The sequence below is a fragment of the Bufo bufo genome, chromosome 9 (assembly GCF_905171765.1).
Source record: "Bufo bufo chromosome 9, aBufBuf1.1, whole genome shotgun sequence".
Taxonomy (NCBI): Eukaryota; Metazoa; Chordata; class Amphibia; order Anura; family Bufonidae; genus Bufo; species Bufo bufo.
This window is the reverse complement of record NC_053397.1, coordinates 198,639,454-198,700,401: the sequence shown is the minus strand read 5'-3', so window position 1 is coordinate 198,700,401 and position 60,948 is coordinate 198,639,454. Positions and strand designations below refer to the sequence as shown.

Genomic DNA, 60,948 nt, shown 5'->3' with positions numbered 1-60,948 from the left:
TTAACAAAGACTGTCATGATAATGTTTGACATTATTCTGAGCAATGATATAGCTCAATAATTTTACTACACTTTGGTGTATTTTTTCAAAAATATATCATTTTCCAGCAGCGCAGGTAATTCTCACACTCGGCTCAAGCATACCAAAAGTTAACCACTTGATTGGTATTCTTAATTTTATTAAAAATGAAGAAACCAATTTATGAAATAATTTTTTTCAGTTTGGATTTCCATAATAACAATTAAAAAAAAGTTCTTTACACTTTATGGGACACAGAGATTGATAAAATGGCTTTTTTTTTTTTTTTTATCGGTACCAAAAATAAGATGCGACTTCCGGTTTAAAAGATTTTTGGCACCTGCTTCAGACTCAAATAATAAAAGACATTTAGAAAATTACATTCCTTTCTCTTTAAATCATCTGTTTATAGCTAAAATATATACATTTTTATAGAGTTTGAAGCAGGCAGTTCATGAATAGAGCAAATAGAAAATAAAGAACTTAATTTTACGGTTTTCTTCATTTGACTTTGATAGAACACAAGGCTCCCCTCAAAATGGGGCAATGAAATAAAAGAAATAAGCATCACTCAGAGGAATGATTCCAGTACAACTAACACTATATTTACAAATGTTACATATTAAAAGTTCTAGCTCCACCTAGAAACAAAGTTTTAAAAATGGTTGTCGCAAAAGTTTCTTTTTTTTTTCTTTTGCTTTTATTTCTTTTGCTGGATGTAACTGGAGTTCTGGTGCGGGTGTCCTTGTGATAAGACTGAGAAATGGGGCCCATTCTGTATTAATGAAGGAGCTGAAAGGAAAAGATAGAGGTGAATGTTAGCAGTGCCCGATACATCGGCATATGATGAATCCACCCTGTAGAGTCCGTTCACACATCCTGTATTTTTTTTTTGGCGTAAAACAAAGTACAATATGTTCGTGAACGAGGATTTAACAAAGCATAATAAAACTGCAGCTGATTCTAAACATGCTGCAATGCATCTAGTGAAGTCGGCCTCAGAATCCACATCTTAGGCTACTTTCACACCAGCGTTTTTGCTGAATCCGGTAAGCTCAGCAAAAACGCTTCCGTTACGGATAATACAACCGTCTGCATCTGTGATGAATGGATCAGGTTGTATTATCTTTAACATGGCCAAGACGGATCTGTCATGAACTCCATTGAAAGTCAATGGAGGACAGATCAGTTTTCTATTGTGTCAGAGTTAAACGGATCCGTCCCCATTGACTTGCAATGTGGGTCATGACTGATCCATCTTGCTCCGCATCCCATGACGGAAAGAAAACCGCAGCATGCTGCGGCTTGCTCTCCGGTATCGGAATGAAACCAAACGGAACAGAATGCTTTTTGGAGCACTCCGTTCTGTTCACGTTTTGTCCCTATTGACAATGAATGGGGACAAAATGGAAAGGTTTTTCTCCGGTATTGAGACCCTATGACGGATCTCAATACCGGAAAATAGAAATGCTAGTGTGAAAGTAGCCTAACACAGATTTCATTATGGATATAGGAGTGGACTGATACATTGTGTGTGAACCCGACCTAAAATTCATGCCTTGTGCCTTTGTAATTATCATGTGGTTGTGATGATGTAACCGAATGTTGAAGCTATGGAAGATGGAGGGCATCATAATGATGGTTTGTGGGGGGAGGGTATGTGGGGGTTGGGGACTTATGTTTGTATTATTAAAATGCTAATAAAAATTACTTAATTTAAAAAAAAATTCAATATTCCCTTCTTAAAAAGAGTTTATCCCACCATTGTATGTCATTTATTTTATAGATAAAAAAAAAATACAGGGGTAATAGATCATTTAAAAAATCTTGGATAAACTCTACAATTGCCTAAAAAAAAAAATCACGTTCTACTCGCCCCTTTCTGCAATGCCGTTCTCTGTAGCACTGGCCTTTCTGATGCTCATTGTCTACAAATTGCAGCGGTGACGTGACGGTATTTGGTACATCACTGCTACAGCCACTCACTATGCTCAGGGTTACACCACTGAGGACAGTGATTGGCTGCCGCAGTCATGTGCCAAATATGGGCCAGTCACCGCTGCAGTTTGTAGATTATGAACGGCAGGAGGACCGGACCATGGAGAAAGGGGCGAGTATAACATGATTATTTTATATTGGAGGGCTTTTCCAACATCTTTATCTCAGACAACCCTTTTAAGCATATTTGCCATTTACATGATATAAAAATAAATCTGAGAAGCATTACATCATTTTCCCCCATGCGAGTGAGGAGGACTTCCCATCCAAGGGACCCGAGGAGATAAAAAGTCACACCTCCCTCTACAACTAAAGCCTGTATCACACAGGCTGATATTTATGGCAGATGATTGCTAATGAACGTTCGTAGGCAATCATCTGGCAGTCTAATACTGCTGCCGATGAACTCGGGCAGTCCAAATCTTTTGACATGCAGTCATCTATCCAATACATGTGCATCCTAAAACTAGACACTAACATTACCTGGAGGATAGTAGGCCTTGGAATGAAAGCCGGCAGGTGCCTGTTGCAGGAAATTCTGGTGTAAGCTGTAAGGCCAAGATCCAGGAATCAAAGGGTAATGAGGAGGAGTCCCGCGCTCCCAGGGAAGTGAGGGCTTCCCAAACTGTCCTTGGAATCCTTGCTCTATTTCACAAAACAAGGATAAAATAAATGTAAATGATATGGGCCAATTATTAAAAGGGTTAACCAGGTAGTTAAAATTGATGGCCTTTCCTTAGGACAGGTTGTCAATATTAAAGGGCGTCTGTCAGCAGTTCTGTCCCTATGACACTGGCGGACCTGTTACATGTGCGCTTGGTAGCTGAAGGCATCTGTGTTGGTCCCATGTTCATATGTGCCCGCATTGCTGATAAAAAATTATGTTTTATTATATGCAAATTAGCCTCTAGGAGCAACGGGGGCGTTACCGTTACACCTAGAGGCTCTGCTCTCTCTGCAATTGTCTCACCCTTTGCACTTTTGCCAGGCAGTGTAAATGTGATCACACCTGGCACTGACATCTCCTAAAGTCAAAGTGCAGAGGACACAGCAGTTGCTGAGAGGGCAAAGCCTCTATGTGTAATGGCAACGCCCCCATTGCTCCTAGAGGCTCATTTGCAAATATTAAGATATCACTTTTCTCAGCAATGCGGACACATTTGAACATGGGACCAACACAGATGCCATCAGCTGCCAAGCGCACGTGTAACGGGTTAACCAGTGTCATAGGTACTAGTCTTTTAACAGACGACCTTTAAATTGGTGGGGTTCTGACCCCACCGATCTATCCCAAGGATAGCCCATAAAGTCCCACATCTACAGGCTTCTCCTACGAAATGTTCATGCTTTTTCCTATACACACATTTAACCTTTAAACGTTCAAGACATTTACCTGTGCCCCCCACGTTTCCTTTGTTCACCAGTGAGTTGGGTGCCTGGGAATTGTGCCAATGTCCATCGTGAGAAGAATTAGGAATGCCTACAGACCTGGCAGCAGGCCCTGCAAAAATGATGCTGGGGTCGTTCAGATTAACTGCACTTTGACTAGTGGTTGAGGTGCTGCTGCCAGATCTGGCTGGATAGGCGACACCACTGGAGTGAGGGGGGTTCCCAGAAGAGGAGCGAATTATCTGGCCATGGATAGGCCAAGAGTTGTTGTGAATAGGGATCTGTGGAGGCAGAGGGAGTAACCCAAGTTTGTGCAGAGGAGAAAAGTGAGTGGGGGGAGAGTGTGGAAAGTTAAACATGGGCCGCTGAACCTGGTGAGGATTCGGTATTGGCTGCGGTAGCTGCTGGTTTAGCTTTGTCTGAGACTGCGTCTGGCCCATGTTGTTTTGTGGAAATGTCTGAGGCTGTGGAGAATACGATGAGTGATGGGATTCAGACTGTGAAGAAAGAGGAAAGAATAATCTAACAAGTGCATTAATCATTGTTTAATAAGTGGGACTTGTACTAGAAAGTAGAGCAAAGAACAATCCCTACTTGTTAGTCCCTTGAGTATAAGGCTACTTTCACATATGAGTTTTTACTGGATCCGGCAGGGATCAGCGAAAACGCTTCCGACAGGATAATATAACCGTCTGCATCCGTTATGAACAGATCCGGTTGTATTATCTTTAAAATAGCCAAGACGGATCCGTCTCTAGAACCATTGTAAGTCAATGGGTGCTGGATCCGCTTTCTTTTGTGTCCGAGAAAACGGATCCGATAACATTGACTTACATCGTCTTTGTGTGTCATTCCGGATCCGTCTTGCTATGCATCCCATGACGGACAGAAAAATGCTGCTTACAGTGGTTTTCTGTCTGGTATGGGAATGCAACCAAACAGAACTGAATGCATTCTGGGGCACTCCGTTCAGTCTTGTCCCTATTGACAATAAATGGGGACAAAACGGAAGCATTTTCATCCGGTATTGAGATCCTCTGGCAGATCTCAATACCGGAAAGGAAAAAACGCAGATGTGAAAGTAGCCCAAGCGGATCACAAGGCGTCCCTCTGCGATCAGCTGTGATCCATGGAGAAGCCTGGCAATAAGTGTTTGATTTCCCTGCAGCACCACAACAGGGGCCATTAGACATTACAAGACAGGTCAGGTCCGAGAGACAGAAATGCTTAATATAACCTCTCTCTACTCCGGGCAACAAATTAAGATCATGCACAAAGATCCTGCTCTATTGACTGAGAATTCGTGAGAGGATATGAATGAGTTTTCTAAACTGGACAACCCCTTAAAGTGGCTGTGTCACCCAGATCAACCCCACCCTACCAGACATACAGCCTGCTAGGGTCGATGACGCTGGTGGTATCGTTGCGGAGAAAAATGTACTTTTAAAATTATGCAAATTAACTATTCGAGCACCAAGAGACGCACCCATGCCCCTGTGTTGTTTCTCCGAGGGGGAGGGGGGAAAGACGTCCTAGCTAATCTCATAAATCCTTTTACTACAGATGATGTAGGGTTATCCCATGATTAATGTAAAAGATGAAAGTCGGACATCATATAGTACAAGACAGTCTCCGGAACCAGCCATGTACCTCACATGGTTCCACAGATCTCCACTTTCATTGCTCCAATTTTCTACTAGACTCTCTTCAGGCTGGCAGCTCAGAGGGCATGTCCTTTCTGCTGCAGCTCTCTCCCTATCACAGCTCAGGGGGCATGTCCTTTCTGCTGCAGCTCTCTCCCTATCACAGCTCAGAGGTCATGTCCTTTCTGCTGCAGCTCTCTCCCTATCACAGCTCAGGGGGCATGTCCTTTCTGCTGCAGCTCTCTCCCTATCACAGCTCAGGGGGCATGTCCTTTCTGCTGCAGCTCTCTCCCTATCACAGCTCAGGGGGCATGTCCTTTCTGCTGCAGCTCTCTCCCTATCACAGCTCAGGGGGCATGTCCTTTCTGCTGCAGCTCTCTCCCTATCACAGCTCAAGGGGCATGCCCTTTCTACAACAGCCACACACATTTAGGATTTTTAATGCAGTTTTTTTCAAGCCAAGACCAGGAAAACACTGGAGAAGCAGTATCTGACCTTAATACTTTCTTCTCCTTTTATGATCCACCCTGTCACAGCTTCTAACAATAGATAGGGCTGGTGGATGTGAGGATGTGCATCCACCTCTGAGAGGTGGACAGAGCAATAAGGAAATCATCAAACAGCAGGTGGCGCTATACATTTAGATGTTATTGAATGACTGTGGCTATACTTCTTTTTTAATAAAGGTATTCATATCCAGGTGCTGGTCTGAAAACTGTGGAATATTATTTGTGGGACAAGCCGTTTAATAGTTTTCATTCCTTCCAGTGTGCTGTATTTTCCGACTTGTTCGAAATTTCGATTACAAAATGTAATATAGGATTTCCACTGTATCCAAGACAAAGACCTGCTGCATTTTATGGCTATTGGCTACTGCTGACATTGCATGCTGGGAGTTGTGGTCTCCCAACAGCTGAAGGTTGAGGTACACTGGTCTACAGCACTGAAAAGTCAGATGTTTCTATATTCTGTTATACAAAAGACGGTACTATACACACACTCACCGATTCTGAAGCCTGCCGTGTGCGCGTTGGGCGCTCCATCTGTTGTAAAGGGGTGAGAACGGGCTGCGGGACAATGAGGCTCAAGATCTGAGATGCTAAGAACAGAAAATGCCATTAACCCTGGATAGAGGAAGATATTCTCTGTACTGACTGACATGAAAAAAGTTTTCTATTTTCTTGAATCAAAGCTTTAGTTTTTTTAGTACTTTATACTGACAATCTCTTCCCTACGTGCCGTCATATCCTATCTATCTGCATGTATTATTCTATAATATTATACATTTACCCAGAATGCTGTTGCTCTTCTGCCGCGCTGTGTTGTTTTCAGGACAGTCCCTTCGTACATGACCCACATCCCCACAGGTAAAGCACCTCTTCTCTCTGAGCTCCCGCTCGTCCTCTTTATTGTCCTTGTCATCGTCTTTCTCATTCTCTTTCTTCTTTATCCTAGGAAACAGTCATGGACAATTTTAATACATTCGCAGATAAAGGATATTGACCCCAGTGATCAGCAAACTCTGGCACTCCATCTGTTCTTGAACTACAACTCCCAACCTGCTCCATTCACTTCTATGGGAGTTACAAAAACAGCCAAGCAAGTGGACATGCTAGCAGTTGTAGTTTCACGGCAGCTGGAGTGCTGAAGGTTGCTGAACCCGGAGATACACTTTCACAACCAAACTGGTTTATTGCTCAAATAAATCTACAATTGAAGGGGAAAAAAAGCAACTTTGCAAATAGTCTTCATGTTTCCTACTGTACTGTGTCCACAGCTGCTTTGCAGTCTTATGCGTCTCCATGGTAGCAGACAACAAACAAACAGTGTAGTCTGATACTGTCATCATATTCCCTTCAATCTGCTCCCCTATTTTTTGCTAATATACAATGTATGTTAGGAAAAATAGGGGACAATGGAAGAGGGTGTGACTACAAGATCAGACTACACAGGGCTGTGTTTTCTGTTACTATGGAGACACAGATCAGTGAACTGACAACAGGAAGATTGTTTTTTTTAATGAAGGCTATTTGTTAGATTATTTTTTGTCTTATTTGTAGATGCACAGGAGCAAAAAAAATAAATAATTGGTTGCAAAGATAGACAATGGCAATTATGGAGACACTTGCTTCCGCGGAAGTTCATATTAGGCCGAATGCACACGGCCAGGGATCGTAGGATCTATACGAGTGTATTACTGTAGTGCAGCAGCGGCATGAAGCGCACAGCGTCATAGCAACCAATGACGCCGTGTGCTCCTGCTTTCAGCAGGATGCCAGGCGGGGATACCACGGACCGCTCACATCCGTGTTCCACGGCCGTGTGCATTCGGCCTTACAGTGGATTTGTCATATGAAACATGACTGACTATAAGGGCTCATGCACACAAAAGTATTTTCTTTCCGAGTCCATTCCGTTTTTTTTTTTTGTTTTTTTGCAGACTGTATGTGGAACGAACCATTCATTTCAATGGGGCCGCATAAAAACGGCAATGACTCCATGTGCATTCCGTTTCGCAAAAAAAATAGAACATGTCCTATTATTGTCTGCATTACGGACAAGGATAGGACTGTTCTATTAGGGGCCAGCTGTTCTGTGACGCAAAATACGGAATGCACACGGATGTCATCTGTGTGCATGAGCCCAAAGAGTAATAAAGGACAATGCTATTTACCTCCTTCGTTTGGGACAATCCTTCATATAATGGCCAATCTTGCCACATACCCGACAACACCTATCATTAGGTGCCAATTCCCCATCTGTCAGGACTTTGGAATCAAAAAAGTATTCCTGCAAAAAAACAAACACATTAAAAGGTAAGTCCCAGATAAACCTCTGCCTGCACCACCTTGGTTACTCATTGCGAGTCCATGCCAGTAACAACGGCCTATACAGGTTCCTTGGGCCCATCAGAGGAAATTATTCTCGAGACCCACTGGCTTGTATCATCAATAAAGTCTAATAGGTTTTGACTCAAAGAAAGACCCTAGAGGGTGTCCAGTGACTCTGAAGGCAACCAAATGTTTTTTTTTATTAGTTTTTTTTCTCCTTGACCTTAGGGGCCCCACCAGAGGATCCTCCGTTACTCTGGAGGGCCAGTCTGGCCCTGGCCATAAATATATGACATTCTTCAGCCGGGAACTTGTGAACAGGAGGAATCCTGAGCTTGTGCCCTATACTGACCAGACTCCAGGGCTTGACTTGCATAGGAGCTGCCCAATAGGGATTTTAAGAATATAGCAGTGCATAAGCAAAAAGTGAATGATCCAGCATTTCCGTCAGGGTCTTCTTTGCCAGCTTATGCCACAAGCAAATAAGGCAACATAACAGTGATGCCAGGTTCCTTTTAAAGCCTGTAAGGAGCTCACCTGCCGTGTCCATGGCCTGTAAGGTGGTGGTGACTTTCTTCTGGCTGCTCCTGGGGACCTTCTATTCCGCACAGAATGGCAAATGGATGTGTCCCGCACAGTTACAGGCAGCAGAATCCCCTGTATCTGCCTTAGACGTGTCCATTAGTCTTTCCATGTCTTTGCAGAATACAAGGTTCTCAAGAGAAAGTGCTCACCCCCATCTTTCTGGGCATGGACACGACGTATGACGGGTAAGGCTACTTTCACACTAGCGTTCGGGGCTCCGCTCGTGAGCTCCGTTTGAAGGCTCTCACAAGCGGCCCCGAACGGATCCGTCCAGCCCTAATGCATTCTGAGTGGATGCGGATCCGCTCAGAATGCATCAGTCTGGCTCCGTTCAGCCTCCGCTCCGCTCAGCAGGCGGACACCTGAACGCAGCTTGCAGCGTTCGGGTGTCCGCCTGGCCGTGCGGAGGCAAGCGGATCCGTCCAGACTTACAATGTAAGTCAATGGGGACGGATCCGTTTGAAGATGACACAGTATGGCTCAATTTTCAAACGGATCCGTCCCCCATTGACTTTTTTTTTTTTTTTGTTCATGGTTATGCAAACGGATCCGTTCTGAACGGATGCAAGCGTTTGCATTATAGGAGCGGATCCGTCTGTGCAGATACCAGACGGATCCGCTCCTAACGCAAGTGTGAAAGTAGCCTAAGTATGTTTAGCTCACTGATGCTGGGGACAGTATACAGTCATGTAGGCTTGTATGGAGAATACATGACGGTATATGTCCTTTTGAGAAATTAAATTAGAAATTGGCCAACCCCTCAAAGAGCAGTTCAGAGAAGTCGTGTGGAGCTCATCTTCAAACACCTGATCATTGGGGGGGGTGCTGGGAGTCTATGGTAGTATTTTTATTCCATAGAAATGGATTGAATTCAAAAACGTGTTCCGTATCCAGTTACGTTACAAAAAACGCAAAGAAATGTAATCTTCTCATGACAATTCAACAAATGTGAATCAAAAACTAGAACGTGGAAGAGACTGGGGAATAAAAATCTGTACAGCGCATCTGTATTTGATCTGATGAGTTTTAAAGGGGTTTTCCGCTTTTTAAAAAAATATATTGATGACGTATCCTCAGGATAGATCATCAATATCAGATTGGAGGGGGTCCGACCAGCTGTTTGAAGAGACAGCATCGCTCATACGAGCGCTGCCTTCTCTTCATTGGTTACATGTTTGCCGCCGTAACCGCAGCAGAGAGCAGGTGTAATTACAACTATGCCGTCCCGTAAACTTCAATGGGACGGCTCCTTCCTATTCACTTGCGACAGCAAGCAGGTAAACAATGAAGAGAAGGCAGCCCTCATACGAGAGCTGCGGTCTATACAAAAAGCTGATCGGTGGGCATGCCGGGAGTCGGCCCCCCACAGTCTGATATTGATGACCTGTCCTGAAGATAGGTAATCAATATAAAAAAAAGTGGAAAACCGCATTCACGAGAAATAAGAAAATAGGCCATCCCTACCCCTTTCACCATGTAGATAGGAAAACAAACAGTGGTGGGGAGAGCTGGAGCTCATCAATGGAAGTATCAGAGGAGAAAAGGGGGAAATATCGCTTCTTTTGTTATTTGAGACCAATTTACAGGGGCTGACCAAGTTTCTATTCATCTCTGATAACCCCTTTAATAAAGAAAAAAAAATATCTCACAATGCAAACATATGACTGTAACAAAGCCAAGTGTTATTTCTTCCATAGTCTATCACCACAGACACCTGAGCACCTTGAGGCAAGTGCCCAATGAAAAGTACAAGAGGACAACCAAAACAGAGGACTGCTTTTTAGAGCCTGTACTGTGGCCGCAATATCTGGATCCAGATCACTAGGGCTCTGGAAGATAAATAATGCCTGCATTGTGGCCCAAAGTGTCAATGGGTAGTCACACTGACTCTCCTGATGGTGACCATACACTTTAGGCTACTTTCACACTTGCGCTCTTCCTTTCCACTATTGAGATTCATCATAGGATCTCAATAGCGGTGAAAAACGCTTCCGTTTTGTCCCCATTCATTGTCAATGGAGACAAAACTGAACTGAACGAAACAGAGTGCACCATTCCGTTCCATTAGGTTGCGTCCCCATCAAGGACACAATAACACTGCAAGCGATGTGGTGGGGAGCAAGACGGATTCGTCCTGACACACAATGTGAGTCAATGGGGATGGAGTCAATGGGGACCGCGTTTGGTGCGGATCCGTCATGGATCTGCACAGACGGATCCGTTCAGATAATACAACAGTCTGCATCCGTTCAGAACGGATCCGTTTGTATTATCTTTAACATAGACAAGACGGATACGTCTTGAACACCATTGAAAGTCAATGGAGGACGGATCTGTTTTCTATTGTGCCAGATTGTGTCATAGAAAAAGGATCTGTCCCAATTGACTTACATTGTGTGTCGGAACGGATCCGTTTGACTCAGTTTCGTCAGATGGACACCAAAATGCTGCAAGCAGCGTTTTGGTGTCCGCCTCCAAAGCGGAATGGAGACGGACTGGAGGCAAACTGATGCATTCTGAGCGGATCCTTTTCCATTCAGAATGAATTAGAATGCAAACTGATGCGTTTTGGACCGCTTGTGAGAGCCCTGAACAGATCTCACAAACGGAAAGCCAAAACGCCAGTGTTAAAGTAGACTAACAGAAGCGTTTTTGCTGATCCACGACGGATCCAGCAAAAATGCTGGTGTGAAAGTAGCCTTAGTCTAAACTTGATAAAAAACTAGATTTTGTGAAACTCACCTGTAAAATCTGTTTCTCGCTTGATTCATTGGGGGACACAGACCATGGGTATAGCTGCTTGCTGCCACTAGGAGGTGACACTAGGCTGAAAACTGTTAGCTCCTCCCCCGCCAGCTATACCCCCTCCGGCCAGGAGAGAGCCCTCAGTTTGTGCAAAAGCAGTAGGAGAAGCAGAAGGATATTACAACATCAACAAACTCCACGGTCAACGGACCCAAACGGGGGTGGGTGCTGTCCCCCCCAATGAATCAAGCGAGAAACAGATTTTACAGGTGAGTTTCACAAAATCTCGTTTTCTCGCTTATATCATTGGGGGACACAGACCATGGGACGTCCCAAAGCAGTCCCTGGGGAGGGAACACAAAACAGAGTGAAGAAGGTAGAGAACCTCGTGACAGTCATCACACTGCGGCCTGAAAGACCAGGTGGCCCAGAGCGGAGTCCGCAGAAGCGAGAGTGTGAACCCTGTAAAACTTCGTAAAAGTGTGCAGGGAAGACCAGGTCGCGGCTTTACACAACTGAGCCGCCGACGCCTGGTGGAAGTGAGCCCAGGAGGACCCAAGTGCAATGGCAGAGTGGGCCGTGATCCCCGGAGGGGGCGTCCTGTCCTTAAGGCGGTAACATTCCAAAATAGTGGTGCGAATCCACCGGGAGATCGTCACCTTCGAAGCTGCCAATCCCTTCCTAGAACCTTCCAGAAGGACGAACAAGGCGTCCAAGCGCCGAAAGGGGGCCACAGCCGAAAGGTAAATCCGCAGAGCCCGCACCACATCCAAACGGTGTAACGACACCTCTCTCGGATGGGAGGGCCCAGGACAAAAGGACGGCAGGACAATGTCCTCATTGACGTGAAAAGCCGACACTACCTTGGGTAAGAAGGAAGGGACCGGACGGAAGACTAGGAATGGTTCACGGCATGACAGAGCTGCCAGCTCTAAAATTCTTGTATGGATGTGATGGCCACCAGGAAGGCCACCTTCCAGGATAGCAGGCGGAGGGAAGCCTCCCGCAGGGGTTCGAAGGGAGAAGCTTGAAGAACCCCCAATACCAAGTTGAGGTCCCACGAAGTAGCACGGAAGCTTGTGATTGAGGCGGGAGGCCATCAGATCCACGTCCGGCCGTCCCCAGCGACGACAGAGGGCGTTGAATAGTTCCGGATGGAGAGACCATTCCCCGGGGTCTATCGTCGTCCGGCTCAGGAAGTCTGCCGTTCAATTGACAACGCCGGGACTGTGGACCGCCGACAGAGACGGAACATGGGCCTCCGCCCACCTGAGGATCCTTGCCGCTTCCGACATGACGGTCGAGCTGCGAGTCCCCCCCTGATGGTTGACATACGCCACAGCTGTGGCATTGTCCGACTGGACTGGACATGAAGGCCCCGCAGGAGGGGAGACCAATGGCGCAGTGAGAGGAAAATCGCATGAAGCTCCAAAACATTGATGGACAGTCTGGACTCGACGGAGACCATACACCCTGGACTGTCCGAGTACCCTGAAGACTGGCGTCGGTCGTAATGACCGTCCACCTGATCGGAAGGAAGGACCGCCTGATCGGAAGGAAGGACCTCCCCGCCTCCAGGTGAGTTGGGGAGAGCCACCAATGGAGGTCCGACCGAACCTGTTGAGGAAGGGAAAACCAACGATCCAAGGACTCCTGGGACTTGTCCCAGGCCGAGAGGATCGCTCGCTGAAAGGACCGGGTGTGAAATTGAGCGAATGGCACCGCCTCGAACGAGGCAACCATAAGACCCAACACCCGCATACAAGCCCGGTGGAGACTGAGCGCTGCCGAATCAACCGGAGCACGGCGCTGCGAAGGTCCTTCACCTTGTCCGCTGGAAGACGCACTCGGGCTGCCCCGGAGTCCAGAATCATACCGAGGAACCGAACCCGAGTGGACGGGACCAGGGAGGACTTCCGAAGGTTCACTATCCACCCAAAGCGGGCGAGAGCGTCCAAGGTGATCTGCAGACTCTCCTTGCACTGCCGGAACGACGACGCTTTGATGAGAATGTCGTCCAGGTACGGAAGCAAGGTGATGCCTCTGGAGCAAAGAAGGCCCATAAGCGGCGCAATCACCTTAGTAAACACCCTTGGCGCAGTCGCCAGACCGAACGGCAGGGCGTTGAACTGGTAGTGGTCCGAGTGGACCGCGAAGCGCAAAAACCGCTGGTGGGCGACCGCGATGGGGACGTGTAGGTAGGAATCCTGGATATCCACGGAAGTCAGCCATTCCCCTTGCGCCAAGGAAGCTATCATTGAGCGAAGAGACTCCATGCGAAAACGGCGCACTCAAAGGTAACGGTTTACCATTTTGAGGTCCAACACCGGGCGGACCGCTCCCTCCTTCTTGGGCACAATGAAGAGGTTGGAGTAAAAACCGGAAAACCGCTCCCTCGCCGGAACCGGGGAGATAACTCCCCTGACCATCAGATCGTGAACCGCCTGAAAGAAGACCCGAGACTGCTCCCTGGGGGGACAGGACAGAAAAAAACGGTTTGGAGGCATGGATTTGAACTCCAACTTGTAGCCCGAAGTGACCACCTCGAGCGCCCAGGCGTCTGAGATGTGGGCCTGCCAAATCTCCTGAAAATGAAGGAGCCGACCCCCCACCCAGGAAGGTGGGGGCGCACCTTCATGTCAGGGACTGCTTGCCAGAGGAAGAGCGCTGAGACTGCGCTCGGGAACGCCAGGCGGGCTGTGGCTTGAACGAAGGCTTCCGCCTTTGTTCCTGGGTGGGCTGCCTCGCGGTCGAGGGAGCCGCCGGGCGGGTGCCCGTGAAGCGGCCAAAGGACTGGCGTTGTGCAGAAGGACGTGGTTGAGAAGAACGCTTGGGTTTGGGCTACAGAAGATGGGTGCTTTTGCCACCCGTGGCCTCAGAAATGATTTCGTCAAGTTTGGGCCCAAAGAGATGAGAGCCAGCAAAAGGGAGAGATAGAAGGGAGAGCTTGGAAGAAGAATCGGCCTGCCAGGCCTTTAGCCAGAGTTCCCACCAAATGGAGACGGCAAAGGCGGAGGACCGCGCGACCATGGAGCCCGTGTCCAAGGTACTTCCCCGCCTGGGATATCTGGACCGCCAGAGCCTGCAGTTCTGTGCGGGAAAGGTCCGAGTCTTAGCCACCCACACCGAAGCGAACCGGTGGCTGAAAAGACAGACTTCGCAAGCGATTCAACCAGTCGGTCCACCGAGTCCTGCAGAGAGGAGCTGTCCGCAACCGGAATGGTGGTATTCTTGGCCAGGCGAGCCACCGACTGGTCCACCTTTGGAGGGGAAGACCACTTACCCACCCAATCCGGGGGGAACGGATAAAGAAGATCCAGCCGCTTGGGGATCAGGAAACGTGAACCTGGCTGTTCCCATGCTTTAGTGGTGAGAACGGAAAAGTCGTTGTGGACCGGGAAAGATTTGGGAGTCTGCTTGGTACGCAGGAAAGAAACTCCCTGGTGACTGGAGGCGAGGTCCTCCTCTTGAAGTTGGAAGGCAGCCATCTGGGACGAGCGGTCCGGATCCAGATCCAGATCCGTATCCGACTTGGGACGAAGGGTCCCCAACCAACGAGGACACCTTGGACAGCGAACCGGGGGGAGGAGGCGAGGGCGATGCATCCGAGGAGGAGAGGCGTTCCTGCCTGGGACGCTTGCTGGGGTGTCTGCTCCTGGATGGTACACCCTGAGAGAGAGCAGGTTGACAGGTGACGACGTCTCTACCAAGCGACCTATTAAGCAAAGGGTGGATTGGGAGATCTTGGATAGGTCAGTCACCGCCCAGGACAGGGATTTGGCCCATTCTGGTTCCATACTTCCAGCAGAAGGGTGCACGTCAGTGAGCTGCGACTGAGGCGGCATGCTCTGGGTGGCCTGGCATGAGGCACAGAGGGGGTTCGCCTGACCCCTAGGAAACTTCACATTACATGAAGTGCAGGCATAATGGGTAGCCCTACAGAGGACCTGGGGCGCGGGATCCGCTGGGTCCGGCATGACAGGAGTCAGGAAGCCAGAGAGGGTACAGAGGAGGGGAGCAGCGCTGGTCCTACCCAAGTGGAACAGAGTTAACCCTTGCTGGACGTGTCCCCAGGAGCAGGATGCAGCGGGTTAAGCTGGTCTGCGGCGAGCTGGACAGTGTGGAGAGGAGGGATTACACAACTGAGCCGCCCCCTCAGGCTGGGAAACCGCATGCACGGCCGGGTACTTCCGGATAGAGAGCAGGCAGGAAAGGACGCGCGGCGGGAAAAGAAGGCTCCCCCCAGCGGAAGAACAGCCCGATGGCGCGAATTCTGGAGAATAAGGGGTCCCGACCTATGTATTTACGGGAGAACGCTTCCAGGACCGGAAAAAAGAGGGGGGAGGGGGGCGCCGCCGCCCGCGAATCGCTGAGGCCGTTGAGGAAAACCGACGCACATGCGGCGTTAACCCCCCCGCAACCCTGTGCCGGCGGTGCCTTGCAGACAGGTCCCCTCATGGAGTAGAGAGTCCAGCCCCTTGGCCCTAATCTTGACACAGAGAACACAGACAGACATACTCACCTGCCTTCATCTGTGTTCTTCACCCTTCTGACATGGACCAGCAGAGCCACCTCTTCAGACCCTGGCACAAGTGACAGGGACCGGGTTAAAGGGCAGAAACAGGTGGCCCCATGGCTGGGGGGACCAGGAAGGACAAGCCCTCCTGGTCCACTTTGTCTTCTTGTGGGAGGCAGAGCGGTGGAATAAGTGTCACCGGTCAGCCCCCCCGGGGATGCAGAGCTCTTAGTAGCCCTGGACCCCCAACCTAAAAGGAAAAATAAAAATAAAAAATTAAGAAATTAAAAAATAACAGCCACCCTGCAGGCAGGGGGTCTGCCTCCTACGACACTAAGCTAAAAACTGAGGGCTCTCTCCTGGCCGGAGGGGGTATAGCTGGCGGGGGAGGAGATAACAGTTTTCAGCATAGTGTCGCCTCCTAGTGGCAGCAAGCAGCTATACCCATGGTCTGTGTCCCCCAATGATATAAGCGAGAAATGGAGGATTTCAACAACAACAAATGTTTGAAAAGATGTCAGCCTCGTTTAATATTTTCGTACATTAGTAGAACAAAAGTTCCCAGAAAGATCTTTCGTCCATCGCCTGGTTTCATTAAACATGTATGGGCAGTCTGAACAACTGTAACGGTCAATATGGACTAAAATGTGGAAGGCCGAGTCTGTGAAAACGAACGTTCATCAGATGTTTGTTCAACCATCAACCAACTTTTATCTCATGGATCAGCAACCTCCAGCATTCCAGCTGTTCTGAAACTACAACTCCCAGAATCCTTCTTTCACTTCTATGGGAGTTACAAGAATAGCTGAGTAAGTCTGCATGCTGGGAGTTGTAGTTTCCACAGCAGCTGGAGTGCCGAAGGTTGCTGATCCCTGGTCTATCTAATGTCTATGGCCAGCTTAAGGTTTAGGATACACACTCGGGCACATACAAATACTTTTATCCCCCACTACTTTTGTTGATTTTCCTGCAGCAGTGACGTTCCATACACACACACACGTGACCACTGCAGCCAATCACTGGCCTCAGCAGTCAAATGCCATACATGCTAGCACCACTTATAAGCCTAAAAGGCTGCAGTGGTCACGAGGATGTACAGCACATCATCACTGCAGGAACCACTGGAGCAGAAGCGGAATTATCGGGTCAGTAGTATTTCTTTTTTAATTTATGGAATCTTCTCCCTTTAACCGCCTCATAGCAACGTATTTCCTTAAAAATAAAAAAGACTGAGAAGTCTGTAAATCCCAACAGTCTCTCAGGCTCTGTAGCGGCCGGATGAAAGACTGAGACACAGGGCGCACTTGATGATACGATTATTGTGCAGCTGAGTGGACAAGTGATTTCTGTATTCCTTGGAAATTGATTGACCAGATCTTTTATATTCTGGAGAAACCTGTAATTTTATGAAAAAGAGTAAAACCTTACTGCTTCGAACCCAGCCAGTGGATAGAATGGGGTTCCAAACAACTTCCTTCCGTTAATGAATGCCTTCATGATAAAATTAGTCACTGAGGGAAAGAACATGAGAAAAGACACAAGATTATCATTTAATTGATCCTTCCACATACAGTTTGATGCAAAAAAAATAAAAAACTACATATACATTTGCTATAATACAGGCTGACAGTGTAAAGTGCTGTTCACATTTGGTATGGTCAACACATTTGGCTTATGCACCGGGAAACCTCTTGGCACATGAGTCAAAAGAATCCATCAGCCCCCATTGACCGAAAGAAGGCCAGAAGAACGTTGTTTTGGTCTCCGTCGGGGTGATATGTGCCGGCATTCATTTTTTTTTATTCAAAGATAATTTATTAAAAATAAGGCCAAGAGGCCAAAATCATGATGATGCAATACACACATACATTACAGCCCCATAAATTAGAGGTAAAAGGGGGAGGGATGTGTACCGTTGGCGGCCAGTGCTCGTATTGAAGCCCTCAAACAGCCAGTCCGCAATATACGGGCAGCGGCCGTTTGTGCACTGCATCACGCATGCGGACCCATTCATTTGAATGGGTCCGCAATCCAGAAAATGCGGTGCGGAACAGAGGCACGGAAGCACTACAGAGTTCTATTTTTTGAGGTGCAGACGGATCACGGATCCATTCAAGTTGAATGGGTCTGCATCCGTCTCCAGCAGTCACATGGATGGTGCCCGTGCCCAATGCATGGAACAGGCGGCACATGTTCGTGTGCATGAGCCCTTACGCCGAGAACAAGGCAACACTGATGAAACTTTTTGTATAACATCACGACTATGACCAAGAAATAAAAAAAACAAAAAAAAAAAACACCAGGATCTGATAGGAATACACTCACTTTTTCTTGAGACTCCAGCTCCAAGATTATGATTGAGGTCAAATGGATCTAAAACAATCAATGGAAAAAAGGCAGCGATTAACATTCCGTTTTCTCACGTCACGAGAGCAAGTATGCGGTTGCCCTTTTCGTTACGGAAGATGCTGCATAGATACAAACCTTCAATGGCGATGCACTTAGACGTCCACTGTTTCTCAAAGGTCGTGAGCAATTTTTTCTGCCTAATGCTGATGACATTCTCCTTAAAGTCAAACTCTTCTGTGTAAAATCTAAGGAACCCGAGCCACAGCTCCCCGAGAGATTCTGTATTCTGTCCCAGAGGTGGAAACCGGCTTCTCTGGAAATAACAAAAACAAAAAATAAAACTTCTTTCGAAATGCCTAGTATGACATTAAAACAAAGGATAGTGATATTGTATTGTGCATATATTGTAAGGGATAACGTTTTTTTCAATAGGTCTGCTCCATCTACAAAAACTGCATTGTAAACGTACATCACAAAGCACAAGTAAAGTGTAACAATGTGTGTGGTAAAGTGTTGGAAGAGGTGTATATTTCACCCAGAGTCCTGTAAATTTATGGTGATGGGTGCCACTGTATGGCATCTATCAGAGGCATCCATTTAACATATACATTAAACGGATGGCAAAAATGTGGTATGAACCCAGCCAAAGACTGATCCTCCTGACATGCTGAAGGCATAGGCGAGAGAGAGAAGTTCTCTGTATAGTTAGCACCCAGACGGACAGGTGTTTATTTCATATGTTTGGTGGCATGCTCGATGTACTGTGGCTACACTCAAGTGATGGTTAACTTGGACGCCCTGTATTGTGTTGTGCTGGGTGAAAAATAAAGAACTATTTTTACTTTTTAAACCCCGAAGTCTGAGGGTCTGTCATTGCCGACCCCACCACAAGTACACAAACCCACGACAATTGGTTCATCCAGCTGATATACCGTGATGCCGCACAAATCGGGTTCACAGCAATAGCAGCTATAGAGCCTTGAGGACTGGGGGAGGGCAAAGGCCAGTATGGATAGGTGTTACAGATCTTGCACTGGAGCTTCAAGTTACGCCTTCTGGATCGCCATCTTTACTGTGCCCCACTAATGCAGCTCCTTCTTTCTTCTAACAACATAAAAGTCAATGATCTTGCAGCAATTGTAAAGCAATCATTAAAGGGGTTGTCCAGGATTCTGATACTGGTGGCCTATTCTTATACCCAGATCAGCAGTTACTTTGTAGCTCCAGCGCCGGAACTACACAGCTCCAACCACTGTATAATGGACAGATGTGGCAACTGCCCCGCTGCTCCCATTCACTTTAGCACCTCGTCCAACTACGTGTATTTCCGGCGCCGATTCTCGATGCCAAAGCTACAAGGTAACAGCTGATCTAATATTGATGACCTATCCTGAGGATAGGCCATCAAAATCCTGGTGAACGCCTTTAAATCTGGCTATAGTTGAGGACTATAAACCCCTTACAGGTGCAGGTTATTTCAGTAGGGAAGAAAAGGTCATTGCGGAAGGGAGGAGGTGGACATGGAGCTGCTGGGCACCTCTGGAAATCTAAAACTGGCACATCCTTGTAGTGTGGACCATTAGGCAGTCTGCTAAGACAAACTCACATATATCATCTGTCTGAATGTTTCTCAATTAATGCTAGACTGATGCAAAACTAATCTAACCAGATAACCATTCCTGAGAGTATGGACCCTTTCAGACAAGCGAGTTCCACGCCTCGGACTTGCAGAGCGAGTATACGGCAGGGTGAGCATACGGCAGCTCCCGTCCTGACCTCCCAGCACTGATGGAGTCGCATAGCATTATGTCAGTGTTATCCAATACATTCCAGAACTGTAAGGGTTACACAGCATCATAAATCAATATAATGATATGCGACCCCGTCAGTGCTGGGAGGTCAGGACGGGGGCTGCTGCATACTCACTAGTCTTCTGATAAAATCTGAGTCTCCATCCAATTTCCTCCAAACTTCAAAATCTGCCATGTGTTAATATTTCCCAAGCACAGGGCAAATACATTGCCTTTTACTTAATGTAACAGGTGATAAGTCTTAAAAAAAAAAATCCTAGAAAAGTATCACTTTGATTTACATACAAATCTAGATTTCCTCCCTGTGAATAGACTACTCACCAACTCTTCAGTATTCTCAAAGAAAAAGGCATTCCAACCGTCCACCATCTTCTGTGGAATCACATGCCCGTCGTAAATCTAATTTACAGATTACAGAAATAACACACTTTAAAGGGGTTGTCCAGTTAACAAAAAAACTTTTACCGGACCCTATTAGCAAGAGTGGAAAGCAGCTAAAAAGAGTTATGGAGGCCAGAATTGTCCATGCATTTGTTTACATGTAATTCTCCACTTCCCCTGTGGAGGCGCTGCGCAGACACTGAGGACTTGCTGACGGACTCCTTTACGGATTACAGCTGATCACTTGGAGTCCCAGCAGCAGGACACCATGTGATCAGTGTACGGTCAGCGTTAGAACTGTAATAAATGAATCCTCATCACCCTTCCTATACTTGTGTATGTACCCAGACGCCAGCCATTTCTTACCTCTTGTAGCACCGGTATGACGGGTGGATTTCTCTGTTGGAGGAAATATAGGACCATGAGGATGTAAGCATAGGAAGACAAACTCCCTCTTGATGCGTCACCAATATCACAGCGCTGAAAAAACAATGCAGAATAAGAATTATTATTACTCAAAAACACAATGGGGGAAAAAAGTTCTGAGAATAGAATGTCCTACATATAACATTATAAAGCACTATAACCACTGTCACTATCCAATCAGTGCAGGAGCAAACTACCTACTTGTAGCACCCAGCTGGACCTCATTTATAAACCTCTAGTAGGAATAATAGAGTAAATGGCACAAAATAGAGTCCACCACTAGAGGGAGCTCATGGCGTACTGTTAATACATTGGACTCAATAACAAAACACTATGAAGCACTGGTTACAACTCTCAATAGCTTTTTGCCTGTTTTTGGATTAAAAAAATAAATAAATCATGAAGTATGATGCACACCATATTTCTGCAAATCTGCTACTTTTTTGGCACTTGTTAGTTTTGAAAACTGAGTGGTGTTTACCATGAGTAGTCATGGTCTTCATCTTTTCTACAGATTTATTAAAGAGATTTTGATATTGATGGCCTATTCTCAGGATGGGTTATCAATATCAGATCGGTGGGGGTCCAACTCCCCCACCCATCTGCTGTTTTAAGAGGCCACGCCGTTCTGCGAGTGCTGCAGCCTCTTCCTAGGCCAGTGACGTCACGTTCGTCGGTCACATGGCCTACGTGCAGCTCAGTCACATTTAAGTGAATGGGGCTGGGCTGCAATGACAAGCACAGCCACTTGTATTTCATGGGGAATACAAGTACTTACTAAAACGACGACATGTCAGATTTGTTGCAAACATTTCTGCAATCGTCTCAGTGATCTGAATGGAACCTGCATGAAAGACAACATTCGGGTGACTAGAACTGATTTTCAGTCGCAGAGATGCCTGCAGCAAATCGGCCATGTGTGAATGTATCCCAAAACCTTGGCACTTCCATCAAGTCTAAATTGGGCTGCTAACACCATCAATCACCTTAGCAAAGAACTTGACTGTGTACCCTAGGAATTTCACTCTTGGGTCAATGGCTGCATACGTAGCCAGCATCCGGGTATTGTGCTGAGCCTGGAAAGGACACAAATACATCAAGGATTTAGCTTTATTATTTCACTTTTATAACTCAAACATTGCATGAACCTTAAAGGGGTCGTCTCACTTCAGCAAGTGTCATTTATCATGTAGAGAAAGTCAATACAAGGCATTTACAAATTTATTAAGAATGTCCATATTGCCTCCTTTGCTGGCTGGATTCCTTTTTCTATCACATTATACACTGCTCCTTTCCATAGTTACGACCACCCTGCAATCCAGCAGCGGTGGTCGTGCTTGCAAACGATAGGAAAAAGTGCCGGCCTCTCTGGTGGCCGGGACCAAGGGAGCGCGCATGGGCTGGTGCTTTTTTCTATAGCGTGCAAGCATGGCCACTGCTGATGGATTGCAGGGTGGTGGTCGTAACCATGGAAACGAGCAGTGCATAATGTGATGGGAAAAATAAATTCAGCCAGCAAAGGAGGCAATATGGACAATCACAATACATTAGTAAGTGCCTGGTATTAACTTTCTCTACATGATAAATGCCATTTGCTGAAGGGACACAATCCCTCTAACTAAACAGAATAAAATTCACATACCAGGGTGTTATACAAACTGATGTCTCCTTCTACTCCACTTTCCCTGTGTTCAAACTTCACGATTGGGACCTTGGCCGTCGTTATTGGTAAAATATTCTTTAAGCCTAAAAGTAACAAAATGAGGTATAAAAGCAGTGTATAATACAACCACGTATACAGTCTGCAGACCTATACGTACCCGGGTGTCGTTTTAAAACCTTTGCCAATCCTTCAATTATTTCTTTACAATTTAGTTTCTGCAAAACGTCAAAATGATAAAAATAGAAATTAATTTCCTTTCTTTTCCCTGCAGTCAGTAAATATACCTTACTAGATCCTACAACCTCTTAAAGGCAACCGGTCACTGCGCATGCGCATTGAATCTAGGTGTGCTGTGCTTGACTTCCTATGGTCAATGCGCATGCACCTGATGCAAGAGATAAGTTCCAGCCGCATCTCCAGTAAATTCTGAAGGTGCATTTACGCGCCCAGAGGAGCAGCAGATTGCCGTTCCTACATGCAGCGATCACCTCCACAGTATGAGGATAAGCCATGGCTATTGCGATCGCTCGTCCCCATACAGCTGCATTGTTTCTGGGCAGCAGATCGCTGTTTAGACCGCACGATCTGCCGCCCACAAACGATAATTGATGTGCCTGCAAGAACATCAGGTTCACCCAATGAACAAGCGTTTCACTCGTTCATCGGGTGATCTGCTGCACCTTTACATGGGCACGTTGTCGGGAACGAGCATTCGCAGGAACGTTCATTCCCGATAATCTGCCTGATTATCTACATGTGTAAATACAGCTTTACTTCTACGTATGTCTACGTAATCCCATAACAACTGGGCTTCACAATCATTAGAAAAGATGAACTCTAACTGCATAACGGCATGCTGGCAATTTGACATCCCCAAAGCAATTGATAGGTTCAGTTTAAAGAGGACCTGTCCCCTCTCCTGACATCTCTGTAACTACTAATAACTAATTACTTAATGTAACTACTTGTATCTCCTATGTAATAATTCTGGAGTATCTATTCTTATGACTCTTTGTTGTGCCATTCCTTTATTATTCCTACTAGAAGTTATAAATAAATTGCTAGAAGTTTGTAACAAAGGTCCAGCTGGGTGTTACCAGCTGGGGATGTGTCTGACACTACCCAGTCAATGCTGCCTTGAACTGTGCAGGGACACACACCCCAACTGCAGACACCCAGCTGTACCTTCATTGCATAAGGCTAGAGATTCATTCATAAATTATAACAGTAATAATAGAGGAATTGTACAACATAGAGTCATGAGAATAAATGCTCCAGAATGGGGAACGCAAGTCGTTACTGAACAGATAGGAGTGCGTCCCAGAGGTGGGGCCAGCACCTATCTCCAGAACAGGGCCCCCCGAAGTGAAGGAGAACACACTGTACATGCGTGGCTTGCTCTGTATTCACTGCTGTGAGATTGTTGTAAATTGCTGAGCCAGCCCTTAACTATTTTCAGAACTCCCATAGTGAAGGGTGGCGCAGGCGCGGCTGCTCTCCGTTCACTTCAGGGTCCCCGTTCTGGAAATAAGAGCGGGTCCCTGAGGTGGGACCTGCACCTATCTGACATTTCCTAGCAATATGTCACATATGTTGAGATTGGTATTTCCAATTATACACGTTTAGCGCCTATTACCAGTATTCATCAGCGGGTGTCCAAATGTCTTATATCTCAACCTATACCTAGAACTGAGGTCCTGTGTTACCCACGTACAGCAGAGAGGTAGTCATACACCTTGTCTCCTATACATATAGGACATTCAGGACAATAAATTACTGTGTGGCCCTTTGAAAGTGCCAAGAGTCACATCTGAGTCCATAATGTGGTAGGTTGAGATGTTAAAATCCCTCACAACTGCTAATATCTTTACAAGCATACTAACACGCAGCCCCCCCCCCCCCCCCCCCCAAGTATAAGGGCAAAGCTATATAATTATTGACTCTTACCTGTGCATTTTCGTGACCCTCTATGGTCATACAGATGTCAAGATCACTGTCCCGAAACCCAAATCCATTCTTGGACGAACCAAACAAGCACAGTCTGGCGTTTCCTATGGGGAACACATAGCTGATTATAGTTTCTGCTCGTTTGGAGAGTCTCCACCATTACTTTCTCTATACACTCACATCTTATGTCATAAAATACTTTAAAGGGGTCGGGCCAAGATAGAAACGTATCCCTTATCCTCAAAAAAGGGGATAAGCATATGATTAAAGGGGGTCTGACTGTTTGGACCGCACCGATCATAGGGGTCCTGTGCCCCGTATGAATGGAACGGCGTGTCGTACATTTCCTCTGGTGCTCCGATCATTCTCTGTGGGACTGCCGGAAATAGACAGCCCCATAAAGTATGAGTAGAGCAGAGGCGGACATGCCTGACCACTGCTCCACTCAAACAGGTGGCCACGGGACTGCAGTTGTCATGAAGATAAGGATCCGATTACTGGGACACGCACCTATCAGATACTTACGAACAGGGGATATGTTTCTATCTTGGAACAACCGCTTTCAAAGAGATTACTCGGATTTTACAACAATGGCTTATTGTTAGGACAGGCCATCAGAATCGCAGATTTGCCACTGATCAGAAGAATGACAGCGTAGGGGACCTCAATACAGTTCTATGAGCGTGCAGCTGCGCTTGCCAGTTCAAGTAAGGGGGGCCATGAGTTTCTGAGTCAGTACTGTAGTAAAAGGGCTACAGATCTGCTGCCAAATCTTCTTGCTTACCAGTGGTGGCTAAGAGTGGGACCTCCACTGACCACAGAATACTACTGGCAGGTTAAACCAAACCATTCAGTAAAGATAGTCACATTTATGTCTTACATGTTCCTCTGAATTAGAGGGGTCAATCACGGCCCAAGACATGGCCTTGCTAGACTGCTGAATGGCTGCGAGGGCTCATGAAGCGGACAGGTACACGTCACCCCCATCAGACTCACCGTTAAACTCCTTCCGGATAAATCTCTCAAGGTAAATGAGGATTTGCTCTCGATTGTGTTGCTCCGCAGGACTAGGAGATAATTCATCTGCATAAAAACAGAATGACATGTCTGTCGATAAGAAGCATTTCAACCTTGGATACTTCGAAATTATATATATATATATATATATATATTATATGTGTGGGGGATTTATTAGGACTGGTGTTTCATAGGCCTGTCTTAAACTTAATAAATAAAAAACAAACTGAAAGGGTTTATTCCTGTTGTTACAAGTTATCCCTTATCCACAGGATAGAGGATAACTAATAGATCGGTGGGGAGGTCCTACCACTGAGACCCACCCCGATTACAAGAACGGGGACCGCATAACCCTCAGACCCTCAGAGCCTCCTGAAACAAATGGCAGGTGGCAGGTCGAGCATGAGTTACCGAGATAGCTGGGTACTGCGTTTAGCTGTTCCCGGGACTCCCATAGAGATGCCCGACCTGCTACTCCCTTCATATAAGGGAGCTCCGAGTGCTACAGGATCCCGTTATGGTAATCAGTAGGACCCCCGCCGATCTAATGGTTATCCCCTATCCACAGGATAACTTGTAACAACAGGAATACCCCTTTAATAAAACTGGCACATCATCTTGGTCTTAAAGTCTGAAAAGGAAATCTATCCTGTGCAATATTCCAGCATTTTTTGGCTTAAACCTTAAAGGGGTTGTCTCACTTCAGCAAATAGCATTTATCATGTAGAGAAAGTTAATAGAAGGCACTTACTAATGTATTGCAATTGTCCATATTGCCTCCTTTACTGGCTGGATTCATTTTTCCATCACATTATACACTGCTTGTATTCATGGTTACGACCACCCTGCAATCCATCAGTGGTGGTCGTGCTTGCACACTATAGGAAAATTCGCCGGCCTCTCTGGTGGCCGGGACCATGGGAACGCCCATTAGCAGGCATGTGCAGCAGCTCCCGTATCTGCTCTGCAGTGGTGGTCGTAAATTAATCCATGAAAACGAGCAGTGAATAATGTGATGGAAAAGTGAATCCAGCCAGAAAAGGAAGCAATATGGACAATCACAATACATTAGTAAGTGCCTGGTGTTAACTTTCTCTACATTATTAATGCTATTTGCTGAAGGTGTTTTTCTGGATTTTTATACGATGGCCTATCCATGTATATATAGATGTATACACTTTGCATATACTGTATACAGGGGGAGCTTTTCCCGGAGTATAGGGCCATAATGTGCAATCAAGTAGAGCTCCCGAGACGGAATTGAAACGCTGAATCACAAGCACGCTGCTTACTAGTTGTGAACACGGATCTAGAAAACCAAAACGGTCCGATGTCACACTAGTCATGCACAAGGCAATTAAAGGGGTTGTGCAGCAATATATATCGATGACCTACCCTCAGGATAGGTCATCAATATCTGATCGGTGAAGGTCCGACCGCTGTTTGAGGGGGAGGTGGCGTCCCATGCAAGCGCTGCTTCTTCTTCATTACACTACAAGTTGTCTCCTCTGGATGTCCAGCTGTGCAGTGTAATTACAAGTACTCGCTCCATTCAAGTGCCTCCTCTTCAAACAGGGGGTGACGGGTGTCCGACCCCTGCCGATCGGGTATTGATAGCCTATTCTCATGACAGGTCATCGATATACATTTGCTGCACAACCCCTTTAACTAATGTCAGTGTCATAAAATGCTAAGATCCTGAGCGGATTTTAGGAATTAGTGACCCACCATAGCACTTCTTGCACACTCGGTCCAGTATCTCCCGAAATCTTGGGTTCATGTTGGGCAAAGGCTTTAGGTCGATCTTCTTAAAATCTTCGGGGCAGTCATCTTTGGAGTGGCCGTCACGCTTGCAGATGCTGCAGACTATTGTGGGCGGCTGTGGGACATGTTAGTACATACGTTATATACTGGAACAGGTAAGGCGGCAGACGTATCCGACAACTCCCATCCCATGGTCCGGGACACAATTTACCAGTTTGATTATAACCAACGACTTCTGCTTTTATTGAGGTTTCTTGCTTGCGTCATCGGGGGACACTTTACCCATGGGGCATAGGCCGCTGAGAGGCAGCAAAATGTTACCTGAACCCCCCCAAAAATGATGGCTGCTCAGAACTGCCAGGATTAACTGGCAACTGTCATGTGGATGGTATGGATATTGAAAGCAAGCACCCGATTGGTCAGCCATAACTTTATCTGTTCTCCGACCAATGGGCTAAGGCGATCCCACCTACGGAAGTAAATACTGCTGTACCTGGAAACCATAAGCAAGCAGGCCGAAAGATTTTGTTACAGCTTTACTCCGCTCTAATTATTGCTCTATATTGCTAATGTTATACTGGAATCAGGAGACTTTAAATTTCGGAATGGACCCAGGTCTCATCTTGTTACAAAACCTTGAGAACCTTGCTGTGGACAAAGCCTAGCTCAGGGCACATGTGTAATCCCATGCGGGATCCGGCGCTCTGTACTTCATATATCAGCTAGAGCGGAGAACTTTGCCTTACCTTAGGGTATGTTCACACCACAGATTTTTCTGCTGGAAAAATCTAATAAAATCAGCGGCGGCAGAGCCTGGTGGTTGGATTTTATACGCAGTTTTGCACGTAGTGTGCCGCACATCCATTCCCACGGATTTAGTCCATGTGGAAACTGGGGCAAGATGGGACACCCCCTTCTTGAGGCGGTTTAGAAATGTGTGCAGCAATAATCTGAATAGCGACATGGAAATGCTCGCACAAAATACGCAGTGTCAACCGGCCCTTACAGAGATGACCCACTTATTACAATGGCCACTGACACTTGGTGGTCACGTTCCCCAATGATGACGAGAGGAAGGTCCACCTAATAAACGAATCAATTACATCACAGCAAAAAACAAGCAGGATAAACGGAAGCTCACGATTAAGGACCGGTGTCGCATCGGAAAAGTGTTGGAATTATCTACTTACATTTTTGGGGGAATTTTAATAATTTATCACTGAAGTGTGAATTTTGCTCTTGTACCCCAGAGCTGGATACATTTTCCTTTACTGTCGCTCTCTATAGCTTCTCACAATGGAGCTGTAATCATTTGCAATTTTACCAACAGAATGGACAGGTCGACATTACCAATGTGGCGGCATAGTTAATTCACAAGGATGCCAATTTCAGCACAGCTAGAGGACCTGGCATATTCCTCTGAATTAAAGGGCATCTGTCAGCAGTTTTGTCCCTATGACACTGGCTGACCTGTTACATGTGCGCTTGGCAGCTGAAGACATCTGTGTTGGTCTCATGTTCATATGTGCCCGCATTGCTGAGAAAAATGATGTGTTAATATATGCAAAAGAGCCTCTAGGAGCAACGGGGGCGTTGCCATTACACCTAGAGCCTCTGCTCTCTCTGCAACTGCAGCGCCTTCTCCATTTTGATTGACAAGACCAGGCAGTATAAGCATTATCACACTTGGCCCTGTCAATCAAAATGCAGAGAGAGCTGAGCCTCTAGGTGTAATAGTAACACCCCCGTTGCTCCTAGAGGCTCATTCATGTTTCTCAGCAATGCTGGCACATATGAACATGGGACCAACACAGATGCCTTCACCTACCAAGCGCACATGTAACAGGTCAGCCAGTGTCATAGGTACAAAACTGCTGACAGATGCCCTTTAAGACAAATCACACCTAAACAAATGTCATAAAACATTTAGTTTTTTCACTGCATAAAAACAACGACTAAACAAGGTAATAAGACGACGTTATTATCCACCGCCAGATAAGTACCCGCACTGGACCATACATACCGAGGTCCGGGGAAGGATCCGTGCTGCCTCACACTAGCCAAGGATCTTCATACAACTAATGGTCTGTGGGTGAGCTGTGCCATTTTGCATTTTGGTATAAAACAGCGCAGCTATTCAGGCCATGGATAGTTCCTTCCCTCCCGATCACCCTCCATAAACATGGTGGCGTGCCCGGTCTTTCGGCTGATCTCAGCTGGGTGTATGTTACAAAGACATCACAGTCTCATCTAATAAAGCCACTTTTTATAGGTTCATCAATCTCCTCAGGTTCAGCAGGTTCTGACTACCCAGAAATGTCGTCGTACTAGTTTGACAATATACAACCCGTAGCGTGCGCACCTAAGGCACTGGAACCGAGGGGTGGTTATACTCTGAACGTACAGTGTGTGCCCGCTTTACATATAGATATCATCTATATCAGTGATGGCTAACCTCCGGCACTCCAGCTACGGTGAAACTAGGACTCCCAGCATGCTCCATTCATTTCTGTGGAGTTCTGAGAACAGCCAAGCAAGTGTGCATCTTGGGAGTTGTAGTTTTACCACAGCCGGAGGTTAGCCATCACAGGTCTATAGGATGGGTTGTGTAGTCTTGCTAATAGGGAGCCCGATTCACACTCCAGCCTCATTTACAGCTGCATTATTCTGACGTGAAAGCCCCTCCTGCTTGTTCAGTGTCTGCACAGACACGGCACCTGCGATTTGCCCACACCAGGTACCATACTAACACACACTGATGTAGGAAAAACTAATGTTGGGGGAAGTAAGGATCGGGCAGCTGGATTTCAATAGGCTTGATCCTTTTATTCTCAGGGAGATAAGCCATCGCCAGAGAGGTCTGAGCTCAGCTGAACATGTATGTGCGTGAGGGGTCCTCAGGAGAGATAGCCGTCTGAAGAACCACCAAAAGGTATGGCCAGCTTAACACAAGAAAAGCAAATATAGTATAACAATGGTTACATCAGGTTTTCAGGGACTTTATTATGGATGGTCTATCCAATGTCATGTTTTGGGGGGCCGTCTACCAGCAGCCCCACTCATCAGCTGTCTGAAGTGGCTTCTTGCCTTGCACTGGTCCCTTCATAGTTTACCAGGCACAGCGCTGTACATTTCCTAGTGGCTGCGCCTGGTATTGCAGCTCAGGCTCATTCACTTGAATGGGATTGAGTAGTAGTGAACTATAATACCAGGAGCTGTGCCTGGTAAACAATGAAGGGGGAGGGGGCTTGCTGGAATACTGCGGCCCCCTTCAGTCTGTATTTAGTTAGATTCGATATTGATGACCTACCCTAAAGATAAGTCGTCATCATCTGTAACTCAGAAAACCCCTGGGGGTGCCAGGAGACTGAATTCCCCCACTTGTCTGATATTGATGAGCTATCCTTGGAATGGGCCTTGAGTATCAAAGCAGAGACAACACCCTTTAACACAAGATATCCGATAAGATCTGATCTGGGGAATAAGGATCTCTCCTTGACCTCTGTTCCATCAGGTGACGGATCCAGACCGAGTCTGAAATGAGAGGAGGCCTTGTTTGGAGACAGACAAGCCATGGGATCTATGGCCTATCCCGTGCACATGCCCTAAATGTCTATGGTGGGAAAACCCTTATAATAACCCCTAGGGCTCATCCAGACGGACGTATGCTGCCCACTAAAATGCGGATCCGTTTTTTCGCTAGAACAAAACCTGGTGGTTATACTGAACCAATAATGTCAAACTTTGGGTTCTAAGATGCCTTAGGGATTATTCAGGAATGGATAATGATGACCTATCCTCAGAATAGGCTGCGGCACTCATTGAGCACCCAAACTCTAACAGTTGCTCCACGGGAGTCCCTGGTGTCAGACCCCCGCCAATCTGATACCGATGACCTATGTAGAGGATAGGTCATCAATAGAAATTCTCGGACAACCCCAGGGGTTTTCTGAGTTACAGATGATGACGACTTATCTTTAGGATATGTCATCAATATCGGATCTAACTAAAATGAAGCTGGAAGCAGTCATCTCTGTACAGTGTGTTGTAGATGTGCCGGGTTACTACTGCTCAGCTCCCATTCAAGTGAAGGATAGATCATCCATATCAATAAACCGGAGACCCTTTAAGTTGGTTCCACAAAGCAGAGTGGTCTGAAAGATGCAGCCATGATATGGAATTAGAAGGCTGAATCCGATCTTAAAGGGATTGTACAGGCATTAGAAAACATTGCAGCTTTCTTCCATAACCAAAGCTACACCTGTCCACAGGTTGCGCCTGGAATTGCAGCTCGGCTTCATTGAAGAAAGCAGCCATGTTTATCTCACCCTGTATAACCAACGGACACACAAATTAGATAAAAGTCTGCCAAACCTGCAGAATTTTTCACAAGTACAAGATTTCTTTCTACTACTTTCCTGCGTCACATACATGCCCCTGGGCTACATTCAAGTTCTTACCTTTCCAGATGTTAATATAAGCTTATCAAAGATATAATGCAAATCGTCCTCAGCAAGGTTTCCTTCATTCTTCAAGATTTCGTGATGGAGTGAGGTAGCAGAAGTGTCTTGTGCAGAACATGCCTCTTCTGATGCGTGATTTCCTTCAGTAGTATCATCATCGTCATCTGTAACTGCTGGGGAGTCTCTGTCATTATATTTTCTGCTTCTAGTATCCCCTAACCCTTCAGACAAACACGGCAAATCCAAATGACATGGATCCTGACGCACAGCCTCCTCGTCGCTCACGTGTAGTCTTTCTAAGCTTCCCGTGATGTCTTTATCAGACGCACAATCTGAACTATCGTGACTTTCCATCTCTCCACCATCACTTTCACCATCCTGGAGGCTACCATTAGCCACGAGATCCCCAGGCTTCTGGCTGCTAGACTTTACCCTCTTCCTAATGTCAACTTTGGCTTTGTTCCTTTCATTCCTTTGCGGACACGCAAAATATCTGTAGGCTGCACGGAAGCGTTCTAGAATGTACTCGTATACCATCTGACTGTTGAGACTCCTCGCGACGTTCCTCTTTAGTGTAAAAGGATCTAGAGAAAACCGATAAAGCCATGTAATCTCCCCACAAATGTTTCATCACGTACTGAAGTCTCTGTGCACACTGTATCTGACAGCTACCTTTGCTTGTCTTTATAAGGCTACATGCATACGACCACATCATCGTGTTTGCAGTCCGCAAATTGTGGATCCGCAAAACACGAATGCCACGGAATTTGCAGAACAGAATAGAAATGTATATAAAAGAAATGCCTATTTCTATGCCCATAATAGAAATGCCTATTCTTGTCCGCAACACAGACAAGAATAGGACATGTTCTATTTTTTTTGTGGGACTACTGAACAGAGCAATGGATGCGGACAGCGCATCTTTTGCTGCCCCACTGAAGTGATTGGGGTCCTCATCCGAGCCGTAAAAAATAAGGCTCATATGCGGACCCAAACAACAGTCGTGTGAATGAATTATTCCGTATGGGGGAAAAGGAAAAAAAGTAATTTTACAACCGCACGACTTTACTGAGCAACTGAAAGGACAAAATGAAGGGTGACGAGTGATTTACCTTCTATGGCTATTCGTCTTTTTGGCCAGTTCTTGTTCTCCCTGCTCAGCAGGCTCTGTACTCGCACGCTGATCACATATTCTTCCATTGCAAACTCTAATGTGTAAAATTTAAGCAGCTCAAGCCACAGCTGCCCAAGAGCTACCTGGTGAGACTGCTCGAACGCCAAGCGGCACTAGAAAAGAAAGCAGGAAAGGTCAATTTATAGTGTGCAACGTGACGAGGAGCCATCATCTACTCCCTGCCTAATTAGTCCAAAATATTACAAATATAAAAACTGCACATGACATAATTCAAACTCATGGAAATATCCCTACGATCAACATATCAGTGTAAAAAAAACTAAAAACCTGCAAAAAGTTGCATGTCTGTACATGCGGCTCCATGATGGAAAAGAGACAAATAATGATCTATTATGATTTGGATGCATTATACCCCCCACCCCTCCACTGACCCCTCGATAAAAGGGATATTCCCATCTGAGACAATGGGGGCATACACTAAAATACGCCCCCATTGTCTGATAGGTGCGGGTACATCGTGAATGGAGCGGCGGTGGCCAGAGGACCCTAGGTTTTACCAGGCCCAGCCACCACCAAGCGCTCTCCCCATAGTACTGAATGGGAGCGCACCACGCTTGCGCGCCCACCGCTCCCATTCATTTCTATGGGGCTGATGGAAATAGCCATGCCAGCGCTCGGCTATTTTCGGCAGCCCCACAGAAATGAATGGAGGGAGGCTGAACATGCGCAGTGCGCCCTCCACAACTTTCGGGCCTCCTAGCGATATGCCCCCATTGTCTGAGATGGGAATAACCCTTTAAGTTGTAACAAACGGAAGAGAGCTGCATTGTATGCTATTCTGACAAAACAGTAGCAGAAACCTGGTGTCCCTGCATAATCTGACACCGTCACTGACTGGACAGTGTTAGGGCGCCTTCACATGCCACAGAGTTTGATGCAGAAATTCCTGTGACTGAAAATGAGTTTCGATCATCCGTATGGAGCTTGCAGAAATCCATGCGCTGGCCTCCAAAACAACCCCATTCAGATGGATTGAACTGATTTCAAGTAGCAAAAGTTTCCACAACAAAATACACTGCGTGTTTAAGGCACCTGTGCAGGAACACCCCGCTGAGGAAAGGCACAATGCAGAGTTATTAGGGGAGATTCGTATGGGTCCGACACTCGAGACCCCCGGCGATCAGCTGTTTGAGAATGCACCGGCGCTCGCAGCAGCGCCACGGCCTTCTCTCATCTAACCAAGCACAGTGCCGTACATTGTATAGCGGCTGTGCTTGGTATCGCAGCTCAGCCCCATTCACTTCAATGGAGAGGAGCGGAGCCTGGATCATGTGACCGATGAATGGACATCACATGGCCTTGGAAAAGTGGAGAGACGGCAGCGGCATTACTGCGAGTGGAGACGCCTTCTCAAAACAGCTGATTGGCAGGAGTCTCGGACCTACACCGATCATAGATGGATCATCTATCCAGAGGAAAATATCGTAAAACCCCCTTTAAAGGGATTTTAAAACAAAATCTATAGGACAGACTATCAATGTGTAATTGTTAGGGTGGGGTCCAACTCCCAGGATTCCCACAATCAAAATGGAAGAGCCACAGCACTTCATTCGAATGGAGATGAGCTGCATGTATGGATACACCGTTGTGTCTGAATTAACTGAATTTAGGGACTGCACTGCTCCAGAGAGACTAACTGCCCCTTTATTATGTTAATAATTGGGTGCCCCAGGGATCAGACCCCCACCCGTCCTCAAAGTCATAAGAAATAAAACGTATAATGCTTATTATGCCCTTAAAAAGGTAACAGAAGAATATGCATCTTTTATTTTCCTGAGAAGGCTGACACAGTGTGACGCAGCCATCATATGTGGACAAGAATCAGCTATAAACCAGGTGCCTGTCCCTTTAAATCACGCGCCACTGCACACACGGCGTTACTTGCCTTTCCATGCTTCTCTTTATTCCTCCTGTTCTCAGCTTCAGATCCTGCATTCCTCCTGTGGTTCTCAGGTCTTCCCCGTCCATCCATCCCCAAATTCTTGCCATCATTGCTGGGGGGTCTGTACTCCCATTCAACATACTTCTCGTCAGATACGCCCTTCAGATGATAATCATCCAGCCTCTTGGTTTCAAAGCCGTCTACCTGTTGTTCGAGACACATGGCAGCGCTATAATGATGGCACCTAGTGTACTATAAGGAATACAACACATGGATCTAATGCTTACCCAGAATCCTAAGTATGCTGGAAGGATCGGTGGTTGTCTTTTCTGTAGGAAAAATACCACCATTAAGGCGAAAGAGTAAGACGGGATCCCACCTTCTGCTTGGCAGTCAATGTGGCATAGCTGGAAGAGAAAAGGAACATCACATATAAGTTTCTACGCTAATCTAAACAATGGTGCAACTTTGAGAAATCACTACTCACCCGTGCCCAGTAGCGGAAAGCCAACACCAAGGGGATAAGCGCCGGCTCCAGTCTGCCGACTGCTGCCAGTAATTCGGTGGTAAGGCACGCTGTGTCATTTCCAGCACTCACTTTGCATGGTAATCCACTGGGAGGCAAAAAAAATTAAAAAGTCATCGGAATGGGTGGAGAATTTGCACTTGCCAATGAAAGCCAATCATAGTAAATGTCATCATAGATAAATCTCCTGAACAGGCATCGGGTAGAATGATAAAACTCACCCTGCCTGCGGCTGCCACTAGAGGGAGCTAACTGTATACTATTTTAACCCCTTAATAACGGTTTGTCACTTACATATAAATATTATTTCTTTTTTTCCATGGCCACAATCAAAGACTCATAACTTTATTCTTACATTGAAGTGCCTGTACGAGGACTTGTTTTTTTGAAGGACGAGTTGTATTTTTTTTAATGGCACCACTTTGTGGTACATAAAATTTATTCATTAGCTTTTACCAAAGTTGGCACTCTGTTAGGCCCCCACCTGCCATGGTAATGCTGACATCATACTGTGGGGTGCCGACGACTAGACAGAGGGAGCCCCCTTCCTCTGTCAACTACTTAATTACCAGTATTACTACTGACAGCAGCATCTAGGGGTTGTCAGAGTCGTTCAATTTTCAGGTACAAAGTATTAAAATAATTAAGTCGGCCGACACAGAGACACAGACAGTTGCTGTATCCAAGGAGATCTGAGAGACCTCCCCAAAAATCTTTATTATTATACCTTTATGATAATAGGAGTAGGGCTGCAACAAACCATTATTTAGTATTCTACCGATTATTTTTATGATTAATCGAGTAAAATTAATTGACTGTTTTCCTTTATAAAAACTCATCAGACCCCCCTGCCATCAGTCCCCAATACCCTTCGTTCCCCCCTGTGCGATCAGCCCAAGTGCATCAGTCCCCCCCCCCCCCCGTGTCATCAGCTCCGTTCCCCCAGTGCCATCAGCTCCACTCCCCCAGTGCCTTCAGCTCCACTCCCCCAGTGCCATCAGCTCCACTCCCCCAGTGCCATCAGCTCCACTCCCCCAGTGCCATCAGCTCCACCCCCCCAGTGCCATCAGCTCCACTCCCCCAGTGCCATCAGCTCCACTCCCCCAGTGCCTTCAGCTCCACTCCCCCAGTGCCTTCAGCTCCACTCCCCCAGTGCCATCAGCTCCACTCCCCCAGTGCCATCAGCTCCACTCCCCCAGTGCCATCAGCTTTCCTCCCCCAGTGCCATCAGCTTTCCCCACCCAGTGCCATCAGCTTTCCCCACCCAGTGCCATCAGCTCCACTCCCCCAGTGCCTTCAGCTCCACTCCCCCAGTGCCATCAGCTCCACTCCCCCAGTGCCATCAGCTCCACTCCCCCAGTGCCATCAGCTCCACTCCCCCAGTGCCATCAGCTCCACTCCCCCAGTGCCATCAGCTCCACTCCCCCAGTGCCATCAGCTCCAGTCCCCAGTGCCATCAGCTCCAGTCCCCAGTGCCATCAGCTCCACTCCCCCAGTGCCATCAGCTCCACTCCCCCAGTGCCATCAGCTCCACTCCCCCAGTGCCATCAGCTTTCCCCACCCAGTGCCATCAGCTTTCCCCACCCAGTGCCATCAGCTACACTCCCCCAGTGCCATCAGCTCTCCCCCACCCCAGTGCCATCAGCTCCACTCCCCCAGTGCCATCAGCTCCACTCCCCCAGTGCCATCAGCTTTCCCCACCCAGTGCCATCAGCTACACTCCCCCAGTGCCATCAGCTCTCCCCCACCCCAGTGCCATCAGCTCCACTCCCCCAGTGCCATCAGCTCCACTCCCCCAGTGCCATCAGCTTTCCCCCACCCAGTGCCATCAGCTTTCCCCACCCAGTGCCATCAGCTCCACTCCCCCAGTGCCATCAGCTCCACTCCCCCAGTGCCATCAGCTTTCCCCCACCCAGTGCCATCAGCTTTCCCCCACCCAGTGCCATCAGCTTTCCCCCACCCAGTGCCATCAGCTTTCCCCCACCCAGTGCCATCAGCTCCACTCCCCCAGTGCCATCAGCTTTCCCCCACCCAGTGCCATCAGCTTTCCCCACCCAGTGCCATCAGCTACACTCCCCCAGTGCCATCAGCTCTCCCCCACCCCAGTGCCATCAGCTCTCCCCCCCCCCCGTGCCATCAGCTCTCCCCCACCCCAGTGCCATCAGCTCTCCCCCACCCCAGTGCCATCAGCTCTCCCCACCCCAGTGCCATCAGCTCTCCCCCACCCCAGTGCCATCAGCTCTCCCCCACCCCTTGTGCCATAGCCTCTGCTCCCCCTTGTGCCATAGTCTCTGCTCCCCCTTGTGCCATAGCCTCTGCTCCCCCTTGTGCCATAGCCTCTGCTCCCCCTTGTGCCATAGTCTCTGCTCCCCCTTGTGCCATAGCCTCTGCTCCCCCTTGTGCCATAGCCTCTGCTCCCCCTTGTGCCATAGCCTCTGCTCCCCCTTGTGCCATAACCTCTGCTCCCCCTTGTGCCATAGCCTCTGCTCCCCCTTGTGCCCTCCTGCCCTTCCTCCTGACACCCGGAGTGCACATTGTCATTGGTTGCTATGACGCTGTACACTGTGGGCACCAGGCTATAGTCGCGACCCCACCCCCTCGGTGTCTCGAACTTATGTTTCCAGCAGGGGCGCCGCCGACTCTCCATCGTTCCGCTCTGCTCTGGGCCTGACGTCACAAAGCGCATCAGATCACGGCGTGCGTACGTCGGGAGGTCAGTGCAGCGCAGGACCACGGACGTGCTGTGTAATGTCGGGAGGCCCCCTGACGGAAAGGTGAGTATTCCAAGTGCACTGCGGGCCAGCGGGAGACCACAGAGTGGGAGTAATAGCAAGCGCTTCACTCCCGCTCAGTGGTCACGAGACACAAACGAATCCTCGATGCAAAAAATTTGCATCAAGGATTTTTTTTGTGTCGAATTACTAACCATAAAAATCATCGGCATCCTGAGATAGTGCTCCCCCACCCTAATCATCCTAGTTTTTTTTTTTTTTTAAAACACCTCCAAGTACTTCTTTTACATTTATGTAAATTAAATGCTCACCTCATTACTTCCCATTCCTAACCCTACCTCCAGTTACATGAGTGACAGAATCTTAAGATCCTTCCCTCCTCCTGAACTTGGGTCCCAAATCCCGCGCATGTGCAGAACCAGTCACCTCACTCCTCATCTCACACTGATCATATAATGTATACTGCGCAGCTGCGAGACTTGGACGAGAAGGGGTGGCGATGAGCAAGCGTAGAGGGTGTGTCTTATCCGTTTGTGGGCGTGGCTGCACTCCGAGAGTCAGAGATCGCTGGACTCATCTAAGGTGCATTTACATATATGGGGGGAACACTTATTTTAGGTTTTTCTCTGAACTGGTAGTTTGTTCAGAACTGATTTTAATATTATTATTAATGTATTAAAAAGTATTTATAGAAAAGTGAGTGGATAAATAGGCTTAGAAAGTGATGACAGGTTTCCTTTAAAACTGGGTAAAAGTTCAATTGTCTGAAACGGGACCCAATTTGGAAACGTATACCAAGCATCCGAGTCCATTAAATATGGAAAGACAATAAACATTTCCTAGAATCTCTGAGAACATTGATGTATATCTGCTCACACGGCATTTCTTGTAATCCTCTCCATTGTGTTCCAAATTGAGTGAAATACTCCCTTTTCTCTTACAAATATTCATGTCACAGCACAATTACAGACGGCCTTCAGGATGTGCTCTAAGGCACAGTGGAATAAATGATAACCTTCACAAAGAATATACATATTACTGAAATAAGGTGTTTTTCCTATATGCATAGATGTATAATATAATCATTCATGTTATATGCATTATATGAGTATAATGTAGACATTGACCCCCATTACTCTCACAGGTTAAACAACCAAAACTAGAGCTAGGTCTGATCCCGGCAGTTGTGGCGGGTGCCTGACTGTGTATTACAGCCAAGCTACCGCCATGACTGCATGGGCAAAAAATTCAGCAGTGCCCACTAAATCATCCTGAAGGACATGTCTGTCATGACAGATTGAAGTGAATACGGCTGAGCTGCGATACCAAGCACAACTGCAATACACTGTACGGCGCTCTGCTTGGTGAGCTGCGAGCACCATTGCCTTCTCAAACAGCTGAATAGTAAAAATATCCGCAGCACTCTTCAGTTTGCGCAAAAAATCACAGCTTTTTTTTATTCCATAAGCAGCATACAATGCGACGTTTCGACTTAAACAAGTCTTTATCAAGCAATATTGCATGTCGCATTGTATGCTGCTTATGGAATAAAAAAAAGCTGTGATTTTTTTTTGCGCAAACTGAAGAGTGCTGCGGATATTTTTACTATTCTGTTGCTTGAAGGGACCCTTAGATCGGATCTCCTTCCGTGCGCACCACCGTCTGGACTTATACGCTGGGTACCTGGAGCATTGGTATGAATTGTCCCAAGGTGGGATTTGTAGTGCTGTTTACCATTCTTTTTTCTTCTCAAACAGCTGATAGGTGAGGGTCCTATGTGTTGGAACCCCACCGATCAGATACTAAATATAGGTCATCAGCTAAAAAGTCTCTGAAAACCCTTATAATGATCTCAATGTATGAACAGTATACAAAAAATTGTAGTGGCTGAAAGCAACCAACGTTTTATCATTTACTTTTATGGAGATTTATTCTATATGGGATTTGGAGCTGTATAGGAGAAAAAACGGAACTTGGATTGCTATAAAGCAGTGACCTCCAGATGTTGTAAAACTACAACTCCCACCATGCCCTGTTGTAGGCTGATAGCTATAGACTGTCCGAAAATGCTGGGAATTGTAGTTTCGCAACAGCTGGAGGGTCGCAGGTTTGGCATCCCTGCTGTAAAGAATTTTTATGAAATTAATCAGCACAGGATTTGGGACCTATTCAGATTACAAAAAAACAAAATGGTAACAAAATGCTGTTCAAGTGACATTCACAGTAAGCGCCGCATAACTTGCAATGGGCAGAAACGTACCTCTTCTTGTCTTTGCAAAACACAACAGGAACTTTTGCATGGAAATCAGATTCAACCTCTACATAGCGAGCTGGATTTCGGAGACAGGAAAAACATGACATGAGACGTGCACCGTCCGATTTACAGGCTTGTAGCAGAATACAGACAGTAAAGCATCACTCCACTCTGTCATGATCAACCCTATTAAACCAGGAATACTGCCTGGTAGGGTTGATCACGCTGATTTAAACAATACCTTTCTTTTGTCAGTATGTTGAACTGCTGCAGAGGTATCTCAGTTTTTATTTATATGCCAATGAGCAAGTTCGAGCACCAAGGGGCTGGCCGGAGCTCTTGGAGCAGGGCTTTTGTAAGTCCCCTGTGCTCTGCATACTCCCCCCCTCCCCTTGATTGACAGACAAGATGTCCAGCCCTGTCAATAAGGGGGAGGGGGGGGGGGGGGGGGGAGAATGTGCAGGGGAGTTACAAAATCAGGACTCCATGGGCTCTGGCCAGCCCCTTGGTGCTCGAGCTTGCTCGTTTTCACATAAGTAAAAATTTAGATATCTCTGCAGTAGTTAAAAATAAATGTATTGTTTTTTTATCAGCACGATCAACACTTCTAGGCAGTATGCCTCTTTAACATAACATACACAAAGAACAAATATACTGGTAATCTAAAATACAATTATCTTAAAGGGGTTCTCCAGGCTTTTTCATATTTATGACCTATACTCAGGATGTGTCATCAATATCAGATCGGCGGGGGTCCGGCACCAGGGTCGATCAGCTGTTTGAAGAGACTGTGCGCACGTGCAGTCTCTCTTCTCTCTTCCTGTTCATCGCAGCTGTCCCATAGACATACAGCGAAGCAGGAAGAGAGAAGGGAGACGGCACGTGCACACAGTGCGCGCCGTCTCCCCTACAGCTGATCGGCGGGGTTGCCGGGTGTCGGACCCCTGCCAATCTGATATTGATGACCTATTCTGAGGATAGGTCATCAATATGAAAAAACCCGGACAACCTCTTTAAATGTAAACTGCTGAGATAAAAACTGAGTTCTCACTGTATGGAGTAAAGGGATGGGGGATGGGGGGGAGTGACTTACTGCAGTTTTTTAGAATATCAAGAACTTGGATTAAAACATCCGGCTGGCTCATCTGAAACATGAAAAATGGAGAAATAAGACATAACAATTCCTACCAATAGTCGAGTTATTATTACGGTGGGAAATGGCTCAAATTCTCTAGAATGTATTAATTATAAGGGACACTCACTGTAGGGACCAGTCCCATTATTACCATGTATAGGTACCCCTATAATACTAGCCTCTATTCAATAGGGTGCCCGTTCTGAATCCAAGAAACACAATTATTTATATGGAGTAAATGAGCTGACGTTTAGTCACCAAACGTACCTTAGGTGGAAACTTTACGTCTATGTTAAGGTCACTCGTTTTAAATGCAAATCTAGTCAGCGATGATCCGTACATTCTCAGGGAACACTCTAAAACAAGAGAAAAAGCAGTTTTATCAGACAATTGATAAGAAATGGTCACTTCTTTAGCATTTCCGGAACGGGCAGTTAAGAAACGTAAAATACGCCGACCAGAAAATATTGGTTTATAACTTAATTGTCAAGACTACACATTAAAGACTTAGACTGTGCAAGAATAGAGGGGAGGGTTGTCAGGCAATCCTCCCACCCCCCCCCCCCCCCCCACACACACACACACACTTGTCAGGACATGTAAAGGGAAGGTTACTTACCGGCTTCCGACACTGGCTCCTCGCTCCTTCCGGCATGGGCAGGGAGCCAATGCTGGAAGCAGGTAAGTCAGCTTCACTTTACAGGTCCTGCCAAGTGGTGGTGGGGGGGTTGCCAAAAGGCCCCCATTCTTGCACAACCCCTTTAAGGCAGCAACACACATTAGATAAACCTGCCGATTCCGCCAGGCCTGGCCAACCATCTGAAGTGTACGGGGGTGATCTGACTTTACTTTGATGGCAGATGTTGGGGGAAAGAAGAATCTGGCACATATCAACATGACCAATCCTTTGTTCACAAGGAGGCTATGCCAGCACCAGAGTCTGGCAGCGGATTATTCCCCTCTCCATGTTGAGAACACACGCATGCCCAACAGAACTGAGCATGCAAGTGTACGAGCCTTCAGCTGACGGCTATCTAAAGGTGAATATAAAAATTCTTGGTCAACAGCTATCTTACCCAACTCTCCCACACACTATATGCCCGGCTGAGCATGCATGAGTTTGCAATGCCGAGAGAGGAGCTCCCCATACACATTAGATGGTTGGCTGGTCCTGTCAAAAATGGTGGGTTCAGCTGCTCTAATGTGTATATGGGGGCCTTATGGTTCATGGTCACCACAGAGCGGTGAGTAGATAGGAAAGAGCAGGGGGTGGGTGTAAATCTGCAGAAAGGAAAGACGATAGGCCCTACAGTAATAACGGGTGCAAGCCTTTATAGCGCAGCATCTGATAACCCCGTACTTTTATAAGGTAATAAACTAACGCCCCTGCATGTGTATCACACAAAACTAGCGCAATACAAAATCTGGTAAAGCCAAAAATAGACAAAACCCAAATTACTGCCTGTGTTAGGCTGAGACAAATGACACCAGGTTAACTGCACCGATTGGTGTCAGAGAGCATTGACCCAGAAGAACTAACTGAGCAGTGAGAAGATGTACATGTACGACATGTCAATTGTGCTGTAAGTGAACTGTACGCCCGCAGGCATGTTAAGTACCCGAGTCAGGTCAGACTGGGCGGGTTTCGCTTCACCAGCCAGTTCTTTTCACCGGGGACTATTTTCACAGCCTGGATGCATTTCCATTACAATCAAATGTATAGAAATGGCTCAAGCTAAAATAAACTAAAACAAGGTGCATAGCTAAACGACAAGAGCCACCCCTGAGCCAACAGGAAGGGCGAAGTTAAACCCCAAAACGGAAATACCTCCTGATGTAGCAGGCTTGCTTTGAAGGCAAATGTACGGATGGAACCATATGTACGGTAAAACTTCACTATTCTCGTGATGGATGCAATTCTAAGGCTACTTTCACACTTGTGTTTTGTGCGGATCCGTCATGGACGGATCCGTTCAGATAATACGACCGTCTGCATCCGTTTAGAACAGATCCGTTTGTATTATCTTTAACATAGCCATGACGGATCCGTCTTGAACACCATTGAAAGACAATGGAGGACGGATCCGTTTTCTATTGTGCCAGATTGTATGAGAGAAAACGTTTGGCTCAGTTTTGGTGTCCGTCTCCAAAGCAGAATGGAGACTGAACTGATGCATTCTGAGCGGATCCTTTTCCATTCAGAATGCATTAGAATGCAAACTGATCCGTTTTGGAGCGCTTGTGAGAGCCCTGAACAGATCTCACAAACGGAGTAGACAAAGTAGTACAGCTTCCCTGCGGCATATCAGGAGTAGCGTCTGCTACTATAGAATAATAGAATATAAGCGGACATAAATGGCAGCTTGTATTCTGCTGATTGTCTTCCAGAAAACAGATGGCCATATACAAGCAATAGCCGTCAACCAAACGATCGCTTGGCCAACTGCTATCTCCCCTGACTCCTCCATACACATACATGTTCGGTTTGCTCGAGCACACGTGTGTTATCAATGGGGAGAGAGGAGAAAGCAGCTGCCAGACACTTCCAGGCTAATCTCCTGGGAGAACTTGGGGGGTACTATATTGGCTTATGTAGAGCGCCTTAAAGGGGTTATTCGGTAAAAATATAATTTATGCCCTATCCCCAGGATAGGTCATCAATATCAGATCGGTGGGGGTCTAACACCCCCCGCCCCAGCTGTTAGAAGAGGTTGGGAGCTCAATGAGCGCCACAGCCTCTTCCTAGGCCATGTGACGTCACCGTAAATTGGTCACATGGCATAGTTGCAGCTCAGCAGTACCAAGCACAGCCACTTTAATATGTACGGCGCTGCGCTTGGAAAGCTGCTGGGAATCGGCCTGAGGGGTTGCCGTGACTCGGACCCCCGCCAATTTGATAATGATGACCTATCCTAAGGATAGGTCATCATTATCACTTCACAGATAACCTCTGCCTTAATACAGATAACATTTACAATGACAGATACCTGAAACCTATTAAAGGGTAGGTAGATAAATGAGGGTCTAAACGCTGTAACCCACCACGCGGCCTTTGCGTCATTTCTGACAGTCCAATACAAGCGTTAAATACTGCTGTTATATTCTGGTTTAAAAAAAAACCACCCATTTTGTGCTAGATATTTGTTCCTATTTGTCTCCTGTTCGCGCCCCTCAATTTTTCTCCAGAGGTCAACGCTGCCTCCAGTGAGAGCCAAGCAAAGCCAACAGCTGACACTTCGTACTGGCAATCTATGGGGGTTACAGCATTCGGACCCCAATGATCAGACATTAATGGCATATCCTAGTTATATACACGATCAACACCTCTGAAGATAATACCTTTACGAGGGGCTATGCAGGCATACTCGTACACTCCCACCTGATCTGACATCAGGAGATTAGCAACCACATGCTGGATGAGATTATTGCCGCTGTGACCTTTCAACGCCCAGCAAGTATCATGTTCCATCCAGCATGAGGTGGCGTGTCATCGCGCCCCACGTATGTCAGATCGGGCAGGAATTTTCTCCATTTATTAGATTACTATTGTATCAGTTACACTGCACTTCAAATATTGCGTATTTAATAAAAAGATCACTTATGCAAGATTCAGGGCGTATCGATCTGTACTTCAGGACAGAGAACATAAGGGTATTAGGGTGAACGGTGCCTGCTTCAACCAGTCACTGCGTTTTCACAATACATACCAGGCAATTTAATTTGGATAACTTTCTCCATCTCGTTAACGATTTCCTGCCTAGACAGGAAGTCCTCCTGAGAGATCCCATGTTCCTTTGCTGCATTTACCAGAGTCACACCCAGAGCTGTAATCTGTGCTGCTGAAGGAGGGGGAAGAGAGCGCAATTCATTCTCCTCCTGCTTCTCCTACAAATGAAGTTACATTAGTGAGTGACAGCGGCGCATGATTTCTCTAATATAATCCACAAAATTTTCAAATGGACGTAACTAAGAATAAGGATTCTGAAAAAAATGGCTTAAAAATGAAGAATGTAAGGGTTACTGCACAGGGCAATGACTGCGAACATACCGTTTGGTCCCGATCATTTCCTGCTCATTCATCTGCATTCGCATGCAGTAATCATCCCCTCTGCATGGGGAAGAAAGATCGCTACTGTGATCATTCATGACCATTCAGCTTCGCTGTTTCTCAGCAGTTTACACGGGGCAACGTGCTGCTGACAAACTTTAGGTGCCGAACGAAAGATGTGATCGCCAGAGGAAGAAGCAGGCACTTGTTTATCGGGTGATCAGCGGCACCTATAAACAGGGCAATCATCGGGAACGAGCGTTCGTTTTTGCATGGGCTGATGATCGGCCCGACTGAAGATTGATTGCGTCTTTTATAGTAACATAGTACATAAGGTCGAAAAAAAGACATTTGTCCATCCAGTTCGGCCTGTCATCCTGCAAGTTGATCCAGAGGAAGGCAAAAAAAAAAAAAAAAACTGTGAGGTAGAAGCCAATTTTCCTCACTTTAGGGGAATAAAAAATTCCTTCCCGACTCCAATCAGGCAATCAGAATAACTCCCTGGATCAACGACCCCTCTCTAGTAGCTATAGCCTGTAATATTATTACACTCCAGAAATACATCCAGGCCCCTCTTGAATTCCTTTATTGTACTCACCGACTGAAGATTGATTGCGTCTATTATGTGGACATAAAGATCATTGCTTTTCGGCAGCACATTACCTCGTGCAAACGGGAAATGTGCCGCCGACATTACGCAAACTGTGCACACGACCATACTGTTCTTCAGTGAGCTATCAGCAATTTTTGGCGGCTAGCACACTGACCCATTCATTTCTACAGCACCATGAACACATCTGTATTTTGTGCGAATCTGTGTGGCCATTCTGCAAATTTTATAGCATGTCCTATATACTAATCCGTATTTGGGGATGAGAAATGCTCTTTCTATTGATAGGAGTGAGAGAAATACAGAAGCTGCTCATATTTTGTGGATTCATTTTTTTTTCTGCTTGTTTACGGACTTGTGGTGTCATGTAAGAATACGGCACGTGACTGCTGCCGCCTATCGCTGTGATTGACTGCAGAGGTGACAAGCCATATACCTCTACGTCATCTGTAAACAAGCAGCGGGGACGGCCTATCATTTTGCACCGTTGGGGGACATCTCAGGTTTTTAATTATCTCAGACAACCCCTTTAAATGGTCACTTCTTATCTATACGCCAATTATTCACTTTGGATCCTTGGTTCCAAACCATATAGGCTTCAACTGAATGCTGCATATTTTTCCATGGCTCTATGAGATCTGTAGGTCCACGGATTTTAGAAACCAATCCACACTGCAGTCTAAAGGTGGATTTAGACTGGCCGACTGAGCAGCCGATTGTAGGAAAGGAAGCGTTCCTTCCCGACAGTCGGCTGCTCGTTCAGTGAAAGAGGCCACGCATTTACATGCAGCGATCATATTCACTGTAGGAGGACGAGGGATCGCTATTGGGATCCCTCGTCCTCATACAGAATCATGGCTTCTGAGCAGTAGATCGTCTAAACAGCGATCTGCTGCTCAGAAGCCATGATCGGTGGTGCCTGCACGAACGACAGTATCACCCGATGAACAAGAGTTTCGCTCGTTCATCGGGTGATCGGTGACTCATTTAGACCGTCCCCGCTAATCTGGACGAATGCACCTTAAAGGGAACCTGTCACCGGGATTTTGTGTATGGAGCTGAGGATATGGGTTGCTAGATGGCCGCTAGCACATCCACAATACCCAGTCCCCATAGCTCTGTGTGCTTTTATTGTGTAAAAAAAACGATTTGATACATGTGCAAATTAACATAAAAGAGTCATATCTTACTTGTGTGACCAGAGAAGAGTCATATTTTCAAGCTCTGACTCATCTCAGGGTAATTTGCATATGTATCAAATCGTTTTTTTTACACAATAAAAGCACACAGAGCTATGGGGACTGGGTATTGCGGATGTGCTAGCAGCCATCTAGAAACCATGTCCTCAGCTCTATACACAAAATCCCGGTGACAGGTTCCCTTTAAGACCAAGGTTCGGCAGAAGATCTGGTGTGCCGCAATTAATTGCTGATATACAATTTTATTCATTTATTCTGGGAGTATGACATTACAGTGCTGCTGAAGCACATAATGTGGCACTATTTTCGCTTTATTTTAAAGTGATCGCTACTGGACTGCAGTGTGAATCAGTTTCTAAAATCTGTGGAACTACAGATCCCATAGAGCCATGGAAAAACACGCAGCATCCAGCTGAAGTCTGAAGCATGGATCAAAAGTGAAAAATTGACGTACACAAGCTTTCCCCTTTGGTTATGTGTCGGGGCGACTCCTCTATACAGTATAAACGAGGGGGATGTTTAATTTGATCTGTTGAGTGGTAAAATTCAGTTTTTTTTTTCCAAATCAGATGGTATCTGACAGTGCTGGTTTTACTAGCTCCAAACCGTAAGAAATAAGTGGGTATTTTATACATATTTTTTTTGTACTGTATATCAGAGTATAGTCACAAGGCACTTTGTGCCATGGAAATTCCATAGCAAAAAACACCCCATCTCATTTACATAGAAATCCGCGCTGTAGTCCACAAGGCACATTTTTAAATCCATGCCACGAAAAAAAAAAAAAAAAGCACATAAATGTCCATTCTTGGCACTGTTTCCGTATGTAAAACCACAGCTGGAGTCCGTACAACATACAATTGGGCTAAATCTGCAGGCAGATCCATGCCATGCAGCCTTGGATTTCAAATAAACGTTGGGTTTTTCCAACATGTATACTCGCTGTGTGAACACCCCCTAAAACTGCAGGCGCAGTTTTTCACATGAAGTGACTTGGGTGGAGTTCTAGGACTGACTGATTTTGTACTGATGTCTGTTTGCTATTGCCTGATTGAAGGGACAATAGGGGCAGCAGCAATCCATCCATCAACACACACACAATCTACTAACGAGAACAACAAGGTATTACTATACCTAAAATGCATTCAAAACAGACAATTGGGATGGATTAGTAAGGGTTCAGCGACGCACACCGTCCAGTTTCATCATCTACTCACCATCTGCTCCAGGGTCTGTTGTGTAGCACAAGCAACACACATTGTGCACTCACCAAAAAACAAGCTGCAAATGAATGGCTGGCAAAATAACAGACAGAATAACGTGCGCTAAACTGTGAGCGATTTTTACCAGGATATTCTTCTTGTGCCGTTTCTCCTTAATATGCTTGTGAGCTCCTTGGACGTTCTCGATGTGAACGGAGCAGAGCTTGCATAGATACTGGCAGTTGGAGAAGTCAGGAGATCTCTGAAAGAAGTGTGAGAAGGTGGGGGGTTGGTAAACATCCTGACACCATTATCATGACAATAGACTCATATTAAGTGAATTGTGTTACAGTTTGGTGGCTGTATGCCTTTCAGGAATCAGCATTTCTCCAGCCCCAGCCTGACGAGGGCGATTGGTTTACAAGGAGCATCTTGATAATTGTGGACTATGGCTGGAGATGTGTCCAGTGATAGGACGACAAATGATAATTCGCTTGTTTGTCATTAATCCCATCTTTTTAGGCCTCATGCGAAACGGAACGGGCAGCCCATTGTAGACATGCCTATTCTTGTCTGCAAAACGGACAAGAATAGGACATGTTATATTTTTGCGGAGTGCTGTCCGCATCTTTTGCGGCCCCATTGAAGTGAATGGTTCTGCACCCGAGCTGCAAAAACTGCAGCTCAGATGCGGACCCGAACTACAGTCTTGTGCATGAGGCCTTAGAGTGATGTGAAAAATGTTACTTGTAGCTCATCCGTCCTTCATAAAAATGACAACATATAGATGTTGTGAACGAACGCTGATTGACTAGCTATATCATCGACCGGCGCAAAATATGAATGGACACTACGTGATGCTGAATTTCCCCACTGGTGGTGCTGTAGGGAAGGTGAACGCTAATCGCCTGCTCGCTTGCTGAGGAGAGCGCTGCTATTACATACAGCGATCTCCTCCGCAGCATGGGGAGGAGTGATCGCTATGCCTTCTCTCGTCCCCATGTATAGTCGTTTGACAGCAGCAGATTGTTATTAGACAGAGCGATCTGCCGCCGGAAAATCCTGATCTTTCAGCATGCTGAAAGATCTGGATTGTCCGATGACGGCGGTAGTATTACACTGCAAGATGATCGCTAACGAGCGTTCATATCGATCATCAGGCAGAAAATCTGCCCTTCTAATACACCCTCAGTCATTAATAGGCAGAGGCAGTACGTTTCATGATAATCCATAGTTTTTTTTATATCAACATATTCAAAGTAAAAGAGGAGGGAACAAACCAAGGAACTTGTTTGTTCTGGTCTCCATGTATGTGCTCAGGATTGGCACTTACATAAACCTCTGTGCGTCGGTGCATTAATACCATCCAGCCGTAGGATGCATGCTCAGGGGGAAGTTCACATCACTGTTTCATTTTCTGTTCTTCTGATCCGTCAGAAGAAATGAAAAAAATAAAAAAAATAAACAGATCCTGTGAAAAAAAAAACAGATCATGTGTATCAGTTATGCACACTTGGCATTCGTTTGAACCATTTCAGTCTGAGATCCGTTTTTTAGATGGAATAAAAGGTCTTGCATGCAGTATTTTTTTCCATTTAAAAATAACAGAGTCTCAGATGGAAATGGCTTCAAACAGATTGCCAAATGTGCATAACTGATACGCAGGATGTCGTTTTTTTTTTGTTTTGTTTTTTCAGTTCTTCTGATGGATCATAAGAACGGAAAATGAAATAGTGATTGTGAACTCTCTCCCTAAGGCTCCATTCAGACGTCCGTAGTGCATTGCGGATCCGCAATACACCCGGCCGGCACCCCCATAGAAATGCCAATCTTGTCCGCAATTGCGGACAAGAATAGGACATGCTCTGTTTTCTTGCGGAGCTGCGGACCGGAAGATCGCGGCCGCGCTCCAGAAATGCGGATGCAGAGAGCACATAGTGTGCTCTCCGCATCCATTCCGTCCCCACAGAGAATGAATGGGTCCGCACCCGTTCCGCAAAGTTGCGGAACGGATGCGGACCACACTTGCAGACGTCTGAATGGAGCCTTAGACTGTCCAATGTCAGAACTGCCGGTCTACCATGAACACTCATGACTGTTCTGCACACACCGTGGATAACTGAAACCCCGTACCTTCTCCAAGCGGTGGATATAATCCCTCTCCAGCCGCTCTTCTGCTTGCTTGAGGCCCAGTTCTTGGTCAGCAAGACTAGAGTCCTCCTCTGTAGACGTCCTCTTTGAAGATGCCAGATCTGCGGTAGGACCGTTTCCTGTTTTTTACCAAAAAAAAAGTCTGACATTAATCAACTTCACTTTCAACTTTCACTTCTGCACTTAATAAACTTCACCTTTCTGAAAGCAACTGAGATGTCAAAGTTGTTGGCAGATTTGAGTGGAAATTGCAAACTATAGCTGCCCATACACCATCATTTCAGTTTTTGTGTTTTCTCTGAATATATTCAACCAATGATCTAGTTATGCTCTCCATGACACCAAATTTATCCGCTACGTCATAACGGTGCCTCGATATCTGCACCACACAACTACCACTAGGAGAAGTTTGGTGCGTGTGACTATGTAGAAACCATTAAACTCAGTGGGAGCTGTAAAACTGTCTCTGAGCGCCCCCTAGTAGTGACTAAAGAAAAGAGCCCATGGTGTGACGCAGGATGGCACAATATCGTGGTCTCTTTCTATGGTGATTACTCCACTGCTCCACACAGGGGCGGACTGAGAACTTAAAGTGGCCCTGGAAAAAAATGTAAAAAAAATAAAAAAAGTGGCCAAATTTTGTAGGCAGGTCCAAATTAACTGAAGGCGGGCAACACAAGTAGGTGGGGTCAACAATACCATAGTGCAGGGATGGGCAAACTGCGGCTCTCCAGCTGTTGTAAAACTACAAATCCCATCATGACAAGCTGTAGGCAGACTGTGCATACTGGGAGTTGTTGTTTTACAACAGCTGGAGAGACGCAGATTGCCAATCCCTGCCATAGTGCAAAATACCGTACCAGCACAACCAAATAATACAGTGCAGCACAATATACTGCCCCAAAAGCTGGCCCTCTGTGGTGGCCATTAAAAGCTACCATCTTCTGTCCTCCTCCTCCAGTTGTTTATGGAGCAGGAGGCTTAGCAGGTGAGGTGCGGGCCAGAGCAGTTAAATTTAGGAGGACATGTGCGGCCGCTGGCCGAGAGGAGGACTTGGGAGGCCCCCTGGGGAAATTTCCCTGTAGAGTCTATGGCCAATCCGCTCATGGCTCTGCACCTCCTTTACTTGCCCAAAAAAGTGTAGGAAGACTGCAGGTCGCTCAGTCGCTACGTCAGTGCTCCCTCCATCCCTCTGCCGAGGCGCTGGGGGAGGGCGGCATGCTGCTGGCTTTCTGAATACCCTCCTGCCAAATCTCCAGACTCCCTTGAGATCGGGTGGGCACTTAATTGTGTGCCAGCCAGAGGACTCTCATTTGCCACCGTCTTCTTTCCCTCCTCAATTGTTTCTTCCTATAGAGCACATACAGCTGGTAACCCCCGTCACCCTCAGTCACTACTACTACACTAGATCGGTATTTCGTAAGTTTATTATCCAGATATTATTGCACTATTTGGTAGCCATTTTGAATACACAATGCAGTTACCAATTTCCAGTATTCTTGCCGGAATTTCCACAAAACGCTGTAACTAAGGCTATGTTCACACATTTGGCCACATTGGAGTGAACACGGTCAGCATGTGCTGTGACAGCTGGTGTACACACTGATCCCATCCACAGCTACCCGATGGAGGACTAATGAGTGTCCTTTTGGCCTCCATCGGGGCGATATGCACAACCTTCAGCACTCCAGCTGCTGTATAACTACAACTCCCAGCTTGCGCTGCTTTCTTGTAACACCTATAGAAATGAAAGGTAGATCACGCTATGGCTATGCAGTGTTATACATCAGAGGTATATGTCCCCTTAATGCAGGCCTCACCTCTGCGACTACGTACTACACTATGTCCCATCCTGAAGCTGTGCACTGCCACGAAATTGTACAGCGCCAGGGAGCGGTGAGTAATACCAGTGCTGGGTCTAGGAGCACCATACTCACCGCTCCCTGGGCCCTGATAATAAATCCATTTGTCCTCCTCCTGGGCCCCTTTCTGAGTTCGGACCCTGTAGCAGCCGCTTCCCCTACTTCCACAGAAGCTAGTCCCTTGTGCTGGGGAATACCCTTGTAGCATAAACCAAATGCAATGTGATCAGAGCCATAGGAATGCATTTGCACTTTTACTGGATATTGCGAAAAAAGGAAAATAAAAAAAAAAATACACGTTTGGTATATGTTTGGATCCGGTCTTCAAATCAGTTTCTTTGGATTTTTGTGAAGGGGCTGTAAATACCGCTGCATATACAGAGGCTCACACTATGGAGCGCTGTTTCTGTCTATGACTCCTAGGCTAAAGAAAAGGTCCATATCAATTCCTAGTGAACATATATTAGGGAACAGAGGCCTCGATTCCGCGTGAACCTCTACACCGGAGATACAGTATAAGGCTACATGCACACGACCGTATTTTTTTTGCAGTCCGCAAATTGCGGATCAGCAAAAAAAAAAATGGATGACATCCGTATGCCATCCGTTTTTTTTTTGCGGCTCCATTGTAACAATGCCTAAAATGGACAAGAAAAGGACATGTTCTATTTTTTTTGCGGGGCTAGGGGGCGGACATACTGATGCGGACAGCACACGCTGTCCGCATTTTTTGCAGGCCCATTGAAATGAATAGGTCCGCATTCTATCCGTAAAATAAACGGAACGGACGCGGAAACAAACAACGTTCATGTGCATGTAGCCTAATTTATTAAAGGGAACCTGTCACCTCCAAAACACATATAAAACCGACATCATTACCTTACATTACCCCCCAGTCATGTGTTTCATTCCTCCATCGGTTGCTGCATACTTTATAAAAACGCTGTTTTAATCGCCATTCGCGCTATCTTCAGAGCCAGCATGGAGTCAAGGGGGCAGCGGCCTCCTTGCTTCAAGTCAAGCTAAGCCTGCCCCTTACTCCTTGTTACTGCGCGATCCTGTCTCCGGCTCCCGCAGTCAGCCGGCTGCTATCGTCTCACTGCGCATGCTGCGCCGGCCATTTCCATCGTGCGCGCGCGCCTGAAGCCAGTGATCACGCTGACGCTGAGAACCAGAATCACCGGGCGTGCACACGATGGAAATGGCTGGCGCATGCGCAGTGAGACGATAGCAGCCGGCTGACTGCGGGAGCCGGAGACGGGATTGCGCAGTAACAAGGAGTAAGGGGCAGGCTTAGCTTGGCCGCTGCCCCCTTGACTTCAAGCTGGCTCTGAAGATAGCGCGAATGGAGATTAAAACAGCGTTTTTATAAAGTATGCAGCAACCGATGGAGGAATGAAACACATGATTATGAACACACTGGGGGCTATTGTAAGGTAATGATGTCGGTTTTAAATGTGTTTTGGAGGTGACAGGTTCCCTTTTAATTCCCCAGACTTCTATCTTAAAGTGAACACTAGATGGCGATATTACTGTACCCTCTCAATGGCCCTTGAAGCAAATCATGGGATATATTGCGGTGCTTTTTGTCAGGTTCAATCATCTCTCGGGAGACCGTTCACTTTTTCCATCCGCCAGCTTGTTTACAGGATAATTCCCAATATCATATCAGTTATTGCACCAGTCACAGGGTTATTTCCATTATAAAACAAATTGCTTTGTGTTCAATGGAGAAACCACTCAGACAAGCAGAGCAGAAAAATAAACAGCAGTAAAAAGTTATCATATGATGGATTAGAGCATAAAGAGGTAATAGAGAAGGGATGCCCCCAGAGCTGCTGCAACTAAACATTACATAGGGAATAAAATCCCTAAATCCCAAATCTAAGAGGACATTCCCTTTAAACAGTGTCACCAATAGTCTTGTATCTATTGTATAATGTGCTGTAAGGGCAGGCATATCTATAAGATTTACGTTGGCCAAACCTGCCCTTTTTGGTGGGGGTCTTGATTTCTCCTTGAAGGCAGATGTTGGGGGTGGGTCAGGCTGTAGGACCTCAACATGCCCACTCCTTTGTTGTCAAAGAGGGATAAGCCACCGCCAGATGTGTCTGGCTGCGCCTTACTCTCCCCTCCCCATTGAGAGCACACGCATGCTTGGCCGAGCTGAGCAAGTATCTAATAGCGGATGGCCGAACACATAGTTATGTAAAGGGTATGGCGTCTTTACTGGTCAGGGAGGTCAGAAGAAAAATTCCAGTATCCAAGAGGAAACGTGAGCACTTGGGCTTCTTCCTAGGCTACATGACGTCATGTTCATGGGTCACATGGCCTGAGCCGCAATTCCAAGCACAGCCACTATACAATGGCCAGCGCTGTGCTTGGTCAGCTGTGAGGAGGTCGTGGAGCTCACCGCAGCTCTGGAGCAACTGAAACCGGTGATAGTCGGGGGTGCTGGGAAGCAGACCCTCGCCCATCTCATATTGAGGACCAATCCTGAGGATAGGCCATCAAAATAAAATCTCAGAAAACCCCTTTAAAGATATAGAATGGGGGCCATTCAATGCTGTATGAATTATTAGAAAACCCTTTATGAACTTGCTTAATATTGGTCTCCCCCTTTCTTTTTGTTTCTACCCTTATCTACATGGATCGACTCTATCCATTTATTATGTAATCTTATATTTTGGCTACATTACCATAGTCATGTTGTCTGTGGAAGATTTTGCTTCATATTTTGATACTTGAAAAATGAAAAATATTTAATAAACAAAGTTGGAAAAAAAAAAATTGTAGATTCTGAGCCTGAAACATCCTTTAAATCAATGGATGGCTAACCTGCAGCTCTCCAGATGTTGTAAAACTACAAATCCCACCATGCTCTGCTGTAGGCAGCCTGGTCATGCTGGGAGTTGTAGTTTTTCAACAGCTGCAGAGCCTCAGGTTGGCCATCCCTTCTTTAAATGCTTCATCTCAAAGAGCTGACCGCCCCAGAGGTGACGGGTAAGAGGCAATGTACCATATGGATTAGACTGCAGTGACCACGTGCATGCTCACCTGGTGGGCGCACTGCAGCAGATGGCTGTGGATCTCCAGGTGACCCCTCATTTACAGTCTCCGAGGCGACATTTTCTGCACCGTTATCCGGACCGTTTTCTGAAGAGCCTTTTGGGATGGGCAAGTGTTCTGATTCCCAGTGGACTCCCCAGCATCTTTGGATTTGGATCACATTTGCTCCGGCTTGATAGCTCGGCGGTGGTTTTCTTCCTGCTAGCAGTGGAGGAAGACCCTCTTGGCTTTTGAGTGACCCACGTCTTGCCCCACGTCTACCGTCCCACTAGTGCAATTAGTTGAGTTGTCGTTACAGATCTTCAGTGTCTTCCGCGATTACCCCACACAGCTCCGACGACTCTGCCCTTTTAGCCGATGATTGTAGAGCTGCCCATTGTTTTCTTGCGCTTGTTTTACTGTCCCCTCTATGCTTATGCTTCTGGTTGTTCACCACTCGCACGCCCCTGTTCTCCCCACGGCCTGTGCGGGTCAGTGGTTTCCTCGACTCGTGGTTCACAGGTTTGGAGAGTCCATCCATTATTCCGCGTGTTCTCAAGTCACCGCAGCGGTTTCAGATCTCGGCGTCGGGTGAAGAGCCGCGGCACTGCTGGGGATGAGATCAATCACTTCATATCATCAACATCCAAAGACCACAATCATCACAATGTAGCTCTATCACATTACCCAAATACCCATGATGGGGACATGCCATAATATACTTACTGAGAAATCCCAAGGAATAAAGGTTCAGGCCAATGCCCATGTATTAAGGGTATATTCCCATAGGCGTTTGGCGAAGGGCAGACTACTGGAGCGACCGAATCCGGCATAGCCGGGCACCGCTGATCCCCATTCACTATAATGGGATCTGATGGCCTTCCAGCATAAATGCCTGCAATCTGCTGGGAATAAAGTGCCTGCATGCACGACGGTGGATCGGCGGCGCCCCGGCTTTACGGATATGCTATCTGCCGATGTTCCCCATCACATATGTGAACGTAGCCAAGGCCTTGCTTACATGAGCAGAGCCTAATGTAGGGTTTAAAGGGGTTGTCCTATTAAGACAACGTATCCCGTATCCACACTATAGTGGAGAAGTGTCTGATGGGTGGGGGTCCAACCCCTAAAAAGCCCTGCCGATCACTCGAGTGGAGCAGTGTGGACAGGAGCAGTGGTCATGCATGCGTTTCCGCCTTTCCGTTCAGTTCTGTGGGGCTGCCGGAGATAGCCGACTGCTTGTATGCGGCTATCTCCAGCAGGCCCATAGAAGTGAATGGAGTGTGTGTCGGGGAGCACGGGCCCCCAGTCTCGTGATTGGCAGGGGCCCCAGCTCCCAAGACTTCTGCCAATCAGACATCCTCTAATCTGTGGATAGCGGATAAATTGCATTAAAGGGGTTGCCCGGGCTTTTTTATATAACAATGACCTACCCCCAGGGTAGGTCATCAATATCAGATTGTTGTGGGAAGGCGAGGGCGACTCCCAGCACCCCCGCCGATCAGCTGCTTACAAGAAGGCCGCACACCGTTTCAAGCGCTGCCTTGTCTTCCTTGTTTACCTGGTCACCGTGGCAATTACAAGTAAGTCGTCCCATTCACTTCTATGGGACGGCTCCCTCCTATACACTTAAACAGGAAGGAGCCGTCCTATTGAAGTGAATGGGATGGCCGAGATGTCATTACACCTGCTCACCTTTGCGGTTTGCAACGGCGAGCAGGTACAAGCACTGCTTTCCCCACCAAACAGCTGATTGGGCAGGGGTGTTGGACCCCCGCCGATCTGATATCGATGACGTATCCTGAGGATAGGTCATCAATATATATAGAAAAAAGCCCGGAGAACCCCTTTAATGGGACAAAGTCCCTAAGATGAGCTGGCTTTCAATAAAATCTTCTCAACGGTTTTAGCCTCTTATTCCTTTTCCCTCCGAGGGGTGCGTGAACGAGCAGGAAAAGGGCATGGAGTAAAAGACGACAATATGCACCAAAACTGCAAAAACCATGGGCTACATTTACTAATGTCAGTGCACCTCGACACAGTCGTTATTTGCACCAAATTTGGCAGGATTCGGGGCACCTAGTTCTTGAGATGCGCCTAAGATGCGTCAATGTGCTCCAAAACTACAAAACAACATAGGGCCAGGCAAAGGCGTCCCTCCCGGCACCACATGTATCATCAGCCCGGACCCCTGTGATAAATCAGGTCTACACAGCCGGTCTAAGCCAACGCCATCTGCAGGATTAGTAAACCTGCCCCACTGGCACAAGGTAAGCCAACACCAGGAGGGGGTGAATAGCGCATCAAATCCAGCTTGAGCCACTACGAGGAATCTGGTGCATTTTCAGACTTTCAAGTCTAAATCTGCGCTGCCTTAATGGTGGTTAGGAAGAGTAAAATCTGCCCAAATCACTAAAATTAGAACTAAAATCACAAAAGCAGCTGCTGCGAGAAAGGCCTGCAGATTGAAAATAATCCTGCACGAAGCGATATGGTTAAGTCCGTCATCAGATCAACCCGAGCCATCAGGTGCCTGTGCGCACATCCAAACAGCTGCACGTCTGCCGGAGGGGGGGGGGGCGACCCTCTCTGCCGAGCCTACGCTCTCCGGCCTCTCTACACAAACACAGCAACAGGGCGGCCATTCATCCGCTCCGCAGCCACGAGTTACAGAGAGGTCACACAACTTCTGGCAGCGGCAGAGCGGCGGAGAAACAGCTGCTAACAGAGGTGGACAAAAGAGGGGTCCATCCCACGTGGAGACCATCAGGGTGCATCACACATCCAAGGACAGGATACTCTGGTTAGCTTGAGAGTGGGGGTCGCTGTCGATCAGTATTAGGGCTCATGCACACAAACGTATTTTTGGTCCGTAATTTTTGCAGGCTGGACGCAGACCCATTCAGTTTAAAGGGGCCGCAAAAGATGCCCGAAACCGTATGTCGGTTCCGCTGCACTCACAAAAAAAAATAATAGAACATGTCCTAGTCTTGTCCATATTAGACAAGGATAGGACTTTTCTATTAGGGGCCGGACATTCCATTCTGCAAAATGTGGAACGCACACGGCCGGAATACGTGTTTTGTGGATCCGCAACAGGCAACGGTTTTGTGCATGAACCCCTAAGCAGAATTTTTAATTGATTCACTTGCTGTTTTATGGTTAGCCAGTGTCCGTTTGCCCTGGCAAAGCTTCTGCCCACGTCAAATGTATTCACAGACCCCCATTCACCTGTTTGACCCTCTTGACTAAATGCCATATGGCGACAAATTTTTCTTTTTAACTGCACAGGAGGAAACAGTGGCTACGGGGCTTTCCTATAGAGTTGGCCATCCTAAAAAACATATACAGAGCAGCTCGCCGTTTTATTTTAATTTTCTTTGGGCGACACAGTGGCGCATGTCATAGCCTTCCAACAAAGGACTACGTTGCGGACTATACGTCCAAGGCTCAGACAAGATGTAAACAGGGCCACAGATAGACAAAACTGGATTTCTTAGGCCTCATGCACACAACCGGATCTACTTTGAGGTCCGCAAATCACAGATCTGCAAAATACAGGCGCGGTCCGTGTTGCAGACAGATTTTTTTTTTGCGGACCCGAGGACTTCAATTTGTCAGCATTTTACGGACAAGTATAGGACGTGTTCCATCTATCTGCCTAACGGACGCGGAAAGCACACAGATCATCCGTGTCCTTTCCACAAAAAGGTAGAACATGTCCACAAAATGCGGACCACAGACCCATTGAAAACAATGGGTCCGCAAGGAAAATGCACATGGATCACATCTAGATTCTGCGGATCTGCAATTTTTTCAGACCAGACCATGAGGCCTTAATCTAATAAGTATGGGCGACTTTAGCTAAGGGCTCATTCACACGACCGTATGTATTTTGCGGTCCGCAAAAAACGGATCCACAAAAAAATAATACGGATGACATCCGTGTGCATTCTGTATTTTGCTGAACGGAACAGCTGGCCGTGATGTTGTAGTAAAAAGATCACAGAGAGGCAGAGAGCATTATCAATCATGTCAATGCTCCGTGTCTCTGCTGTCCGGAGTGGGGCTTGGCTCTCTTTCACGCAGTAGATTAGCCGCACAACATCCGCTCGTGTGAAAGAGACCTTAGGGCTCATGAACACGACCGTATGTATTTTGTGGTCTGCAAAATACAGATCTGCAAAAAACACGGATGACGTCCGTTTGCATTCCGTATTTTGTGGAAAGGAACAGCTGTCCCCAAATAGAACAGTCCTATCCTTGTCCGTAATGCGGACAATATTAGGACATGTTCTATTTTTTTGTGGAAGGGAAATATGGACATCCGGAAACGAAATACACACGGAGTAACTTCCGTTTTTTTTTTACGGACCCATTGCGGAACGGACACGGAAAGAAAATACGCTCGTGTGCATGAGCCCTTACTGTGAGGGAGAGGTCAGCAACCAAAAGAAAATCACAAGGGGAAAAAAAACACAAACAAAACGTTGTCAGTGTGAAAGGAAAAACGTAGCCTTAGGCCCCTTTCACACGAGCGAGTATTCCACGCGGGTGCAATGCGTGACGTGAACGCATAGCACCCGCACTGAATCCTGACCCATTCATTTCAATCTTTTTTTTTCACGCATCAGTTCAGCATGTTCTATATTCAGCGTTTTTCACTGATGGTTGCTAGGAGATGTTGTTTGTAAACCTTCCGTTTTTTTATCACGCGCGTGAAAAACGCATCCAAACACATTGCACTCGCGCAGAAAAAAACTGAACGCAATTGCAGACAAAACTGACTGAACTTGCTCGCAAAATGGTGCGAGTTTCACTGAACGCACCCTGAACAGTAAACACATCCGGACCTAATCCGTCACGCTCGTGTGAAAGAGGGATTAGGAAACAGTCACATTTGCGGATGCGGATCTGGCAGGCTGTTCTGACAGATTTTGACGTATTCTACAGCTCACCACTAGATCCTCATTGACTATAATGGGGTCCGGCACTGATCCGCCTGCTTTCCAGCATAAATACCGGGATTCTATAAGGCCTTATGCACACGACCATATGTATTTTGCGGTCCATAATAAACAGATCCGCAAAAAATACGTCCACGTGCATTCCATATTTTGCAGAACTGAACAGCTGGCCCCTAATAGAACAGTCCTATCCTTGTCCGTAATGCAGACAATATAGGACATGTTCAATTCTTTTGCTGAACGGACATACGGAAAGCACACAGAATTACTTCCTTTTTTTTTGCGGACCCACTGAAATGAATTGTTCAGTGTAAGATCCACAAAAAAAAAAACGGAACGGACACAGAAAGAAAATACGTTCATGTGCATGAGGCCTTGAGTTGGCTATACCGGCGGTCAAGCCAGGACACACCTGGAACAGGGACGTTCCGATCCGGGCGAATACGATTATTTAGTGACTCCACTTTCACCCTTGATGACGTAACTGTTTCCCAAATTTGCATCTGCAACACAATGCACTAAAAGGAAGCTGAAAATACGAAATAAAATCAAGTCAACTACGAGGACACGCGCACGTACGGTACAGTATGG

At 46.7% G+C, this 60,948-nt stretch overlaps 1 protein-coding gene across 1 annotated transcript; it reads right to left on the bottom strand.

The window, feature by feature from the left end:
• Positions 1-601: 601 nt before the first annotated feature.
• Positions 602-55,931, bottom strand: TUT4 (terminal uridylyl transferase 4). Its single transcript, XM_040408809.1, has 30 exons — positions 55,734-55,931; positions 55,400-55,679; positions 50,463-50,599; positions 48,475-48,591; positions 44,978-45,155; positions 41,538-41,626; positions 41,229-41,280; positions 40,142-40,211; positions 35,111-35,237; positions 34,911-35,030; positions 34,627-34,827; positions 32,659-32,833; positions 31,544-32,130; positions 27,048-27,198; positions 25,299-25,385; positions 24,303-24,406; positions 22,513-22,570; positions 22,335-22,438; positions 21,679-21,768; positions 20,633-20,746; positions 20,207-20,284; positions 18,210-18,387; positions 18,051-18,098; positions 17,154-17,236; positions 7,723-7,838; positions 6,339-6,499; positions 6,053-6,147; positions 3,410-3,902; positions 2,500-2,661; positions 602-810 (listed from the first exon to the last, which is right to left on the bottom strand). Exons 1-30 carry the CDS (start codon positions 55,929-55,931, stop codon positions 719-721), a joined length of 4,545 nt encoding a protein of 1,514 aa, XP_040264743.1. The 3' UTR covers positions 602-718.
• Between the last annotated feature and the right edge of the window lie 5,017 nt (positions 55,932-60,948).

What these genes read in the sequence shown, in the direction of transcription:
- TUT4 (XM_040408809.1), bottom strand. Translation starts at nt 55,931, where the DNA reads ATGGATGGACTCTCCAAACCTGTGAACCACGAGTCGAGGAAACCACTG. An exon ending in TTTTGCAAAGACAAGAAGAG is followed by an intron (nt 35,238 to 40,141) that starts GTACGTTTCTGC and finishes TTTGCCTCCCAG; the next exon opens with TGGATTACCATGCAAAGTGA. An exon ending in CAGCATACTTAGGATTCTGG is followed by an intron (nt 34,828 to 34,910) that starts GTAAGCATTAGA and finishes CTCGAACAACAG; the next exon opens with GTAGACGGCTTTGAAACCAA.